General features: G+C 44.3%; 2 protein-coding genes across 2 annotated transcripts; both read right to left on the bottom strand.

The window, feature by feature from the left end:
• Nucleotides 1-43,109: 43,109 nt before the first annotated feature.
• On the bottom strand, nucleotides 43,110-43,574 carry LOC142817578 (uncharacterized). The gene has a single exon (XM_075894625.1). The coding sequence runs from the start codon at nucleotides 43,572-43,574 to the stop codon at nucleotides 43,110-43,112; it is 465 nt and encodes a 154-aa protein (XP_075750740.1).
• Nucleotides 43,575-45,701: 2,127 nt separating this feature from the next.
• LOC142817577 (uncharacterized) lies at nucleotides 45,702-46,154 on the bottom strand. The gene has a single exon (XM_075894623.1). The coding sequence runs from the start codon at nucleotides 46,152-46,154 to the stop codon at nucleotides 45,702-45,704; it is 453 nt and encodes a 150-aa protein (XP_075750738.1).
• Nucleotides 46,155-72,089: the final 25,935 nt, after the last annotated feature.

Below are 72,089 nucleotides of genomic sequence, written 5' to 3'. Positions count from 1 at the left end.
TTGCCATAGACTGCTGGGGTTCGATTTCTTCTGGACCTCTCACCTCTGTGCTTTGCCTTCGTCGCGTCAACGTTGGCCTTGTTAGTTCCTAACACCCTCGCATTTAAATTACCAATGTCTGTCCTCGCAGTTCCTCGGTAGAAATAAATTGTAAAACACCTCAGGGGCATAACCGCATACTAAGGCCGGTGGTACATGATTATAACCTACAAATGTCTGAAGGAATAAGTTGAACGACAACGTGGCGGGATTCTACGTTAAATACGTTATGACCAGACAGTCATATTTGTCAAATTCTCTTCCCTGCCATAAACTTTGGTCGTCCTCAAGTTAAGAAGGCTCTAACTAGAGCAAACGTAGGTGGCTAGATAGATAGATAGATAGATAGATAGATAGATAGATAGATAGATAGATAGATAGATAGATAGATAGATAGATAGATAGATAGATAGATAGATAGATAGATAGATAGATAGACCAAAGTACTTGCAGTACGCCGAAAACTTTTAAGCATTTCACAGTAATTGGCCGTTACAGTACCTCATGATTTGAGTTCTGAGCCCATCTTCGTGTTGGGGCAACACCTACTGCGTTTGAAGTTATCGCTATTCGCAATGGCCGCTATTTACCATTTGGTACATAGTGTTAAGTGAACTACCAGCGCTGGAATTCTACGCGCAACGCTGTGCATTGCCGACGTCGTGAATTGAGCTTAATTCCGACTGCGCTCGAGGGCATATACAGACACCATCCTTTGCATTGGAGCATTGCACGCGTCGTGAATCAAGTGACACTCCGACAGCCCCGTTGCTACAAGCAAAGCCAGCAGCAGTGCACGTGCCAGTGTTGCGTGCTCATGAGCTTCGATTGAGGTGGTAGCGTGCGTTAGAGGCCACTGAGTTGTGGTAACGAGATGATCATGGCTTTTGTCATCGAACCTATTCCTTCTAGTGAGGAGACGCACTCTTGCAGCACAGACGGAGGCTGATTTACATCTCCTGTAAATCGCGAAAAAGAAGCGGAAGGAAAAAATGTACACCAGTCTTAGGCTTATATAGCCAGCCTTCAGACAACCCTGAGGCACCTGGTGTTTGCAGCTCTCGTCAATCGAATGGCTCGATGACCCGACGGCGAGGATGAGAGTCTGGCAGGATGAAAGGGAAGGGAAGAGTGTCATTGTGTCCCGGGGAGATGGGTGCGCTTCCTGTTCTCCACTTCAAGGGCCATCAAAGTATAATATCAGACTAACAGCACTACGCCAGGTAAGTTGGTTGAGACGCCTGCTCGATTGTTCTCTTTCAAAAACAGTCCGTTGCTGCTGCACGACCGCGCAGGCATGAATATTGCCCCTTGAGGGCAAACACTGGACAGGCCGGCGCTGCTGTTGCTTGGACGTAGTAAACGACGTCACTTCACTCGCCCATGCTTTCGTCAGTGCAGCGAGTTTCTTTCGACCCCGAGGCAGTTCATTTTCCAGCCTACCAGTTTCTTGTCGCTCGATACCGGAGTGCCGGGCTCACTCTGCGGGCCTGTAATCTGAGAGAGTCATTGCAAAACGTCGCCGAAGTGAGATACGTTTAAATTGGGGAACAACTCAGCGTTATTCCTTAGATTTGCAGCTCAGTAAGCGCCTACAGTTTTTTATAGTGGCTGTGTATCCGCAAATGTATAGCGTCCGGAAACGGAGTTTAGGAGAATGTTCAGTATTAGGTACCACGTCGTAATTCGCAGATATGTAGGCATAGGAATATGTAACCATTATTTGCCCCATGCTGGAAAGAACGATGTATTGTTCCCAAAGCATGGAATTTTGCCAACCATTTTGTTCGTCTATTGGATGGTTTACGAATGGCACGATGCGGTCTTTACTTCTTGCCCTGGTGTGAGTTTGCATGCATCACGCAAGACGAAGAACCTTGTGCTCATTTTTTTTCTAATAACAAAGCACCTTCTACATTGCCGGCAACTTTATTCTTGTTGCCGTGAGAAGACCTTCTTTCAAACAGTTTGGCCTTGCCACCCCCCCCCCCCACTTTAAAAAAAAGAACGTCTGGCTACGTGACTGTGTGCAGGCGTTCTAAGGTTCATGATTTAAGCCAGTCTTTCTTGTAGCTTTGGTTATTGGACGTATGAGACATGAAAGGGAAGTTATCGATGCTGTTCACTGTTGCTCATGTTACCGTTATGGCAGCGTCTGGTCGCACGGTCCCCAGACCAGAACCAGCAGCCACACCAGATCTTGCCACAAAGGGGAAACCCAACGCAATTACTAAAGGTTATGGAAATTGTTGAAAATGACAAAGAAATGTGTTTGTGTTCCAATTGGTAACAGTAAATATTCTTTTTAACAAAAAGTGTTTATTAAATTTGATTGCCCGCATAGTTCGGGCTCACAAGTTCATATTCTTTATACGAATAGTAGCGTCAAAACGTCTAGGTGGAGCAAAAAAGACCCAGTCGAGATGTGAAATAAAACACTTGAAATGCCGCAATGCAGTAATTTTGAAAACAACTGTAACAAATTTTCTACCATTTTACTGGTTTTTGTTGAGGTAGCTAGTGCCCCTTCTGTGGAGGGTGCTGGTTAAAGTTCGTTTTATTCAACATGACTTGTATTCTAAAAAAATAGCTATTTCTTTCGAGGGTGTAGCCAGCATAGCCTTTCCTGCAGCTCAGCCACCTAGACACATGCTCCATGATGAACCAACTGTTCTTTTTCTTTGGTTCTTCATGGACTCGCGATGCCACAGCTTGTTTTTCGGTGCAAATGAGTGGTGTATCGCTAGTCCGGTACTTATTTTATTCCCTGCTTGCCAAGAATATCTCGCTGGTGTTAGGGGAAGCACTAGAGTACCAAATGTAAAACAAATAACGAAGGCTTTGCATTCACTGTATATGGGCACATGCAATATCGCGTGACGCGGAAAAGATCTAAAGTATTACAACAACTTATCTTTGTCTGCAAAAATATAATGCGTTCTAGTTTCTTTAACCACGAGAATTATTGAACACAGAATATTTCTTTGATGGCGATAATTTGGCGTTTTTAATCTGGAAATTGAACCAGTGGAGACAGTCAACGCAACTGTTTAGAGTCAGGGCTTTATGCCTGCAAATCCGCGCACGTGCATGGTGTTTTTGTTTCGCAAAAGTTATCTCTCTGTATTTTCTAAAGCGCAAATCGAATGATAGAAGCAACAAGTGAACACAGGTGATATGTATGCTAAAAGAAAAACAGTTGACGTTGCTGTCAAGTTTCAGTGTCAGGTGATTTCATGCTGATGATATGTGAGATACGTGGTATAACATGCGTATGCTATCACTTCGAAATATTGCTTGAAAACTGATGTTAATGGAGTGTCTGGTGGCAAAGCTTGCACGTCAAACAAAGTAACATACAGTCCTTTCTCGAAGAACCCGTCATCCGTGCATGTCTTCTTCAGGGCTGTGAAAATGTAAAATACACTTCTCTACTGTGTGGTGCGTAATATAACATGACGTACTTTCTGGTTTCGTGGGTCACGCCTTAGTTTGTACTGGATTGAGATCGCCGTTTGAATAAGGGAGAAGGCAAAGTCGCCTAATGTGTAGCCGTACGTGAGTGCGTACGTGCGTGTGAGTTCGTGTGAAGCAGAAAAAAAGAAACGAAAAACAAGGCAGCGCGCGAAATGGGAGAAATGAAAGCGAAGCGCACGAGGAAGGAATGCAGGGGTTATACGTTTAAAGCAAACGACACCATATGAAGTGCCATCTGCTTCACATGCCAAATGGTGTTTTCGTTTACGTGGAAAACCCCGCTTTCTTGTGGAGACGGAACTTCTTATCGACTGTGATAGATGAGTGCTTGATAAAACACTATTTTGAAATATTGAAGGTATACCAATACGGCCGCAATACCGAAGTGAGAAATGGTCTCCGCATTTTGAACTCCACGTTTGTGATCACGCCCCACTTTTTCGTTTCTTTCTTTGTGCTTTGGAAAACTTGATCGCCATTTGCGTCTTTATTTGTTTTTCCGTATAACAGGATATGTCATCACTGAATTTATATCACTATTTATTTTCTTGAATATGCTTATACCATCCATCTCCTTTATTTGTCAATTCCGTCTTAGTATGTTTAGCCTAACCACCTAAAAGCATACTTTTCCCCTTTTGTGACTGAAAACTGTGGCATTTTCTTTGCACTAGAGAAGCTATATTCCCTATACTATCTGGAACATTACAAGTTGAACATTACACGTATTTGTTGAACGGGCACAACCATTCAGCAAATAAAGTTCATTTGACTGAACCTGAGTTTAGAAAGGCCCTGTCTGAAGCCCAGTAATTGACATTGATGTGCTAGCTTGTCTTAATAATTCATATGACCCCGCTGTGGTGGTCTAGTGACTAAGGTACACGGCTGCTGACCTGCAGGTCGCGGGCTTGAATCTCGGCTGCGGTGGCTGCATTTCTCATGGAGGCTGAAATGTTGTAGGCCCGTGTGCTCAGATTTGGGTGCAGGTTAAAGAACCCTAGGTGGTCGAAATTTCCGGAGCCCTCCACTACGGCGACTCTCATATTCATATGGTGATTTTGGGACATTAAACCCCACATATAAAAAATCATCATCATTAATATTTCATTTCCAATTCTTAGCTTTGTATGAAAGGGTGATGGTTTTTCTGGTATTCGTCAAAGGGTAAAATAATTAGTCATACTGAGGTTTGAAATCGGTATCTATTCCATACGCAAATACGTGAGTACGATTGATGGTAGTACCTACAACTTCTGAAACACAAGAAGAGAGCAGCACGCATCTTTTTTCTCGGCTTATGACTTCAAGTTCTCACTGGCAAACGTCAGAGGTATTACCCAATTATATTCTCATTTTGTAGCACTTGAAAGACACGGTGTACTAACGATTATGAAAGCGGTAAGGATGAAATTTACTGGAAGAGCTTATATAAGTTTAGTTTCTTCTTTATGCAATATCACAAGTCTTGTGATCAAAAGTTCCAAAACGATGACTGCACTTCTATGTGCTCCAAAAACAAACAAAAAAATGAACTCACTCTTGTTCCATGATTTCGGCACACGTTAAGGAAGTGTAGATTAATGAAACGCACCCTGAATCGCGATACACATAACATCGTGGAGAGCGTCACTGCCATGTCGCGTTTTGAACGGCAGTCCTCTATAATTGGAAGACGAAGAAGACGAGCCTCTGCTGTGCTGCCGTTACTGTTCGTCTGTGGTTTCATTAAAATTCCTCGTAGTGTCGCTTCCGTAGCGGGTGCGATGGCGACAGCAAGGACGTATGCTCCGCGCCCTCTTCCGCCAAGACCGGGATGTGACCTGCAAGTGTCAAATAGGACTGGTGCGCTTGAGCAACTGAACATGGCGCTAGCAAGATCATTGAGCTGCTCTGGCGGGGATGACATGGAATCTGACAGTGGATATGCTAAGACCACGAACAGCCGCTTGAAGAGGAAGCTTTGCAGGACTTCAAGCGTGAGTGACCTCAATTACAATGCATCGTCATCTCCGCAGACGTGCAGGATCGCTTGCGCCCCTATCACTGCTACAGGCAACCTGATTTCCCTGAATAGACAAGCTCCCACGGCGTATCTTGGAAGGATAGCTCCAGGACAAATGAAAGAGGTCCACATTAATCCCACAAAGAACATACTCGCTGTTGTCGTTTCTACACGAGCGAACCTCAATGCATTGAAAGCTGTGACTCAGATGGGGAACATACCTGTGCGCTCCTTCATTATAAATGAAGACTGCACCATTGCTGGTGTGATTTTTTATGTGGATAAGGATATCTATAGCAGTGATTTCTTAACGCTGATATCCTTGGCTGTCAATATCGCAGACGTACACCGTTTTGAACAGTCGAAATGTGTGAAGATACTTTTCGAGGAGGACACATTGCCATTGCTTGTGAAAGTGGGCTATGTGAGGCATCCCGTCCGCCCGTACGTACCTACGCCTTTACAGTGCCGCAACTGTCAAAAATTTGGGCACGTTAGCGCTGTGTGCGTGAACGGGTTGACTAGTCCCCGCAGCAGCGGAGATCATGAAGAGTTGTCATGCAAAATATGTAACCTGAAGTGCTCTAACTGCGATGGCCCGCATGAGTCGAGGTCGAAAGATTGCCCTAAAATAAAGACTGATATAACCGTGCTTAGAAAGATGATACGAGACCACTTTACGCATAGAGAAGCGGCTTGTAAGGTGCACCATCCCCAGAGGTGCTTTTGTAATTGCAGGAGGAGGTCAGCATGGACAAGTGTATCAAAGCCTGTACTGCCTGATGATTCGGCGAGAGATCCTCTTATATCTGAAGCAGTATCTGAACCTCGAGTCACACCTTCTTTGAAGAACGTGATGGATAGTACCTTATGATCTTCTCTGCGGCCTCAGGGTGCTGAAGTGCAAGGACCAGAAAACCAGCATGAACATGAGACTTCGTCATCGGATGTGCAAATCAAAGCAATGCTTACGCAGTTGATTTGTGCTTTGTGAATGCTGCTTGTTGGTGTCAAGACGTCTGTTGCCAAGGCTGCAGTGCGAATTATAGACAGACTACAACCGGTGCTTGGTGCTATCTAAAACCAACATGGCATTAGCACTCATGGCGTTAGCAGCCTCATCGTCATCACTGAATGAAAGAATTAGTCGTTCTGTTTTATTTCAATGGAACGCTTGAGGGTTACAGGGTCACCTTGGATATTTTAAACAGGGAATGCTGAAATGCTGAGACAAGTGGAATCCCTAGCAAAGCTTTACTATTCGTGCGTTGTGACCTCACGTATTTCTATAACCGAATATCTATGCATAGCAGCTGTGAGTGCGTTTCCATCACGTTGAATCTAAAAATACGCATGGTCTTGATCATTGGTGGTTACGAATCACCAAGCGGGAGATTTGACGCTGAACACCTGAAACTTGTCATCGACTTGAGTCAAGGTCCACGCGTCATCGTGCGTGACTTTAATGCACATTATATTTGGGGCAGCAGCGTCTTATGTACTCGGGGAAGACAACTCCTAGACTTCACAAGCAACAATGGCCTTCATATTCTAAACGACGGATCACTGACATATCTCCATGGCTCAACGTACACCAGCTGTCTCGACTTAGCTATCGCTTCTTGGTACCTTTCAACATTCGCCTTCTGGTGCGGAGAGGTCGAAACATATGGTAGTGATGGCATTCCTACACACATACAACTACGATGCTATACCGTCGTTGCAAGCATTCGAAGTTAATGCACAGATTTGGAGACTTTTCAAGAAGAGCTAGAAAACTCTTGTAGCTCTATAATTTCTCCTACAGAAATTCAAGAAAAAATTGCCACAGCAGTACAGACCACTACAGGAGTTGTCACATCATCTAATTTCAGGAAGCTGGTTGAAGTTGTATACGAAGAGCTGCGGGCAGTTCGTCGTCGAGCTGAACGCAAATACATGCGAAAAACATTGATTACAGACTTGAGGACCTCTCGTAACGTGCAAGAGAAAAATCAGAGATACTTATAAAAGCTTGGCCGCGAAAACTAGAAGTCATTTTGAACCACCCTGGACCCTCGAAAACCACTGTCTAAGATGTGGCACGTCGTACGAGCTCCATCATCTTCTCCTCAGCAACTGCGTGCTTTCCGTGCATTGGCCATCATAAGAACATGCAGCGAGAAACATATCGCAGAAGAATTTGACATGCACCTCTTCGGCTCTGCAACAATGGATGGCTCACTGCTTCGGAGTGCACCCCCTACGGCATATGTCAGTCTCCATCATGCTTTCACGCTGAAAGAACTTCGTGCGACTATGTTCACTTCGCAACGTTCAGGTGCACCTGGGCCTCAAGGAATCACCTATGCTACCCTGCGCCACGTTGGTACTCGGGCAACCGAAGAACTGCTGTCTTTGTGCAACCTATCTTGGGCATCTGGAACTGTACTGGCACACTGGAAACTAGCAATATCGTGGCATTGCTAAATCCTGTCAAGTCTCCTCGTGATATGCTATCCTACAGACTTGTGGCGCTAGCAAATTCTGTAGGAAAACTAGTGGAAGGAATGATTTTGCTGCGCTTGGAATGGTTCCTAGAGACGCAAACAGTATATCTAGACGCCATGACTGGCTTTCCGGAAGAAAAGGTCATCAATTGAGAGTGTGATTGATTTGGTAACAACAGTTCAACATCAAAAACAGCGCCGCCGATTAACGGCTGCAGTATTTCTTGATATCAAAGGTGCATTCGAAATTGTTCTGCATGACGCCATTCTGAATGCTCTTGAAGACTATTAAATCGGTGACCGCATGCATCGATGAATGACCAGCTATCTTCAAGAACGAACTATATTCATGTCTACTGCTGATGGTGACACAAATAAGCATCCCGTCTACCGTGGCATGCCTCAAGGTGGAGTCCTGAGCCCAACATTATTTAATATCCTACTAGTTGGCGTCGTTAAAAAGCTCGTTAAACTAGGAGGCAAAATCTCGGTTTTGGTTTACGCAGTTGAGTTTTGCATTTGGACCACGAGTTTAACACGTTTACGAGTACAAAAGAAACTACAACGTGCGGTGTCGACGTCCGCTCATCTCAATACCTGCGACTGCAACTGTCACCGACGAAAAATGCAACTTTGCCATTTACGAGAAAATCTAAGACTTGCTACCCCATAGTGATTGATGGGAACATAATACCTTCGGTAACTCGTCACAAGTTCTTTGGAGTTATCCATCGTGATTTGTCTTGGTCGAAGCACATCTCATCGCAAAGAAAAAAACTAGGCAGCTTCGTCCAGCTCATTTGGCATATGTCTGGAAATTCATGGGCACCATTGAAATCGCCTCTTCTGCAGTTATATCGGGCACTTGTTATTGAATACCTTCGCCACAGTGCTCCTGTTCTCTCCCGTGCTCGCACATCAGCTGTAAGTGCGCCCTAAGGCTTTGCCTAGAAGTACTACATCGATGCACTTTACATGGGGCTATACTGCAGAAGCACGTGCTTGTCCAGCTCGTGTTTATCTCCAACACGAACTACTACGAGTACATCTGAGGCTACTGACAAGGTATCGAGACCATTCACTGGCAGACACTTTATCACACGACCCTATGCTCATGTTTATCTCCAACACGAACTACTACGAGTACATCTGAGGCTACTGACAAGGTATCGAGACCATTCACTGGCAGACACTTTTAACACACGACGCAATGCTGCATACTCGGAAGCCGTTATGTCACACCGAGATCTGCTGCCTTAAATTATGCACCACATGTTATCTCTGACATACCACTTTGGACTATTCCTAAGCCGATCGTGCGACTTTCGATTTCAGAAATAACAAAGAAGTCAAAAATACTAACTGCTGGTCTTAAGCATTTTGCTTTGTCGTATATTGACTACAGGTGCGGTATACGGTACTCATTTTTGCAGATGGCTCTGTCACACAGACCTGCTCAGCAGCAGCTTTCACTGTGCCTCAGATGGGAATCACTCAATGCTTCAAAACAGCACACCAAACACCATCTACTGCCACTGAGCTAACGGGCATGCGACGAGCTGTGTGTTACATTTTACAACAGATTTCAGCAAAATGGACATTATTTTGCCACTCCAAGCCGGCACTTCAGCTAATTAGAAACTACATGAAACAAGACACTGCATACAGTCCTCTGGTAAGTGACATAATGAATATGTTGAATGAGGCATTTCAATCTGGACATACGCTTGCGTGGCAATGGATTCCCAGTCATTGTCGCATAGCTAGGAATGAACAAGATGATGCAGAAGCGAGAATGGTGCACAGTAGTGGTGAAGTGATATAAATTCACCTTTTTCGATATGACATCAATGCCTTGCTCTCTTAAGGTATGAAGACATCTATACAAGAGCTATGGAATGATCATGATTATCACCACAAGCAAATTTATAGGCTTGGCTCTTGTGTTTTTCGCCTTCCGCTCCGACTAAGGAGAGACCAAGAAACGCTGCTACATAGATTGCGGCTGGGTGTTGCATACACGCGACGATGCTTATGCATGATTGGACAAGAGCAAAATCCTAACTGCAACTTGTTTCTCTCGCCAGAAACTAATAATGACATCCTGTGTGTGTGTGTGCCCTTTATACGCAGTTGAAAGACAGTCTCTTAAGTGCCTCACAGATGACCTAGACTGCCGAACCTTTGCGGAAGAAAAACTTTAGGCTGCTTGGGAACATGTGGATCACGCCCAATGCAATTTAAAGGGCCTGCTCGCATTACTAACCAAGACAGGTTTAGATTCCCGTCTTTAGAGATTCTTATATTGTAGAGACTGTTCTGCGTTTACTACACCCAACAAAACATTGTGTGCAGCGACTCATCGTTGTTACGAAGGCAAGACGCCAACACAGTCCCGAAGGTGCCACTGCTCCGAACTCCGCCGCCAAAATCACCAGCCGTTTGGTAAGGTAGGTTTCTGAGCTCACGACTCCTTGTGCGCAGAGCTGATAGACGAGCGCACGAGACGACAGTGAGTTGAGGCAAGGTTTATGTACAGCATATAAATAGAGGCATTACAAATTCGGCACTGGGGTAACAGCTTAGGGACTCGAAGAGCCGAGATGTCTTCTCTCGCACGCATCCGTTCGCCTCTCTCTCTGTTACGAAGCGCACAACTGACGAGGTTACGAAGGGCGCCACGAAACTCGCTGCTGCCAAGGACACCGGGAGCGCCGACTGCGAAAGGGGCTCGAAGGAACGAGAGGCTTCTCTGACACATAAATCTGCTGTTGGCGACGCGCCGCAAGGCTTTTGTAATAGGCACTGGGTAAATCCTTTGAGGCACCAAACGTTCAACCAGAAGCGCTGCTGGCCGTGATGTCAGAATCCTCCAATGGAAACCCGCCACTGCGTGTGGTTGCACCCAAGGACGAGGGATGTTGCCACGCATTGCGTAAGACTCACCAGACTGGAAGGCGCCGATTGCTTCATCGGGTTCGCGGGCTGAGGGTGCACGCTGTGCGCTGCGTGATAGACCGGCGCCGCCGTTTGTTGACATCATTGAGTTGATCACGTAAGGCGAGCTCGAGCACTGGCCTTGACACAGATGGCCTTTGCAGAGGCATTGACATTCAGTGTGGACTCCCAGGCATAACAGCACCCCCGCCGCCAGACAATACGCCGGAAAGAGCTGCTTCCACGTGGCTCGTATGTCGGGCGCGCTCGTTCGTCAGGTCCCTCCAGGTTTGCCTCCAGGGTCATGGGGAGAATGTAGCTCTAGGCTCAGTTCTGTGAACACATACACTTCATGAGGATAGATCCCAGCTCCACTGGCTTGCCGCCACAACTTGTCGGCCAGCTTCCCTCGTCTCTTCTGACAATTTTTGGTCTCAACACTTGTCGATGGTTCTGCAACTTGTCAAGAACGGTTCGAACACAGACAACACAAAACACAAGCAAGTGCCCTCGGTCACCCGACAGAACACCAGCGAAAGTATAGTACAACATATGCCTAGCTACGTGTCTATCGGAATTTCGTTCCCTCTACATCTAGAGGCACAAGTTGGACACAAGACTCTTAAATTGAGAGCTCAAGCTTATTACACGTACAACGACGTAATTAAATAGAATACAACATACAGTTGGCCCCTTGAGATCACTCTGGACGAGAGCGCTCAGCTAAGACCATGATGAGGCCAATATTTTGCCTCGAATCGCCAGCGAGAAGGTGAAAGGTGGAGAAGGTACTAACAAAAACGCACGGCTCAATGCGTCTGCATTAGCGTTTAGCTTTCCTTTCTTGTAGAGAACGTCAAAGTTGTGCTGTTGGAGTATCATGCTCCACCTCAGCGACCGGCCACATTTAGGCGACATGTTTTTTAACACCTCCACCGGCCCAAACCACCGCACATCTTCGCTTCTTTTTTGTGACAACCGCACGGGACTGGAATCGTTTGCCTACAACTACCGTACACCACTCCGACTCGCACAAATTCAAGATTGCCCTCGAAACACTTTCTTATTCTGTAATTAATACCCATCCCTTATGTAATACCCCAGCTGGAGCCTTTGAGGTATTCAAAATAAATAAAAAAATAAATAAACCAGGTTAGAGGACAGTGGTCTGTCTCGACCAGGAACCTCGAACCGGTTACATAAAAGGCTAGCTTTTGAACGGCCCACACGAGGGAAGCGCATTACTTTTCAGAGGTACTGTATGTCTCTTCCCTGCAGCTGAGTTTTCGACTTAAATATAAAACTGGCTTTCCGTTACCAGCACTGTCTTCCTGGCACAATGTAGCTCCCATGCCGCGATCACCCGCGTCGCATTGAATGGCCGCCGTGCTTCCGGGATGGTCCGAAAACACGTCTCAAAACTCGGAAACAATTTTTCTCAGGTCCTCCTTTTTGACTTCACTTAACCTAGGTTCAAGATTACCTCCGATTCCTCTTCGATTCCATCACTAAAGGTCGAAATTTCTGCTCCCTTTTCGTCTAAAGCATTCAAAAGCGGATTTGTGACCGCTTGACGTTGACCGTATGGTTTCATCAAACTACTGTGGTAAATTTCGTTCAGCCGCCTTCCTAATATCACTTCATAATTGGTTTAAGAAAGCTTCAATATTACTTCGGCGGACCCTGGCCAACAAATGTCAAGCTCGTTCTTTTTGGACGGCCGCAGCAGCATTACCTGACTACCTACTTCAAAGGTGTACTTCTTTACCGATTTGTCGTAGTACTTCTTCGACAACACTTGTACAGCCTTCATGTGACCTTCCACAGGATCTTTCGTTTTTGCAAGCCTGTGAAGGAGGTCTAGAACATACGCTACTACATTAGGGTCCTTATCAAATCCCTCCCAGGACTCGCGTAGCATTCGCAATGGTGTTCTGAAACTCCTGCCATACAGAAGCTCTGCAGGGCTAAAACCACTGCTCTCAAGAGGAGCTGATCTCAACGGGAACATATAGGGAACATTACATGCTTCCCAGTCGCATTTGTGTTCGTAGAAAAGAGCTCTCAGTATCTGGTTCAGAACGGAGTGCATACGCTCTACCGGATTAGATTGCTGGTGATGGATCGAGCTGTGCACTACTTTTATTCCACATTTATTCATAAAAGTAGAGGTAAAGCAGCTGGTGAAGACACTACCATTGTCACACTAGATTTCAAAAGGAAATCGGACGCGTGCAATTATGGATAGCAGTGCATTCACGACATGAGGGGAATTGAGCTCCTTAAGGGGTATCGCTTCCGGAAATTTTTTGGCTACACAGAGAGCCGTCAGGATGTACCGACAGCCTTGCCTTGACTCTGGCAATAGCCCGACGATATCAATTACTAGGCACCGAAAAGGGTCTGTTATTATAGGCAGTTTTTCTCCACTCTCTGACAAGTGTCGCATAAGCGTACAAAGTCTTCGTTATCCTTCCAGCATTTCGGCCAATAAAACTCAAGGGAGACTCTAGCCTTCATCTTTTTTATGCCGAGATGTTTTACACACGAGGTTTCATGCGCCAGTTCCAATAGTTGGCAACAATAGTTTTATGGCACCAAGAGCTGCTCATACTTGCGACCTCGCGATTTTGTGTAGCTTCAATACAGGATTCTGCTTTCTAGAGAAAGGAAACATTCTTTTATCTTTTTTTTCGTCGTTTACGCTTGCCAATAACGTTTTAATCGAGAGTTTCTCACGCTGCTCTCGAATGAGTGTTTCTCGGCCAACGCTCGACAGCTCACTCCAACTTTCCGCTAAAGGCGAATGGGTTGCACCGCTCTCGCTCTGACTCAATGGCACCATGCCGTCTCCTCCACAGACAGAGACCACGCTGGTCGCTTCGGCGACAGGCCGCTCCAGTAACTGCTCAAATGACTCACACGGAAAATTTCCTGCGTGAGGTTCCGCCGACTCGCCGCCAAGGTCACGCAGATCAGCAGCCCTTGCAGGTGGTGTTTGACCACACTGAACAAGATCCAGTTCCTGCGAAAGCTTCCGCACTTGCGATCACGTAAGGGCCATGTACGCTGAGTGGGAGAAGAACGATTTACTCTGCTCGTTGAGAGGCTGCTCTGAATTATAAGAGAAATGATCAGGAAAACAATCAAAAAGTGCGGCAGACACAACCGCTTCGGTGCCAAGCTTACCGAACGGGCCTTCAATGACAACCGTAGCGATTGGTAAGCAAGCACTCTGCTCCTCGGCGACTTGTCTGATCCTCGCGCATTCTCCTGTAAAGTCATCCGGGGACACCAACGAATGATAGACAACGTTCATCGTTGCCGCTGAGTCTCGAAGTGCTCGACACGTTTTCCCATTCACACTAATTTCTTAGGATACGGCTCGAACAACCGCATCTTTTTTTCCGATTCTCGGATTGTCGCAAAAGCAAACTTTTGCTTACAGTTCTTCGCGATGTGCCCTTCCTTTTTGAAGTTGTAGCAGATTAGCGGCTTCCGTGATTCAAACGCCCGTGTGGTATCAGTGCGTTGTTTAGGAACATCACTGGATTTCTCCGCTTCCGTTTGCCCTTCCCCCACAGTGTCCTTCGTAAGAGACGGTTCCTTCCTGAAATTGTGGTGCGGAGCGGGTGTCCGTTGATCAGGTTTCTTTTAAAAGCCCTCTTTTCTTTCATCCTTTTCAACGCGCACTGCCCTGCTATGCAACTTTTGGCGAGTATAATACTCCTCAGCTAACTCTGCTGCCTTGTTTAGCTGTACTTCATCAAGTTTGTCCTGCAGCCAAAGTTTGACATCCTCCTCAATGCAGCGGTAGAATTGCTCCAATGCAACGCATTCCACCACTTTATGGCGGTCGTCATAAACACCTTCGCCCTTGAGCCATTCAATTAAATTGGCTTTAAGACGAAACGTGAAGTCAACGTGTGACTCATTCCCCTTTTTAGCATACCGGAACCTTTGCCTGAAAGCCTCGGGTGACAACTTATAAAGTCTCAAGAGCGCATCCTTAACCTCGTCATATCTCTCAAACGCTTCCCTCGACAAGCAGGTTATCACGTCGGACCGTTCGCCGGGAAGAAGAGCTAACAGGTTCTGCGCCGAAAGAGACCGCTCCAAAGCATTTCGCTCACAGACGTGTTAAAACTTTACGAGATACTTCGCCATGACCTCGCCTACTACGAACGGTGGCAGTTGGTCGCGAATTCTCAGACCACTGTCCTGAACTGTCTCAGAAGCTACGCTAGGTACCTGCGAACGCTGTAATATAGTCAATTCTATTCGTTTCAACTCAAGGCGCTCCGGTCTCTCGGCCTCCTCACAGCGTTCTCCCCTTTCAGCCTCGGGTGACAACTTACAACGTCTCAAGAGCACTTCCTTAACCTCGTCATAGCTCTCAAAAGCTTCCCTCAACAAGCACGTTATCATGTTGGACAGTTCGCCGGGAAGAAGAACTATCAGGTTCTGCGCCCAAAGAGACCGCTCCAAAGCATTTCGCTCACAGAAGTGTTCAAACTTGACGAGATACTTCGCCATGTCCTCGCCTACTACGAATGGTGGCAGTTGGTCGCGAATTCTCAGATCGCTGTCCTGAACTGTCGTAGAAGCTACGCTAGGCACCTACGAACACTGTAGGATTGTCAATTTTATTCGTCTCAACTCAAGGCGGTCCCGTCTCTCGGCCTCCTCACGGCATTCTCCCCTTTCAGCCTCGAGTGACAACTTATAACGTCTCAAGAGCACTTTCTTAACCTCGTCATAGCTCTCAAACACATCCCTCGACAAGCACGTTATTACGTCAGACAGTTCGCCGGGAAGAAGAGCTAACAGGTTTTGCGCCCAAAGAGACGACTCCAAAGCATTTTGCTCACAGAAGTGTTCAAACTTGACGAGACACTTCGCCATGTCCTCGCCTACTACGAACGGTGGCATTTGGTCCAGATTTCTCAGACCGCTGTCCTGAACTGTCGCAGAAGCTACGCTAGGCACCTGCGAACTTTGTAGGATTGTCAATTGTATTCATTTCAACTCAAGGTGCTCCCGTCTCTCTGCCTCCACACGGCGTTCTCGCGTTTCAGCTTCTTCACGTTCGTGAACTTCTCACCTTTCAGCTTCGCGTTCGTGAACTTGTCGCCTTTGAGCCCACTCGTGGCGTGCTTTGATATCCGCCCAGGTCTCATCGACTTCCTCAGTCATCACTTCTGCATCCCTCATGATCTGAATTATCACTTACTTTTGTTTCGCACGGCCCGAAATAAGGCCAAGTTTCTCACAAATTTTGAAGAGTTCCTTCACTTTAAGGTTCTTCATCGTTAACACTAGCCTTTTGTTATTGCTCTTGTTAAGAATCTACTTTTCATACACACTATAAGTTTACTAGCAAGACGCGCAAGCAATTAACACTGCCGTGTTTACAACCTACGCAATACCTTTGGTTTCAAAGCGCTCTGACTTGGCTTAAAACGATCAAAGCTCACTCATCAATGCTTTACACAGCCCTTCTCTAAATTGTTATAACCTGTGCTAGAATAGTCCAAGGAACAGAGGGATAAACATCAGCCATTCACCGCATCGATGTCACTGACACCGGCCGATCCCACAGCTACCATCCACTGTAACGAAGGCGAGTCGCCAACACGGTCCCGAAGGCATGACTGCTCCGAACTCCGCTGACAGGGTCACCAGCCGTTTGGTAGCGTGTGTTACTCAGTTCGCGACTGCTTCTGCGCAGAGCTGATAGACGAGCGGACGAGACGACGGTGAGTTAAGGCAATGTCTATGTACATCGTAGAAATAGAGGCGTTACAAATTCGGCACTGGGGCCAACAGCTTAGGTACTAGAAGAGCCGAGATGGCTTCTCTCGCATGCATTCGCCGGCTTCTCTCTCGAAGTGCACCGCCGACGAGGTTGCGAAGGGCGCCCTGAAACTCGCTGCTGCCAAGGACACCGGGTGCACCGACTTCGAAAGGGGCCAGACGCAACGAGAGGCTTCTCTGACACATAGGTCTACTGCTCGCTATGCACCGCAGGGCTTTTTTATAGGCACCGGGTGGATCCTTTGAGTCACCAAACGTCAAACCAGAAGCGCCGTTGGCCGTGATATCAGAATCCTCTAATAGGGACCCACCGCTGCGCGTGGTTGCACCCAAGGACGAGGGATGTTGATACGCATTGCGTAAGACTCGCCATACTTGAAGGCGCCGATTGCTTCATCGGGCTCGTAGGCTGTGGGAGCTCACTGCGCGTTGCGTGTCGGACTGGCGCCGCCTCGTTATGACGTCGTTGAGTCGATCGCGTAAGGTGGGATCAAGCACTGGCCTTCGCAGAGGCATTGGCGTTCAGTGTGGACTCCCAGGTGTAACATTGTGCCAATCAGTCATCACAATCATTCCTCATCATAACCTCCTTATGCTTTCCCTTTACCCCTCACCCATGTGTGAGTAGCAGGCCGGAAACCCGCTTTCAAGGCCGACCTCTGCTCCTTCTCATTAAACACCTTCTGCTTCTTCTCTTCTTGTTCTTCGTTTATAACTCTGTTTGTTTATTTTTACACAGAAAAATTGGCCGAACAAATAGCGATACGGAAAGGATATTTCAAATGGCATGGTAGATTCAGTTCAAACCAAGGTTCGTGGGTCGGGCAAGTATAAAGCAGCCAAATAGTTGCCAATGCCTAGCGGGAATATAGCCAACATGAGGCAAGAGCAGTTAATGTAATCAAATTAGACACAAAAACTTCGTCAATATAACTGATATATATTACAATCAAGGTGAAAATTGCAAGACTAATTTAGCCAAAGTGTTAATGAGTGCAACATAAAAAATCTAAATTATAATCGCTTTGGTTCATTGTGAAAATATTCATTTTGGTGTTCATTTTGTTCATTTTGACAAATTTTCTTGGCATGCGTGTTTTCCGTTCACGTACATTGCAGAATTTTTCTTGAAAGGAAAGCTCTAGAACTAAGATCCTTTAGCGACAATTAAAATCAGTATGTCTGGAGTATGAAAAAAAGCCCAGTCACTCCATTAGAAGCGTACACCGCAATACCTTTCCAATTTATCGCGTGAAGACAACGTCTGAGTCGGTAAAATGGGAGTGATAGCAGCTTAGGGAACAGCAAAAAGATTGCGTGAAGCTTGCGTGATACCAGCTTCTTCTCGAAAGAGCATACTGAGACGGGGCCCTGTTGTGATTCTAGGTCAGCGCACGTGCGGCAACCTTCATATTGTGAGCGACTATACACAGTGTGAGAATTATTGACGCTCACACACGCTGGAGAGCAGAGACGTTTCAGCATGTTTTTTTTAAAGCGTGTGAACATTTTGGTTGGGCTTCTCTGTTAGTCACATTCGTTCTTTTCTAAGATAGCATGTTTGGCGCACGCACGCTATGGCTTTTTTTTCCGAATACATGTTTTTTTTTCACCAGATTGTTGCTTGTTTTCAGCGTATGTGGTCGTCAATACTTTTCGTCTTGAGTACGGGCCTTTGAAGATTGTGTTCGTCGTTTTTCTATGCTATACGTACGAATAAGTTCAACACCGGACTCTTTTAGAATCTGGCTCCGCCATCAGGCAAAAATGTTAACACATTGGTGGAGCATATCTATAGTCGAACCCGTGTGGCTTTGTTAAAACAGCACAGCACTCCGATCAAACACCAAATAACAAGTTTTTTTTCGAACAGCAGGATAAATATTTATTTGTTGTTTATTCCCCTGAAACAATGTTCATCCTCGTTATGTCCAAAGCCTTAAGACCGATATGTAATTCTGTCATTACTTCCCTCTGTTTCTGCCGTCTCTGCACCGTTGCCTGCCCAATCTTTATTCTTGGGATGTGTTCCAATACTCACTTCAAACGAATGAATGGACAGCTAAATGAACAGTGGCCATCTTAAGTTCCATTCCAATCCTCCCGTAGCTGGCAAAATAGAAAGATTCGAGCAGACGGCATCATAGACAAATCGATGCAATCTCTTTGCTGTCCAAACAAGAGTGCTCCAATATCATCTGAATTGTCGTCTGCACTCAAACAGATGCTTCTCCAGATGCTCAATGTGAGCAACTTTAAATTCTTCGGAGATTTTATCAATACATAGGATACAAAAATAACAGATAAGTTTGTTTATTTTAGCTTCATTTTCTTGACGAGTGACGGCGCCTGGCTGCGTAAAAGCCGTTCAGGGGAGCTCCGTTTTTTCAGACGACATGGGCTTGATTCTGTCTTCTAAGCTGTCCGCGTAGACTCTCTACGATGCTGTGTTGGAATGAGAACACAGTCTTTCTTGGCATTCTTCTTCACGGTGAATTACTCCTGTGCTTATTGCGAGGTAGAGTGGCACCTCAAGTGAGACATTGACCAAAACTTCAATACAAAGCAGGCTGTACAGTGGCCTGTTGAGTCAACATTGGTCCTGTTGGTTAAGCGTTCAGTACTAGACACGTGGAGGAATATCATGTTTTTTTCTCTGGTCGGCAGAAGTTTGACGTTATTTCTAAAGCGCGGACCTAAGACACTGTTCTCTTTGTGTACAATGCCTTTCACTTTTACCTGAGATCGGGTGCGGCTTGAGAGCTAGCTGCAGCCTCACTTCACAATTAATAAACTTGAATTTTACAATGATTCTTCGATCTCTGCCGCAAGTAGGCTTTTTACCAGAAGAGAACTTTTCGTTATATCATAATAATTTTATGTTGTAGTATTCATGGCTGTCAGACTATTCAACTGAAATAATATACATGCAACATTGCAGTAAACTTAGATGGTTTGCAGAATCAGAGTCAATATTGCCGCATGCGTAGCTGCAATTAGTGGCAAGATAGCGACGACAACGAAGAACGTGGATTTGCTCGAGAGGCGCCTCGCGGGCGAGTGAAGAAGACGACAATCTTAGCGGCCTACCCTGAGAGTGTCTGTACACGTTCCACTGTCCATGTTTTTAAATAAACCCCCTGTAATTTATAACCCGCGACACTGGTGGAGGTGCTGGGTACTACCACCTCATGATCAGCATCCCTGTGAGAAGCTCTGAGTCCAGCCCTATAAGACAGCCACGCGTGGAGACGCCTGTGCACCGCTCAAGCCGTCGCCTTCAAGGTCTTGAACCAGACTTTGGCCTTTTAGAGGGAGCAACATTTCCGACAGCCACCCCTACTCAAGAAATGGCAAGGAGTCCTGCACAGGTGACGGTCCAGAATATGCGCATTCCTGAACCATTTCATGGCTGGCCGAACGAAGATGCGCAAGACTGGCTTGAGCAGTTTGAACGGGTAGCTAAATCGAACTACTGGTGTCTCGATGGAAAGCTGTTCCACGTATACTTCGCCCTTGAAGGCGGCGCGAAGACGTGGTTTATAAACCGGGAGGCAACATTGGTGACATGGGAGGAGTTTTGTCGTCGGTTTCATGACACCTTCGGTAACGCGGACCGACGCGAAAACGCACAACGCCTTCTTGAAGGACGCACCCAACAGCTGCATGAAAGCGTCGTTATGTTTCCAGAGGACATGGTGCGTCTGTGCCTCCGCGCGGACCCCAACATGCCCGAGGCTCAAAAGCTAAGCCATCTCATGAGGGGCCTCAAAGAGCAGCTATTTGTTGGTATTGTGTGCAATCCGCCAACAACAGTGGACGAATTCACCAGAGAGGCCACCGCAATAGAGCGTGCGCTGCAGCAACAATACCGACAGTCTGATCGCCCGGCCACCGGAGCAGGTGCAGACGCCGCCGCACTTACAGCGAATGGCGAGTTTTCTCTACGCCACCTGATTAGACAGATTGTGCGTGAGGAGATCGCGAAGGAGAACGCAAAATACACATTTCAGTCACAGGCGCCCCCACAGCAGGAGTCCAGGTTAGCCTCCGTCGCTGAAGTCGTTCACCATGAACTTCGACAAGCGTTTGCCTCTCCTCAGCAATATTCCGCTCCACCGCACCGTCCAAACTCGTGTACCTATGCAGACGCTTTGCGTCGTCTATTGGCTTCAGAAGTATCTTACCAGCCGAACGGATACAGCTATGCAGACGCTGTTCGTCGACCCACGCCCATGCTAGCGCCGCAGTACCTCGAACCGTATCCTGTGGCAGCCTGGGCTCAGCAGGATTCTGTCGGGCGACCCTATACGCGGAAGACCGACATATGGCGCACTGCGGATCGCCGACCACTCTGCTACAACTGTGGAGAGCCAGGGCACATATACCGTTTTTGCCCACATCGTCGAGCCTAATACCGCGGTAGTGCACCTACAGCTACGCGCCTACAGTTCGACGAAAGCCGTGCCCCCATCAACGACCACCAGGCCGGCAGGCTGGAAGGCTCGTCTACCTTCCGGACGTGGTCACCATCCCCGGCTCGCTTTGGTTCACCAAGCCACCGTAGTTTTGCTGACGCCATCAGAGGTCGGTCTCCAGCCCACGGCGGGGAAACTGAAAGCAGCGACCTCTGGGGGGAAGGTTGCAAGCCGTCGAATTGCCGAAAATCCCCCACTGCTGCCGAAACACGTGAGAGACGACGATGAAGACTCCGCCGAGAAAAGTGTGACTGCTGACCTCGCTGTGACGATTGACGGCGTTGAAGTGACGGCCTTAGTCGATACGGGTGCAGACTTCTCCATACTGAGTGAACGATTGGCAGACGAACTCAAGAAAGTCAGGATGGAATGGACGGGCTCTTATATCCGAAACGCTGGAGGCCAGATAATGACTCTCACTGGAAAGTGTACCGCAAGACTCACGATTGAGAATGTGGCTTTTGTAGCCACATTTTTGATCCTTCCGGAGTGCTGCAAACCTATGATACTGGGAATGGACTTCTTGAAAGAGTAGGGTGTTGTGGTCAACATACGCGATGGTGTGATCACATTCGCCGCTGACAAGTCTGTGACCCATGATCCAGACCAAGAACCCAGGATGTTACGTGTGGTCGACGACGACGTCTGCGTGCCACCACTGTCATGTAGTCTTGTTTGCGTGTGTTGCGCAATGCACTGTAATGAAGACGCCATAGCCGAACGCATCACTGCCCTTCTTTTTCGCCAAGGCATCGCGATCGTTTGCGGCATCGTCAGCTTAGTGGATGGATGGGCGTGCAGAGGTGCTTCTGACCAACTTCACGAATGAGCGCCGGCACATCGGTAAAGGCACGGCTGTGGCGTACCTCGAAGAGCTCGACTACTCTCACGACTGTCTTCTAATGCAAGGGGAAGCCACAGCTCAATCACCTCCACGTACACCACCAGTCAATATTGGTCCGAGTGTAACACCGCCTGAAAGATGCCGTCTTGTAGAGCTGCTCGACCAGTTCAAGGAGTGCTTCTCATCGACATCACGAGTGGGTCGAACGCCTCTGACTAAGCATCGCATCATTACGGAAGACACAGCAAGACCGATCCGACAGAACCCTTATCGCGTCGCTCAGAAAGAACGTGAGGTAATCCAGCAGAAACTCAAGAAGATGCTAGAGGATGATTTAATCCAACCATTGCCGCGTGCATAGCTGCATTTACCAGCGAGATATCGACGACAACGAAGAACGCAGATGTGCTTGAGAGGCGCAGCGCAGGTGAGTGAAGAAGACGACAATCTTAGCGGCCTTCTCTGAGAGCGTCTCTACAAGTTCCACTGTCCGTGTTTTTAAATAAACCCCCTGTAAATTATAATCCGCGACAATATTTTCGGAAGTTCGTCGTTCAACGTGGATTTTTGATTTTTAGTATTTCTGAACCGAGACTTCCCACTAACTTTCACCTGTGCAATTTTGCGGTGTACCAAGCAAAAAGGCCCGGCTACAAAAGCAGAGTGATTTGTTCAAGGCAGGACGTTCCATCTACAGTGGGGGCTACTTGAAAAACAGGTGCGCCAGAATTTGTTAGATGCAAGGTGAAGTTTGGCCAAGTTACCGTAACTAGAGTCGGTGTATAAGTGCACCCCCTTGCACAAGAGTTTCAACCACTAAGTTGACTGCATTGTGTGCGTGATCCCCTAATATTATGTGGTGAATATAAGACGCATAATTATTTATGGGGTAGGAAGTGTAGTGATGTAAGCAGATATGCAATATTATAGATATGCGAAGGCCACGGTTACGCTATACCGAATGACGGTTCTCTGACGTTTTTACGGAAGAATGACTACTGCAGCTTATTAGGCATCACTATGGCTCCTCTGAACTAGCGGCTGGAGTGAACCGTAGTAAAGATGCTTATGCAAGAGGAAGTGGCCACTTACCAGTATTTTTATATCAATCAAAATCGAAGAAGACAAGAAATAACTGAGAAACAAAAATAAAAATCAGGGCAGTCTTTGGCGATTTATAAAGGCAATATGTTAAGTTTTCTTATGACGCAAATACGGATACATTGAAGTAAAAAGAGTTTCTAACAAAAGTTGCTCGTTCGAGAAGGTTATGCTGGTGTTCATTCCAGAAGGTTCTGCTGGTGTTCAGCCTGCATGCTAGTGCCTTCGGGTTATGCGATGACGAAATGAAAGAACATAACATAATCCAAAGTGGCCCAGAAAGTATACCGTGCAGTGCAGGACCAACTGCACAAGCTTTCAGTGCAAAGGTGACAAGGTCTCCACGCTTCACTTTCTCCATTTACCTTGGCATCTCAACTGTCGAACATGGTACGCGCCCTCTAACACTCAGTAGTTCACTTCAAACCACTCCGGAATCTAGCGTTGTCTCTAGGAGTTAGTGAACGTATGACTGCCAAATAATTTAGTGATCTAATACTGAGAAATATAGAGGCCGTCCAAAGGCGCAAATATCAATCGTCAGCAGAATCAGCTTCATTGGTTGTAGCGAAGTGTTCTGTGGTCAGTTCGTTTGATCTGAACCATAGCTTCACAACAGATAGGATTCAATATGTGCTGTCTTCAAAAAAATGAACAAGTTCACCAGGATCCAAGGGAGTCGCACTTGTTAATTTGTGTGATGAAGGAAATTTACTCCTCTTGAATACCCACCGATGGACTACTTCACATGGTAGTTCACAATACGCGGGAAGAACTCACCGAAGCACACCTCATCAACCTGGTCGACAGATTCAAGCTGTCACTCACAGGGCAAGCCGTCTTCGACGCAAAGGATACCAGACCACCCGAGAACCAAACGAAGAACGCAAGGGCAATACACCGTCACGGCTGCGAGTAAGCCTTGAAATTCAGCAGATCCCTCGAAACATGCATCCTCAACATCACCGAGAAAGGCGGTTCCTCAGGGTTAACATGATCCGAAAAAAGCATGGCAATGACCCGCAGGCGCGATACGTGGACACAGCCAAATATTCAGGACGTAATGCCTTTGCGATTACCGTCGCAGATTACAAAGGCGCGGTACTGGAATCGGCGACTATCCTCGCCAAACGTGTGGAAACAGCTAAAGAGGCTGCTATAGCGCTCGCCACCTAAACGAGTGAGGATCCCATCGTGGTCTTTACCGACTCACAAACAGCGGCTCGGAACTACCTGAAAGACAGGGTCTCCACGGTGGCGATTAGGCTACTAAAGCGCATGGACAATCCTCCTCCCTACACATGCATTGTGTGGATTCCGGGTCATGATGGTCTCGAGGTAAATGGAGCGGCACACCGCAGCCCGCGAATGCGTCAACCGGGCATTTCCATACGAGATCCGAGGCACCTCCCACTCAACAACAGAATCAGAGGCAAGAGAAGCTGTACCAGTAACGTATGATGCATTACTGCAACATTGTCGGCTCGAACGCAGCTTATACCCTACGCCTTATCCAAAACTCACAAGAGACCAAGGGGCTGACTATAGGCGTCTTCAAAGCAAGACGTTCACCCACGGCGTACTATTGCACCATATGAGGCCAACGTCCCTAATGAAACGTTCCGTAAGATGCGGAGACCTCACATACGGAATTATTGGAATATGGAAGACGTATGATGCGGACTCCGCATAAGACGTATGATGCGGGCTCCGCATAAGACGTATGATGCGGGCTTCGCATCTTATGGAAAGACGTATCATGCGGAAATTACTGAAATGTGTGCATGTTACGTCTGAATCTAGTGCAAAGCAATATAATGTGTAAATTGAATAGATGTCCACATCTTGAGTACATGCAATACTGTGAACAAATCACAATATTTCTTAAATGGGCATGATGAGGGATTGAATCATGGGCATCTTACTAATTGTTGTGATGCAGAAGCAAAATTACCTTTTAAATAAAATACATTACAAAACTACTAAATTAACATGCTAGCGATCATAAATGGTGGTTACATTGCAACACATTAATGCAGTGTTCTATGCAAGACTTAAAGAACTTATAAAGTTATTATTATCAATAGAGAAGCATTAATATACACATCAGCCCTGCTACAATCAATATGTTTTTTTATTTGTCTGTATGCTCCAGCTGTGAATAGTGACATTGCAGTTTGATCGTACACAAATGAGGTGACTGCACCGCAATTTCACGAGCTCCACCTAAGCCACACGATGGTGGCACAATGTAACAGCAATTTTAGAACGAAATGTTTAAACATAAATAATAATCATAGCACTGTGAAAGTGTGGCGCTGTGTTTATCTCATGAATGCCTTGTGGAGATCGGCGAAATGTTGCTTGAGGCTCCGGCACCACTGTACATTTCGAAGGTCACTGCGATAGAACTTATGTGTCCTTCATAGGCACCTGGAAATGAAAATAATTGGCACAAATAATGTCAGAGACACATGTTAGCACAATAGTTTACATGCACAAGAAATATAACACACAGAATGAAACTGAAATATTAAGGCACACAATCCTTCATGTCATGCATATGTGAATAATAGAAGGAATGAGTGTATAAATTAGTTCTGCCACATCAAAAAAAAAACAGCATGCTTATCACAGTGAAAATAACTAGGTTGTCACGATTTTCAATGGTAGAGATAATCGATTATTATGTCCTCATGAAATTATGATTAAACGCTTCCTGCACAGTAAAACTTTAGGAACTGCTAGTAAAAGCTCTCAGTGTTCATTTAATAGTGTGTGCATGTACATCTGCTGCCTTTATACTATACAGTTTGTGCACAAAATTGGCATCTTAAACAATTTTGAGAGTTAAACCTAAGCAACTTATGAAGGTTCAAATCACCATGAAAGCAAGCAGGACCAGGCAGGTGCCATTAAAAATCTGTGCAAGCCAGATAACTATAACCGAACTGCACACATATAGGGGAGCAAGAGTAACAGTAATTCGGCTGCTGACCCGCATGTCGCGGTATCAAACCCCGGCTCCATTTCCGATGGAGGGAGAAATGCTGTAGGCACGTGTGCTCAGATTTGGGTGTACGTTAAAGAACCCCAAGTGGTCGAAGTTTCCAGTGCCCTCTACTACGGCGTCTCTCATAATCATATAGTGGTGTTCGGACGTGAAACCCCACATATAAATCAAGAATAACAGAAATAAACTGCCAACAGAAAAGTTGGTTGCATATGCTATCTGTAAGTGCTTACACCTTACTACATACAGCATGCTCATTCCATTTTAAATACCGATAATGAAAATAACTGCTCTATTAGGAATGTAAAAGGTAAGGTAGAACTGAACGACTCTACAAAAAGTGACCCTATTATGACATCACGTTTTCTTATAACAAAATTGACTAAGGCTCTCAAATATCATTATGCAAGGAAAAAATCTTCAAAAGAACAATCAAGTTTGAAGTCATAATTATTTATATGTCTCCTATGACTATAACCAAGAAATCGACCTCAACATGGCTAATGTTAGTTTTTAAGGCCTATGTTCACTAGACAATGAACTATACCACAAAAAGCACAGCGTTCAGGCAAAGCACCACACAAAAAAAGAAAGCAGTCCTTTTTGTTATTACCTACAATGCCTTTAAAATGGTATTTTTACCTCTACTTTCCGCTTTTTATCTAAGTAACTGGTGTGAAACAAGTTAGCTGAAAATGCACTGTGCCTCCAAAACCTGTTGGTTGAATCTGAATTTAAAAAAAAATGCTGAAGCTTGCACTAAATTAGGCTCCACAAGCCTTGGAACAGTGAGACTACATGACTCTTAGAACTACTTTAGTTACTTGTGTTTTGTTTCTGGGCCTAAGCATAAAGACAAGGGCTTAACTGAATTGCTGCTAACAAACAAATGCTTTCGAAATTGCCCGAGCGTCAAAGGATGCTCAGCCATTTGTTGTTTTTTGCACTGGGCTATTCTACACCAAACATACAAACCATACTGCCTGGCGACCATCACAGATGTATAATTTAAAAAATGATGGTAATTTAGTCTTCTGAAAATAGTTATTTGCAGAAATGTTTTGAAGAGAAAAGAGTAGTAGTCACGTGGATACCTTCAGAATTTCGCAGAATGTCGTGCGGGTGTTATTTGTGAGAAAAATTTCAAAGTACCGCTTTTTCTTGCCACATTAAATTTGATAAACATATTAAGTAAAGATGCTTCTTAAAGTATTTGAAGTCAAGTAACATTAGTGCAATTTTTCTGCTACATAGGCTTTGAAGAATTCCGCCAAACTGTTTATCGTTTGCATTTCTTGTATGGCAATACTGCAGTTTGTATGAATATTTGAGCCACAAATTCTCACTGCACAGAAGTTATATTTTACAAAAAAAATAATGTTAGGTCCAGATTACAAATATCACTATATAATCGTTTTTGTCCACATTGAGATGCAATTTGAGCTGTGTGTTTGCCTAATTGAAAATTACTTTTATATGTAAGTTGAAAGCAAATAAACAGTTCTTGTTACATGGCAACTGTTATCATTACAAATTTTGTTTAAATGAGGAAAATGATTTTTGAAGTCTCCTATTGAGGGCTATGGAGAACTTCTTAATGGAAGCTGTCGTACATCAAATGCAGAAAACAGCCATCATAAGAAACCTTCAAAAATTCATTTCTACTTTAAGACGAAGTGTGTACATATAACTTGCCATATAAAGAGAACTGCTTCCTTGCTTTTGATGTGGCGAAAAAATTGCACTAATATGACTGAGCTTCATGCACTACACACAAGCACCTTTACTTAATACCAAGACCACATTTGGTGTAGAAGAGGCAGCATTTTTGAAACACTTTACTTTTTACGAACAACACCCAGACAACATCCTGGGAAGTCCAGAAGGCACCAACGTGGCCTAATATTTTGTTCTCTGCGATATACTTTAGCATTTTGCTGTTTTCAGAAAAATACAGTAAACGAGCACAATATTTTTTTTTCAAAACACATTTAGGACGGTTGGCAAAATGGCTGGGATGTGTGATGCGTAATTGCCTCACTGCCAGCATTTATTCTTCCGAAGCTCAAGCTATCACCTCTCTGTTACTGCCTCCCTCACATACAATGCCTGCTTAGGAAAGAAAAAGAAAGGCAGGTCCGACAAAGTTCACAAGGAAAGATATTTTCATGTTGGATAAATTCATTACCATAAACAGCAGCAAAATAACATTCATTTTGAGTAGTCCAAGACACAAGCTATATACCAGCATACTAAGAGCCAAGCACAAACTTTTCAATTGAACATGTGTGGTTATAGACAGGAAGCACTTATTGCAAGACTGATCAGTCTGTAATTAACTAAATGAAGTACAATGCACTGTTCAATCTAACACCACATAGGCATCTTTGCTATAGCAAAGCCATGTGTCATTGATTCATGCACTAGATGGGACAATGCAAATGTAACAAAAAAGGTGAAAAAATAAAACAAGGGAAAAAAGAAGAAAAGGGGGGATGCAAAGTAGGAGCAGTGTAGCACTACTTCTACTTTGCATTCCCCTTTTCTTTCTTCTTTTTTCTTCTTTTCTATCATTTATCTTTTTTTTGCTTCCCTTACCCCCAACCTCCAACAGGAGAACACTTAGTATCAGCGCAACCTAACTTGAAAAGAAGCAAGGGCTGCACTCTTCTGCGTTATAGGTTTTTTTTCAGACAAACATTTCCAACAGGCACACACGCCTATACGAATAGATGATGTCATTACTGACCCCATTTAAACTAACACGCCAAGGATGACAAGGTGACTTCTAAAAACAGGTCCTCCTATCGCAACATCGGCCAGCCTGTCTGAAGCACTTCTACTGTTCACCCTGATTACCCCACTAGATGTTTCCATCTGTCGACTCACATCTTCATTTTGGATAACACTAAGACGAGCTTACATTGATGAATACGCACGAAAGTTTAGTGATGTATCATGTATCAGATTAAGCAACTCGGTTAAAAAATTATTGATAGCTTGCTTCCAGGCTTTTTATACTGTAGCCTGAAACTTCGTAATGTCTTCTATGCACATGAACCAGATTGACAACGTAATGCACAACATGCTTAAGAATACTGCGAGGAACAAGATAACGACAAAACGACCAGCCACCCAAAATTTTCGCTGTACATGTTTATAAAATGTTCATGTAAGCAAACGAGGTGCTTATGATACAAGCCGAAAAAACCTACAAGTAGAGCCTTGGAGTCTTCTGGAAGTAGACGTGTTGCATTTTTTCTGTAGAGGGCTTTACACCCATAAGTGAGGAACAAAACTCCTGTATAATGAAGAATGTTGGCAGCTATCAGTTATAGAAAAACCTAATGCAGCTAATCTTCCCCGACACATCTGTACATTTAGAGAGGTGACGTAGCTTCTGTGATTCTGGCAGTAACTCCAACAGGACCAGTGCAAAAATTGGCACTACTTGGCTAGACAAATGTCCAAACATGCCTGCCCGACTCCCTCTAGCCATCCTGGCTGAATCTGACACATGATTTTTTAACTGCTGGCTGGACAAAAACAAAACCACTGAAGCACTCACAATACACAGCGTGAAGTTCCTCTGGAGTGGTCAACTTCGTCTTCTGCGATGAAAAAGCAGCACAGTGTACTGGTAAGGCACTCCTTGCAATGGTTTTCAATGCCACACAGTGACCTTGCTGTTCCTGTCGAAGAGAGCTTCGGGAGCTTGGAGGGTGCTTGCTCTTTTCTGGGGGCTGATGCCGCTCGTCGTTTTCTGCTCAAGGTCAACCTGCATAAAGTTGTAGACGAGGCTTTAAGAGTTGTATATAATGATATACAAATTTTCGCTGAACACACATTTCCTCGTGGCACACTGAGGAATTTCTTATAAAACTTAAGGCCTCGCATAAGCAAACATTTACAATCGATCCGAAGATGCACTCGACTCTAAAGAAGCAAGTTTGTTATGTATTGTATACAAAGAAAGGTCATTCAGCACAACCACAACTACAGTTGCACACGAAAACGACATTTTACACGATCCCGTTTATTTACATGGTCCATTTTATTTTATTTACACGGTCCATTTTACACGGTCCTGTTTTACACGATCTGGTCTGCATGAACTCTTGAACCGGGCACCATATAGGTTGAAAGACACACACAGACTTTGAGACAAACCTAGTCTCCCGTGGAGCATCCTGTTGCAATATAACAACCCATCTCAATCTAGTTAGTTGGTCAGAACGAGGTGAAAACAGCTCGCACTTGAAAAGCACGTGCAGAAGGAATGACACCTGCACCCTGTGCTTTCTCTAGATTCTCGTTGAGGGTGCAGTTTTCACCTTATCCTTATGCAATTTCGCATTTATAACATTGTTCACTGTATAATCTTTGTGGCGTTAAAGTGTGTGATACCGTCATGTGTATCCCATGTAATTTATAAAAATAGAATACAAGATAGCTTGATTCAAAAATAACAAAGTGCATCCAGCGCCATGTCCTGTAGCCATTCTTTAGGCAAGTGGCAGAATGATTTATTCTTCAAAACATATCTTACTTGTAACCACTACAAGAGCTAACTCGTACACTGGCACATTCTGTTTGCCTCTTCAGAATATAAGGTACCTTTTTTACACCAGGAAATCTTCAAGAAGAATAGAAGTGTTGTAATTGTGAAGAAAGAAAAGTAGAAGGAAAAAAAGATATTGATTGATTTGTGGGGTTTAACGTCCCAAAACCACCATATGATTATGAGAGGCGCCATAGGGGAAGGGCTCCGGAAATTTTGACCACCTGGGGTTCTTTAACGTGCACCCAAATCTGAGTACACGGGCCTACAACATTTCCGCCTCCATCGGAAATGCAGCCGCCACAGCCGGGATTCGAACCCACGACCTGCGGGTCAGCAGCCGAGTACCTTAACCACTAGACCACCGTGGCGGGGCAGGAAAAAAAAGATAACCTGCCCTGTACAGGGACCGAGCCTGCGAAATTTGAATAACATGTCCGATGCTCTATCAACTGAGCTACCATGGCGGCTATCCCTCTTCCATTTTGTACGGTATATATGTGCATTTATACACGGAAGAGTCAGTCGGCGCTGCCTGTTACCATTATGGCGAGTGTGGGACACCTTTTTTTTGCCTACTGGCAATTACATTACGATTGCAATAACGTTACGATTACTTCCGATATCCCTATACTTCTTTGGCAGCATTATGCATCTGTTAGTTCACAGAAAATCTGCTAGTCACAGGAGGTGGCAATGGTTCGCCCTCCCACCTAAATACATGTACTTGAACACATGCACAACTGATAAAAAAAAACAAGTCACACACCGCTAATATTACTGAGATTCACTGTTTCAGATTCAAGAGTAAAGGAAAGAACTATATACCTAAGGGTTTGTTGTCTTTGTTGAACACATTATAATGAAAACTAGCAGAAAATGATGCCAAACAAAATATAGGGGATGTTATCAAAAGTAACTTTAACAAAATTATGAAAAGAAAAGTGAACAAAAACATAACTTGGCAACGTTTTTTGACAATTGAATAGACATTACTTTTTATACCATCCCTATATTTTACTGGGTAATGTTGTCGGGTAATTCTCATTATTAGAGTGGTGAGTAGGCTGACAAAGAAAGCATATGGCATTGATACTTCTTTCGAACACCTAATAGTTTGAGGACCTTAAAAGAGCGGAAGCTACATTGAGTAGACCAGAATATTTAGTTGGAGCGAAAAAAAAAACATTCACACGTTTTTACCAGGCTTTTTAACACACTTTGAGAGATAAAATTATATGCTGCCAGTAATACTAAGTACCATTACTTTTGTCACACTATGCACTGTAGCAGGTGTAGTTAGAGTGGTGATAGTGAAGGATTAATCAAGCACGCCACCAAGTGCGTTCACATCAATGGTCGCGTATTTTAAAAATAAACCTGCTGCATAGTAAAAAAAATTTTAGAGCATTTATGATTTTATCCAGATCAAGTTAAACCGACTGGGTAAGCAAACCATTTGCATAAAATCAAAAGGCATAAAGTGTTTCATGTATTGTAACTATGTGAACAATTTCAGCAATGCAGGGCAAAGTGACAACAGTTCTATTAAAAACCCCTCTCATTATAACATGCATGAAAAGCACCACACCAGAATATTTTATAGTGCATGTAATATCGAGACTACTAGACTGTCTATTGACCTTTTAGAAGAAGGGTATCTCCTTCACATTCAAGGGGCAACCACTTAGCCTTTTCCTGAGCTTTTCTGTGAATATTTCCTGAATTTCAGATATCATTAGGATTGATTTAGAGTAAACAGATTTTGCTCACGCATTGAAACCTAGTTCTGTATGTAACTGCAATTATGGGTGCCAAACCATCTCCAATTAATTTTTAACATTTCATTTATTTTTTAACTGCAGCAGCACAACTAGCTATGGGTGCCCAAAAAGTAGCAAGAAACAATACCTTTACCTCTTTGAGCCTTTTGGAAGTGTTCAGCTTCTCAGTGCTCACCTTACAACATTTTTTTTAAATATGTGTTTGGATGCCCACTGCTCTTGCTCCTTGTACAGTGAGGAGGAGCACATGGCAAGAAGAGACAAAAAAGAAGCATAGCGAAAAAAAGCGAAATAAGCGAGGACCTCTTTTGTATCGTACAATGTGTGTAACATTACTATTGCGACCACATATAGACAAATTATCACGGCTATGTATCCATTGTAGAGTCATACACAGCTGCATTACCAGGACTAAATTTCAACCTTGTGTTGGTTTAGGATCCCTTTATAGTGGCAAGCTAATGATACTAAGATGCACATACCAAGATGCAGTGAAATGTGATATGTTAATCTCATTTAGAATGCACGTCATGTGGCTTCATTGTATATGTGGCCACAAGTAACTCTGGTTGCAAAGCAACATGGCAGAGCCTAAACAGACGTCACCGACCACTCCAATCTGAACTTGCCTTTGCTACTTGCCCATTATCATCCCAGCAAAAAATGAATAATTGAATCTGCTACAGATAAGTGCTAGCTTATAATAAGGACCAAGTATGAAGGGTGTTTTGTCATTATTGACATCAGTTATTTGTTCAAGAACACTTGCTGTCAAACACAAATACATTGCTGTTCAAGCATCAAGACTCAAATATAAAGCAAAAAGAAGTGTCACTTTAAAAATTACAGGCCACAAGGCAAGATAAATATTTGATATACTTGGGATGTAAGGCACGCACAAGAGGTGCTGCCATATTATACTTTTCCTTGTGTTGAAACCTGCTTGCTTTACTCACCCAACACATCTGTAAAGATGCCGTGAAAAGACCAAGGAGCTGATGCAGCAAGGTTGAACACATGTCCAGGGATTCCAGCATTCCTAAGCAGCCCTACAGCCTCTACAGTCCTGCAACCATTTGTAAGATAAATATAGTCCTACCCAAAGTTCTTGGTTTACAGACACACATGCAAGACGCATAACCACTCTATAGGAAGTTTGCATGATAATGCGCTGGGTAGCAAAACGGATGCCAATATCAAGTATCCCGGCCTGCCGCTTCTTTCTTTCCGTTCTTAATTAATCAATCCATGGTTATTAAATGTTCCCCCAATGTGAAGTGTGCTGGCAGTCCGGTGAAGAATTGCAATGTATTTAGAACACAGTCCAATTCATGGCAAGTAAGCATGCAATAGCGTTTTGTCAGCTCTTCGAGAAAAGAGCATGAAGTTTAGCTAAAACCCATGTTTTTTTATAAACACCATTCAATTTGATATAAAAGTTGTGAGCATTATGTAAAGGAACACGGATTCATGTTTAATCAATGATTTCTTATAATGTACTGCTATGAATGCAACTAACTGAATATGAAACGATCAATTTTGCTCGAGAATTTAGAGTTATGAACACTATCGCACTTGCCTGCTGCATCTTGTCCAAAACAGCGGCAAGATAGGCTAGTTTGTGTAGGTGAGTAGTTATGAGCAGTGGAAAGTAACAACAAGAAACACCAGTAACAACAGTATGGGGCAAGCACAGACTGCCAACTGTATAATTTATTACAGAAAAGTTCGCCTGAATATCAGTCAGACAACTTGTGCAAATGAAGGTCCAGTTGGGCATGAACAAGTTACGAAATCAACAATGCCTGCTTTCACTAACAGGACCCTCATTCACATAAAGTATGCAGCGATAGGCCCCTACCGAGGTACGTCACAGCATGATGTCATTGGCACATGTAAAAGGTGTGGCTGGAAAAACACTCCCGCTGGTGGCTCAGCCCGGTACAGTCGTGCGGCGTTTGGGGCAAGTTTTAATTTTTCAAAGCTTACACTTCACGTTACAATGTCGACATTAGCTGTAGTATGTGTCAGCAAACATCCAGCTGTGTGGTAAACTGTGTGGTAAAATATTTGCCACGCTGTCTGTTTATCTTGAAGAAGTGAACACACGTGGTGGCCTGTGCGAGCAACAGCGGCATAGTCTTCAAAAATGTGCACTGTTGATTGCGGCATGTAGTGTGCATTGAAAGGTATTGAGAATATTGGTTCAACTGAGAATACTGAGTGTGGTGTGTGCAGTGTCAATAACAATGTGTCTTGTTTACGAAGACTAGCACTCATGGCAGGGACCGGTCGATGAAAAAACTTGATTCGACATTTTAGTCAAGGTAAATATGCACTTGACGTGACCATCTGCGAGTGGGTACATCTCGGTGTTTGCGCTGTGTGCAGAATAAAATTGCAAGGTCACCGGGCTGGAAGATACCATTTGCTGAAGCTGCATGTATGAATCGCCCCGACGAGTACGCAAGCTCAATAAAGGTATAACTCGTTTTATCGAAGGCCTCATATTTCTTCATGTAATAAGCAGAGATTCTTGTTTCACATATACTCAGTACCTTTACCGCTCGATATTCATGAAGTGACAATGCAAACAACAAGTTTGTGTGTTAGGTCCTAAGGGAGCAATGTAAATATGCAAATAAGTTGTAGGTGTCAGATGCAGCGATGTAACTGCACAAAAGATTACGTATATATTAGGCTACAGGTTTAGAATCGCATACATCTCGGTGGTCTATCAGGAACGTCACAAACAACTTCCTTGCCAACCAGCCCTTGCACAGAGGGAGGGAATGACTGGCACGGTGCTCGAAGTGACGTCACACTACCCTATCGGAAAAATTGCCATGGTGGATACTGGAAAACATAGTGGGCGTAGTGGAAATAATAGTGGGCATGGTGGAACTTATGATGGCTATGGTGGGACGTAGTGGAAAATATGGTGGTTATGCCGGGACATACTGGGTGGTATGGTGTACAGATGATGGGTAAAGTGGAAATGATGGGGGAAAGCAGAGGCTAGATAGTGGGCAATAATGGGACACTCTGCCCACCATTGCGATAATGCTGGGAAGCCCTAAGCATATGGTGGGTGGTGCTTATTATGGTGGGCTACATGGTGTACCAAGCTGAGAAACTCTTCCCACCATTGCGATAATGCTGAGAAGCACTAAGCAGATGATGGGTGCTGCTTGTTATGGTGGGCCACATGGTGTACCAAGCTGAGAAGCTCTGCCCACCATCGCGATAATGCTGGGAAGCAGTAAGCAGATGATGGGTGGGCTTATAATGGCAGGCAGTTTATATAGTGTACCAAGCTGGGATCTGTACACTACATGTTCTACCACCATGATTTCCACCAAAGGTTAGGCCTACTGACCGAGCCCGTACAATTGTGTTATCCAAGCTTCCGGGTTTCAGAATACACGATTACGACGATTAAGTATGACAATACAGCGCAGCCATATGGCATCAATTAACCTAAATGAAGCATTTTTTATTGTGTATGGTGTCCGCTCAAGAAGCAACAAACATCAATGCGACGCAATTAAAGCACTCCCAGAGAACGTAATTAAGTGTCTTCTCACCGACAGTCGCCGGTCGCACTCGCCGGCACTTCTCTTGTACGAGAACTCTTGTTTGAGAACTCAGACGTGGCAATTCGTGTGCTTGGTGAACCAATATGATATCGTAATGTTTCCGGCACACTGCATTCGTTTTGGCCAAGCCGTCATGTAGTTGTTGCTTTAGCGAAAGAGCTGCAGCATTGCGCTGGCGCGACCGCCATCTACATTGCGCGAAAAGCATCCCAATACTCAATCAAATAAATTAGGCGGGCGCATCTATGGAATCTATGGAAACGGAAATTAAACTTGGCAGACCCCGCCGGTAAACTGTTGTTGCTTCCCAGTCCACTCGGGTTTTTTTCTTGAATTTGTGAATTGTAAAAAAAATAGCACTAGCGCCATTAACATAGTGGTAATCGTTACAGGCCGCAGTTGCTTGTGTTTAATAAATGTGCAATTTTTAGTAGCAGGTGTAGATCTTGTCTATGTTGTGTACACGACAAACATAACTTAAGTTGAGTCTTAAGTTTGTATGCCAACTAAGTATTTAACACACAATCAACTTCATGTTGGTGTGGCGCAGTGGTTAGCGTCTTCGAATGGAATTCCGCAGGTTGCACGTTCGATCCTCCGTGGCGCCTTGTTTTTTTTTACGGGACGGGTGTTTTTTATACCGTTTTTATAGAATTCTTTTCATTTTTTGTGGCAGCTCGTCACGGTGATTCTCACGTCATTTCGCGCTCAAGTGTTGCCGGCACTGCAGCACCCACCATACCCACCATGCGCCATGGTGGGCGTTTCCCACCATTCACCCACTACATTAATCCACTATAATGGTGGGTGGTGGTTTCCACCATGCCCACCATTCGTTTTTTTTTCCAATAGGGTATTTGCAAACATAAAGAGGTTTCTTACTTAGGCAACATTTTGCACAATATATTTTTTAGATGCAAGACTGTACTCATCCACATGGATCATACTGATGTCTTTTGTTGTTACTTTGTGCTGTGAGTTACTAGGCATTTAGTCACCATGATCTTTAAAAGCTAATTTCAGTGTTCTCTCTCATATTGCTGACAACTTTGTTGTTGCATAAATTGGGCAAAAAAGCAACACAGAAAGGCTGTCACAATAAATACACCAACATGGGTATTCTCCTGCAAACAAAAGTCGGCACTGGTCCTGTCATTACCCGTCTTCCTTCTCTTTTTGCCTTGTTTGTGCTGAAACAGCCAAACACCTGATGAGTTAGATGAGAAATATTAACGCATCAAAACTATAAGTGCTTGCATCAGCAACTACACAACAGCGTGATAACCGCACCCCTGCCACACAGCAGCGAAACATATTTTGAACATGCTGGCAGTGTATTATTTTATAAAAAGCAACTCTGGCAGATTACAAAATCTCACATTGTGCATGCAAGTTTTCTTCAAAGTCAGGCGTACAATGTAGGTGCTGGCCGGTACATTATTAGTTACAAGCAAAGGCGTCTTGCAGGTACACATGCAGATTGCACGAACACCTCTCTCTCTACACTAGGCACAGACATTATATCTTTCAACAAGCACACGCCACTGTTTAGGGGCATAATAACGCTCTACCGTGAACGTATGCTAATCAACCCACTTAGGCGGTTGGCTAGGTGAATCGAGCCAAGTTACAAATTGTATCGCCCGCGAACGTAAACAAAATGCTGCTTTGCATGAAATGGCACTGCAGGCTTCGTTTAATCAACAACGTAGCAAGCGCCGTGTGCGTCTTCCTCACTACATTGCACATATGAAAAAATCGATCACCATACACATGCACGTTGCCGCAGTTGTCTCGAATTAGCTCCAGTAAGGCCGCGCCGATGCGCCATGGCTCTGCTGGCTCGGCGTTGTCAAAGCGAATCGGCAACCCCACTCGCAAAGGCGCGTAAGGTTGCCGTTTCGCGACGCCTGGTTCGAGTGCAGCAACACACACTTGCACTGAGTGGCATACTTGGTCTGCATAAAAAAGTGTCCCCCTTACCTTTAGTTTCTTTCACACTGTCCTGAGGGAAGCGACCACAGGCGTCAGCCGTCACCTCGGAGTCCTTCGAGCGCCCGCCCAACCCGCCGGTTCCTTGGACGACTCGCACTTGATCCGCACTCGGACAACCGCGGGAATAGGGCGCATTCTTAGCACTTCACACGAACGAGGGACGGCGCTTCCTTGCGTAAATTTAACATTTCGTGCTCTCGTGTATAGCAGCGCGAACACATGAGACACGCACAGAAACGGCATGCTCACAGAAACAAAGAAGACAAACAACATGTGGCTTTAGCTGTGAATGGATTTGACTTGGATAGCTGTGTGAGAAAAATAAAAAAAACATCTGTCGCTGCTATAAACTGAAAAAAATGTATGTTATCTGGCAAAATAACTTTAAAAGTGATAAACGGTTATTCAAAAAACAAGTTACAACTTATGAATATTTTCGCAGGTCATTGTTTTGTTTTTGTTCTAGCAGACGACAGCCTCCTACTGCTTCTACGACAGACGTAGTGCGGTTTCACGTTCGGTGCGTGTCGCCGACGCAAAGCTCTACAGTAGTGATATCAGAGTTATCAATTCTCAATGAATCATAGGATGGCTACAAAGCAGTAACATTTTGACATAGTGCAGTACGCAATCTTTCAAGGTATGACATTTCTTTGCTCTGAAGCAAATTGAAGCAAGCCGGCCGGCGCAATCAGCTGATGTCGCCGCTACGCGAGGCATGGTCGTGCGCAATAGCGTCGCGCCCCGCGCTCGATTTGTCATCAAGCGATAGCGCTACTAAGTGGAATACAGCTAGATGCAGGGATTAATGGCGTATCACTCTAATTCCCTGTGGTGGCCGACTCAATCGCAAGAGAGCCCCGGGAAACAACCTTCAACTGCTCAAGCTTGTGTGTGGGTGTAAAAATACTTGTTTTCACCCGCGGCGGTGCAGCAATCTATAGTTGAAAGACATGCGAAAAGCATGTGACGTATATACAATCCCAAAACATATGCACACAACAATAGATACGATCGCATATCGTACATAAATATACCAACACATAGCGTGTAAAAAGCAAATTTATATACATAACTTAAACATCAAGCTACATTCAGCGCGAATAGCTTAGCAAGCTAACGCACTCAGTTCACGTACGCGAGCACAACTAAGTGGCGCAGGTTCGAGTCCCGCCAAGTTTAATTTTTTATGTTTTTTTTTCAACGTTTTTATTGTACTGCTATCTTTTCTAATGCCTTAGGTTCTAAAACAAAATAAAAGCAATATTGCGTTCAAGTACGTATGTGGGACTGTGTTTTTTGCGCAACAGTTATTATGATTTTTATTTTCATTATTAATTTTTTTATTTATTTCATAATATAACAAAATTAAGGACTAAGGGGAAAAATGGGTCTGATTGATTGCGAAGGGACTCGAGAAGTGAGAAAACTCAAACCAAAAAATTTATTTGAGAAAAAACTGAGCATTTCACAGCCGGACCAGTTTCTTCAAGGGTAGGCCCTAGGTATGCGCGAGACTTGCTATATGACTCATCTCAAGCTGTGGCAGTTGAGGGAAGGCAATATCACCGAGAAGTAGTTCCAAAATATATTTTGGTTGATGTTTTTCGATTCCTCCAAAATAAGGGCTGCACAATTGTGATTGAGCCAAACCAAGAATTGCGGGCACGAAGTCATCAGACAGAAAATGAATAATGTTGATTGTTTGAAAAATTGCCCTTAATAAAAGGAAGAGTTATGAAGTGCTACGTAGCTGAACTCGCAGTAGAAATTTTATGTATACATATAGATAGTTTAAAATGGACAATGTTGCACACACAGACATTGGTTAAATTTCTTTGCAGCACAGTTGAAGCATCTATGTAGAACTGAAGCATCAAGAGAAGCTCATGCGTCCTCACTTTATTGCGCTTTACATAGCTTGTATGCGTCCATGCAGCCATGATATGATATATATTAAAGCATTTGTTTAACCTATAATCTTCTTATTCATTAAAGCTGGCCCATAAGTTGTGTCTTATGTAGCACTACATTTGAAGCGTAATCTGCATGGTGGTCTGAAACAATGCTTTTGACAATCTCAAAACGACCCAGCTCTATACACGACCATCCGTGCATCAGTAATAAGCACCATTATGTGTTTGTACATATCAGTTGTGCTCTCATACTTAATTATTTTTCTGACCACTTCCTCTGCCGCTACCTCGTTTCTGTCGTGAAGATGTGGCAAGTTGTGTATAGCTGTATTTATATTGTAGGAGCATATACTATCAATAAAAAATTATTTTTAGGCTACATGCAATTAGTTTTCATAGATTTTCATTTCTTTTGTCGGTGCTCAGGAGAGCTAAGCTCATGGCCGATATTTTAAAATGACATGCCAATGTTAATGAGAACAGTTTCATTAATATTGACAAGTTCATTCACATTGAATTCAGTTCTCATTATTATTGTTTCTACCAAAAAACGAGCCCTTGAAGTTATGCTTTTTTTGCTTGATTTGTTTTCGTGTGACAGCATGCAAGTAAAATGACAGTTATTGTCATTCCTTGCGAATCACACATTTTCCGTGTGACAGACTTTAGCACCTGGTCATCTGCAGAAGTGTTATTTATTCTGGAAAAGGGCGAACAGCGGTGACTGACAACACAGACTAGGCTGCGTTATTCTTTTGTACTATATATGTCACTGTGCATTCATTTATAACTTTATAGAGCTCGGATTTCCTGCTTAAAATGTGACAACAACTGTAGAGTTTCCACATTTTTGCAACAATCCACATGCCTTTCATACACTATTGCACATTTTCGTAAGCACCTTACAAAATCTGTATATTTCCGTAAGACCTTACATTCTGCATTTTCCTTATGAAAGCTTCTGTACACTCCATACACTTTCCTTATCCTTCCATCATGAACTCTCTGTATGCTCCATAAGTTTCCTTATCCTTCCATATACTCCATAAAAAGCTTTCCATATATGCCATACATTTTCCTCATCTTTCCGTATACTCCATAAAAAGCTTTCCGTATACGCCATACAATTTCCTTATCCTTCCTTATACTCCATAAGAAGCTTTCCGTAAACGCCATACAACTTCCGTATATTTACATAAAACTCCATATTTTTTCCGTATGTAGCATAAGGAAATGTTACGGAGTCCATATATTTTCCGTAAGATTTCATACGGAACGTTTCAGTAGGGGTTGCACAGCTACATCTGCCCTCACTGCAGTGTGGCAGAAACTCTGGGGCACCTCCTACTGCAGTGCAAAAAAAGCGTCCCAAGACTACGAGCAGCAGCACGAGATGCGGGCCAAGACCTCCTCAGTGAAGCGTGGGAGGCTGCGGTCTCCCAGCCGGACCTGGTCAAGCAGCGTCAACTCGTCGCTCGAGCTCGGCGGGCTGTCCAAGCCAGAGGGTTCCTGTAAAAAGAGACCCTCCCAATTTCACACACTAGCTTCATTCAATAAATGTTTTTCTCTCTCTCCTGAATATATACAACGAAAATTGACAAGAAGAAAAAGGTCGCAAAACGTTGTATGGTATCAAATGTAGTATAGTTGCTAAATTAGGAAAGAGCCCTATGATGCTGCGTTTGTTAAGGCTAGTGAGTTTGACAAGCTGTATTTTGAAAGTGATGCAAAATGACAAATGATGAAATCTTATAGTGAAAAGACAAAAATATACTACCAAGAAGCATAGCCGGTTTCTTAAAACATAGATGCACAATGGGCTACATTCTGTACATGGTCACAGATGTCGAAAACCAACGTACGCGAGGAAACATCCCTGTCGCTATATTCCTTGATGTACAACAATCATATCACACAGTAATCGAGGTTCATATTATGAAAGACCTAGCGTTGCAGGGATTTTAGAGAACTATTCTGCATTGGATGACTGACTTCCTGAAGCACCGGCAAATTTTCGTGTTTATGCAGGAAAGCCCAATGTCAGAACATATCGTCACGCAAGAACTGCCAAAGGGCACTGTGCTAAACCCAATGCTCCTTAAGGCAGTTATGGCGCAGCTCCCGTATAATCTTACGCCTAACATCAGATGTTCAGTATATGCTGAAGATATAAGTGTATGGATGTTCGGCCCGTAGTTTTTGCATGTCCAAAAATTTTACAAGCAGAATCCTATTACGCACACCGTTGTATTACAAGAAAAGTCATGAGTCTGACAAGAACAGCCATACTACTGTGGGATAACATAACTTTAATGTTTCCGCACTGAAGGTTCTATAACGACTGCCCCTGAATCAGGGCACACACACAGTTTTCTTGATTATTCCGGGCGAGAGTGCTCCTATCGCTGGCGCCCGTGTTTGGAGGCATCGCCGCGACGCGCAGGCGCAGAAGCGGCGCCGACCCGTTTCGCCACACCACCACCCTACGCAGATAGGAGCCGTCAGGGTTGAAGAGGTTTGGGGACCCGAACCTGGTGTCCAAGGTGGGCGATGTAGGGTGCGAGCCTAGGTGTTGCAGGCTGTTGTCGGCGAATGACGGGAGGCGTGCGGGGGTTGGTAGGCTCCTGAGAAAGGATGTATGATGGCTTTAGGCGGTCGATGGAAACGCGTACATCCTTTCCACTGATTTGTGAATGTTTTGTCGTCGCGACAGATGACTTTGTAAGCTCCGCAGTAAGGCGGCTGGAAAGGTGCGCGTACGGTATCGTCGCCGAGGAAGGCATGCGAGCATGTTGTCAGATCCTTAAACACGAAATGGGTCGCCTTGGTGCGGCTATCCGCTGGTGAGGGGCGCAGCGCGCCCATTGTGCAACGGAGTAGAGCGACGAAGTCTGCATGGTCCGAGCTGGTTACATCAGAGGTCGGAGTGGCGAGGAGGTTTCCAGGTAGGTGAAGCGGCTCCCCATAGACGAATTCCGCGGGCGTGGCTTGAATGTCTGGCTTGAAAGTTGCGCGCAGACCGAGAGCGATGGCGGGGAGAGCTTCGAGCCAGGTTTAGTGAGAGAAGCACATGATGGCTGCCTTGAGCTGCCGGTGAAACCGTTCAATCATCCTGTTGGCGCAAGGATGGTAGCTAGTTGTCCGTGAACGCTCGAACCAGGTGGAGAGCCCGAGGAGCCTGAAGAGTTGAGATTCGAATTGCCTTCCTTGATCGTTGGTGACTCGACGAGGAGTGTCGAAGTGTGAAACCCAGCCGGAGAAGAAGGCTGATGCGACGTCTTCTGCGGTGATCCTTTCGAGCAGCCACACCTCGGGCCAACGAGTGTAACGATCGATGGCGGTGAGGCAATAGCGGTAAGGTTCGGCTGGTGGGAGGGGGCCAATGATGTCGATGTGGACGTGCTGGAACCGTTTTGTTGGAAGGGGGAATTGTCCGAGTGGCGACGTGACGTGCCGGGTAATTTTGGTGTGCTGGCAGTGAGTACATGTGCGTGCCCAGGTGCGGCAGTCCCGTTGCATTGAGGGCCACGCGAACCGGTCAGTCACGAGGCGTGTAGAAGCTCGGATGCCGGAATGACTGAGGTTGTGTAACTGGTTGAAGAGGCTTTGGCGGTGCAAAGAAGGGACGTATGGTCTCACTCGTCCTGTTGATATGTCAAAGTAGAGAGCATCCGTTGACCCAGGGATGGTAACTTTTTGAAATTGAAGGGAAGAGTCATTCTCGGGGTGCTGCTGGAGTTCTGTGTCCGTTTTCTCAGCTTCGGCGAGGGCGTCAGTTGTAACGGTTGGCAGCTCGACAGCCTAGACGCGAGAGAGTGCGTCGGCGACCACGTTTTCCTTTCCGCTGATGTGATGGATATCTGTGGTGAATTGAGCGATGAAGGACAGCTGTTACTGCTGGACCGGTGGAAGTTTTTCGCGGCGTTGGGAGAAGGCGTAAGTGATAGATTTATGGTAGGTGTATATGGTGCAGTGCTGTGCCTCGAGGAAGTGGCGAAAGTGTTGGACTGCTTCGTAGATGGCAAGGAGCTCTCTGTAGTAGGCTGGCCAGGTCGTCTCCGCAGGGGGTGAGGTTGCATCGCCGATGCTGCCGGGAGGTGGGGGCGGCTTCGGAGAAGAGAGTTTCTTCGAGAAGAACTCCAAGGGGCGCCAGTTGTTTCCCACATCCTGCATGAGAGAGGCTCCGACGGCGGTGCTAGAGGTGTCTGTGAAAAGACCCAGGGGCGCTTCTGGCTTGGAATGGGAGAGCAGCGTAGCGTTGCAGAGGCCAGTTTTGCAGTCTTCGAACGCTTGCGTTAAGGCTGGGGTCCAAGTGACAGGATGGTTGCCGCGTTGGCCGGCCAACGCATGATGGAGAGGAGCCTGATATGTGGCCGCTTCAGGCCCGAAGCGCCCGTAAAAGTTGAACATGCCCAGGAAACGGTGGAAGTCCTTCGCTGTGGCAGGCAGCACGTAATTTTGCAGGGCCAGGATGCGGTCAGGCAAGGGTCTAGTTCTTTTTGAAGAAATTTCATGGCCAGCAAACGTGACGACGGGGGCGCCGAGCGTGCTCTTTTGAACGTTCATGCGTAAGACGTGTTCGTCAAGACGCTGGAACAGTTGACAAAGGTGTTGGCGATGTTCCGTTTCGTTGCGCGAAAAGATCAAGATGTCGTCTAGGTAGACGAAACAGAAGTGCAGGCCGTGGACGACGTCGTCGATGAAGCGTTGAAAGGTTTGCCCCGCGTTGCGGAGACCAAAACTCATGAAAGACTCAAATAGACCGAAAGGCGTGATAATTGCGGTCTTTGGGACGTCATCCGGGTTTACAGGAATTTGTGTGTAGGCCTTTATGAGATCCACCACCGACAAGATAGTGCTGCCATCTAAGCGGTGTCCAAAGTCCTGTATATGACGGACGGGGACGGTGAGGGCTGTCGGGGACGGTGAGGGCGTTGAGGGCGCGATAATCTCCGCAGGGACGCCAGCCATTGGTCTTCTTTGGTACCAGATGAAGCGGTGAGGCGTAAGATTCCTCCGAGCGGCGGGCAGTACCTTCACGGAGCATGGGTTCGAATTCGGCCTGTGCGATTAGTAGGCGCTCCGGGACTAGCCGACGGGCGCGGCATGAGACCGGGGGGCCGGGAGTAGTACGAATGTAGTGCACGGTTGAGTGGCGCACCTCTCGCAGACGCCCGCTAGGTCGAGTCAGGTCGGGCAATTCTGCGAGGATGTCATGGTATGACGACTGGTTCCCAATGGTGAGTGCCTGGACGTTAGGCTGTTGGGTGGTCGCACGTTGGTCCGGTGTGAAGAGGCCTGTTGTAGCGTCGATAAGTCGGTCATATCGGCAGTCAGGTAGAAGATTGTAGTACGCCAAGAAGTCGGACCCGATGATCGGCTCTGCATCGTCGGCGATGACAAAATTCCATGGAAAATCTCGACACAGGTTTTTGAAGTTGATGTTAAGGCGGAGTGAGCCGTAAGTCTTGATGGTCGAATGGTTCGCCGCGCTGAGCTCAAAGGATGTGCAAGGGCGCTTGTCACGCAGGCTGGTTCGGGGAAAGCAACAGATGTCGGAGCCACAGTCGACGAGGGACCGCCGCTTTGTGACTTGGTCGGTGACGAATATGCGACGACCTCTAAGTTGGCAGCTCGCGGCCATCTCTACGGGCTGCCGTTGAAGTTTCCCTGACGTCCAGCTGAGCAAGGTGGTTGACATTTCCGGGCTTTGTCCCCGAAGCGGCGATGGTAGTTGCAGGGCCCGTTATCATTTCCGTGCGATGAAGCGGCGTAGTTGTCTTGGCTTTGGGAGCGTTTTTGTGGACGCAGTTTCGGGCTTTGATCCAGGCGCCTTTGAATTGAGTCCAGCTGACGGGTGATTTCATCGACACGGCACGCGAGCTCACTGCTGGACTGTCGGGTGTCAACGGCGTTGACGGTGAGAGGTGATGCTGGCAACGAAATCTCGACGACTTGATCAGCGATGTGAGAGAGCTGGTCCAGTGGCAGATTCGGCTGCAACTGGAGGATGGCCTGCGCATGTGAGGGTAGACGCTGAAGCCAGATGATACGGAGGAGGGAGTCGTCGACCGAGGTGCTGCCCAAGAGGTAACGCATGTAACGCAGGAGCTGCGATGGCTTGCGGTCACCGAGTTCTTCGTGCTGGAGTAGGTGACGCACCTTCTCGTCTTGTGAAGGTGAAAGCCAGCGGATCAGTTACCTCTTCAGGTGTAGGTAACGGTCATCAGCCGGGGGCTTCGCAAGTATATCGCGAACCTCAGTTGCATAGCGAGAGTCTAGATAGGCGACGACGTAGTCATAGCGCGTCCGGTCCTTGGTGATGCGTGCCATGGAAAACTGCGCCTCGAGTTGAGCGAACCACACGTCAGGCGCCTCTGCCCAAAACGGCGGAAGTTTGATGGTGACGCGACAAACGTCTGTGTTGGTGGCGGCCGCAGCAATGGAGGCTCCCGAAGTGGCAGGGACCACTGGAGCGAAGTTTTGGGGGGCGTGACCAAAGTGTGGTGGTGCAAAGTCGTCGGACGAGAGTGCTTCATTTTCATTGCGCTGCTGCTGTTCGCGGAGCTGCTGCTCTTGGTTCTGGATCACTTGCTGCTGTGCCTGCAGTTGTTGTTGCAGTTGTTGTACTTGTTGTTGAAGGGCAGCAAGGGTTTTTTCGTCGGCTATGGCGGTGCGGTACGTTCGTTTTCCTTGTCACTAGATGTGGGATAACATAACTTTAATGTTTCCGCAATGAAGGTTTTACAACTACTGCTCCTGAGCCCCACCGCGGTGGTCTAGTGGCTAAGGTACTCGGCTGCAGACCCGCACGTCGCGGGTTCAAATCCTGGCTGCGGCGGCTGCATTTCCGATGGAGGCGGAAATGTTGTAGGCCCGTGTGCTCAGATTTGGGTGCACGTTAAAGAACCCGAGGTGGTCTAAATTTCCGGAGCCCTCCATTACGGCGTCTCTCATAATCATATAGTGGTTTTGGGACGTCAAACCCCACATATCAATCAACGACTGCCCCTGAAGCACCAGTATTGTTTTCTTTGCATTCGTTGCCTCGCCTTTCGTTTCACGTTTCTTTTAGCACCTTCGTGCTCGCGCTGCAGCCCCTATTACTATGCCCCGGAATCGGGGTACACACACAGTTTTTTTGCTTATTCTGGGCGAGAGCGTTCTTATTGTGGCGCCCGTGTTTAGAGGCGTAGCCGCGACGCGCAGGCGCAGAAGCGGTGCTGACCCTTTTCGCCACACTACCATTTATATTAAAGGACCAGGTTTTCATACTCTTCGGCAGAACTCCACTATTCAATTAGTAAAAACTCATAGATTTTAGGTGTCATTTTAAACAGCAGACTAACATGGTCGTCTCGCACTTAGTTCCTTGAACAAAAAGTGAATCAAGCTATTGAAATTCTCCGCCATCTCTGTGGGGCTAAGTGGGGTGGTACTACATAGTAGCTGTTGACCCTACATGTCGCGTGGATACGCCACATGGTACTTTACTCTGTGTCTCTGCTGTAGGGACTTGCAGCCTCTACCAAAATAACATTGCACTTGTTATTTGCTAAGGAGTTTGTGCGTATGTGTGAGGTTGCCAAGGTCAGCTTTCACTGATTTCTTGTATTCAGTAGCTCGACAACCACCTTTGGCAGTACTTCGAGCAAAAGCAGTGTCAAGAAATTTATTTAAAGTTTTGCCGAAACATTACAGCCCTTCTTTATCTAGCGAACTATCAAACAGAACGGGAATCCTGCTACAGGATAATGTGTCCTAACTCCAAGCAGTATTACCCGGATATAAACTAAACCACCCAAACCACATTGAACGCGGCCGGCACTGAACGTTATCGGTGAACTAGACAGCATACGCAAGAAATCAAACAAGGCATCCCTAGTGGCGGCACAGATGGTGCTTCATTTGCATGCAATGCGCAGTAGAGAGGTGAAAATATATGCAAGTGGATGTAACATAAGAGGCGTCCCTCTGCGCGATATTTATACCCAAACTTAAAAAAACTGTAAAATTTATCGCACACTTCTTCATAAACGACATCAAAATTGGTGGCTATCTTCAAGAAGTTCAGTTGATCTCCGACAATTTAGGGACAGGAAAGGGTGTAGTATGCACGGATAGCGAACTCACCCTTCAGATAATCAAACATGTGATATCACCTCAGAACAATGGCTAAATAGCACAATATGATGCAGAGGCTGTGCAATTTGTCTTAGCACAGGGTCTCACATCGTATTCGAATGAATAGCCAGCCAAATTTAAATGCATAACAATGAAGAGGCGGACTAGCTTTCCAGGAAAGCCTTAAACGAAGGACGGGATGGTGGATTGCCTAAGACCGGGAAGAAAATTCGCAAGTTAATGCAAGCAATTAACCACTGTTCAACCGAAAGGTGGTTCGATAGCCTGAAGTCAAATGAACCATTGCTTTATGAACTTGATCCGGACAGAAAACTTACAATGATGACAGATCTTCCATGACACTTAGAGAAGTAAATCTACAAATTTCGTTTGGAAGTAGCACATACAAACAACTTGCTGCACAAGATACATCGATCCTACTGAATGGTATGCCAATTTAGTGGTAGTAGTAGTAATATTTTTATTTACAGTAAGCCAGATACAGAGCTCACTGCAGGAACAAAGGGCTAATGGCGAACAGCCTGACAAAGGCCCTTATCCCTCTGCAGTCCGTGACAGTGCAAAGCTTAAACAATATATATATTCAATACATTGGTTTCAAGCAACCTGAAATTGTAAGCACGACATTCAAACATAAATAGCATAAGAAGTTTACATAACACATTTTAAGAATTGGAGGTCACTCTCGTTATATTCACAACTAAACAATATTGATGAAACAACTCAAAAACAGACACAAAATGCATGCGGATACAATGAATTCCGCTGTATACACTCGTATAATTGACATAAAAGTTTATGAACAATTTAAGCATTTGCAGAGGCATGAGACTCCATTACGTAGTTTCGGTAGCGTAGACCGGTGGTTATGAATAAGTTCTTTCTTTGTTTCTTAAAAGTCGCACTACTAGCCCTAAAGTTCTATTGATCTGCAAGGGTATTTAAAACCTGAGGTACCTGGTAAGCAATACTTTGTTTTCCATACTTGGTTCTTGTTCTAGGAGCTCGTTTCTTTTGTTCTCGCATATTGTAGTGTGGTCTTTCGGTGCAACTTTCTTCATATAGCTTAGTCTTTTGTATTAACTGAAGTAATTTAAATTGATATAATTGATCAATTCTGAGTATGGAATGTTTAATGAATAGTGGAGCAGTGCGCAAGTCTTGCAGATTCCCCCTGTAATTTTCAAAGCAGCGCAATATTTTTTTTGTATAGTTATTAACTTATGGTAATTCCCTTGTGATGTCGTTCCCCAGACTAACATCCCATAACTTACTTTAGAATGGAAGAGTGCATAGTACATACTTATTTTTAACCTCAATGGGATTATGTGCATTGTTCTAAAAAAACAACCAACTATTCGCGCTAATGCGGTGATCAGATGATTTACATGTGTATTCCAGTTTAATTCCTCCTGAAACCATACACCAAGAAACTTTTGTTCCCTAACATGTGCGATGCAATTTCCTTCGAATTTTACAGCTATGTTACTAATAGGTTTGTTTATAGGTCGGAATATCATATAGGTTGTTTTTTTTGCATTCAAGCGCAGTCCATTTTGCCTTAACCAATTTGAAAGATTGCTTAGATAATTATTTACACTGACCTCAAGTGATATTAGATTGTCTGATGAAAAGAAAACATTCGTATCGTCAGCGTACATTATAAGTTCAGGAGAATGAGGTATATCGACAATATCATTTATATAGACAAGGAACAATAATGGCCCCAGTATAGACCTTTGGGGGACTCCTTGGTTCAACTTTATCTTTGTATAAATAGTGTTATTCAGTTTTACATATTGATAACGATCTTCTGGGTAACTTTTAAACAGTTGTAGTGCAACTCCACGCACCCCATAACTTGATAATTTATGAATCAATGATTTGAAGTGTATGGAGTCAAATGCCTTTTGAAGATCGAGGAAGAGCCCAAGAGTAATTTTTTGTTTTCCATATTTTCGATTATCTTATCTTTGATATACACTAGAGCTTGTTCTGTTGATTTATTTTTTTGAAAACCATACTGACTTTTTGTTATTATTTGGTGCTTATCAAAAAAGGATGCAAGTCTATCATAAATAACCCCTTCAAATACTTTTGATATTGTTGGAAGCACGGATATAGGTCGATAGTTCGCTAAAGTATTGATATCACCACCTTTTTGTACTGCAGTGACTTTTGCTACTTTTAGCTGCTCTGGAATTAAACCGTTAGTGAGGGTGAGGTTGATAATATAGGCCAAGACATTAGATATCAATGGTGACACCATTTTTAACTCAACAGAACCTATCTCATCAATCCCTGATGCAACATTGTTTTTAAGTTTTCTAATTAATCTTTCTACTTCAACCGGATCTGTGGGTGCGAGAAAAATAGAATACGGCAAAGGAGATTTATCAGGAGTTGGAGCATTATCTCGCTTTTCATCCGTTAAAATAAAGGAACCCGCATTTATGAAATGTTCATTCATGACATTGGCCAACCTTTCACCACTGAAAATCTGACCATTAATTGTTAGGTACTGTGTCCTATTACAACCCTTTTTTCTGTTCGTAAGCCCATTGATGACCTCCCATAGCTTCCTCTGGTCATTGTAAATGCTTTCAAATAATTTTTCATAGTAGTTCTGTTTAGCCTTCCGTATTTCTGAATTTAAAACGTTTCTGTATTTCTTGTACTCAGCTAAGGCGTCTGTGTTCTGCGAACGGATGAAATCATGATACAATTTATTCTTTATTTTTATGCGCCGGTAAAGATCATGATTTATCCAAGCCTTTCTGCATTTCTTATTTCTGCCACGTGAGCGCTTCTGAATTGGAGATGCCGCATCATAGCTAGTACTCAATAACGACATGAATGTGTTATAAGCGTCATGAGGATTTTCTTGTCTATAAACAGTGGTCCAATCTATGTTCTGAATTAGCTGAAAAAAATGTTCCCGAGTTTTGCTGTTTTTAATTCGGTGGAAAAATGTCTCTGTTTTCTGACCAATTTGAGGAGTAACTCGTGCAAGAAAGAAGATGGGCATATGATCACTTATGTCATACGCAAATACCCCGGATTTTATATTCTGTGAACCTAAATTTGAGGCGCATATATCAAGGAGCGTAGCACTTCTTGATGTAATCCTAGTAGGTGAACGTATAAAATTTGTACTTCCATATGTAAGTAAGAGCATTTCAAAATCTTTGGCATAAGGATCATTGGAACAGAGGTCAATGTTTATGTCACCCATGACTATGCAAGGAGTATTCCCGCGAACAGTGGATAACACAACATTAAGAAACTCAATAAATTTCTTTTTGTGGCCATGTGGTGGCCTATATACGCCAATTACTATGAATGGGACAACACACATTGTAATGCATTCAACATCATCGTTCATAACAGTATACTTATCAAGCAGTTCACTCGAAAGCGTATCCTTAAAATAAATAGCAAGACCTCCACCTTTTTGCTGGTTACGACAGAGGAGTTCATCACTATAGCCTGGAAAGAACGGCGCATCTTCTTTATAAGTAATCCATGTCTCGGAGAAAACTAGCACATTAAATCCGATAGCTATAGACCATATAAAATTAGCAATGTCGTCGACCTTTCTTTTTATGCTTCTACAATTTATATGCAATGCTTTAAACAAGCCTTTTTCGGATTGAAATGCCCTATTAAAGTCTTCAACACTGTAATACTTTTGGTTATTTACAAGATCAGTCATAGTGGAATGTTTTTCAATTTGTTATGACATATGTCACATCTAATTTTTAATTTTAGCCAGGCTTGTCTCATCCGCAATGTGTATCGCTCGCGATCCTTCATCTTTGCGTGCAAGGATTTTGCCACCGGATGTCCAGACAAATTTCCATGCGGCTTCTTTTTTTTTGTATTGCCGCTGCAAGCAATGCCTTGCCCTTCTGCGTCAAATGCTCATTTACAAAAATGGGCGTTTTTTGTCATCCCCAAGCAAAGAACTATCGAGCCTCTTCTTTCTACATTTCGCCAGTATGTCGTCACGTTTTGTTCTTTTTACAAAACGAACGATTATTTTCTTCACACCAGGCTTAGGAGTGGGAATCCAGTGGCATGCGTCAATATCAGACAGATCAACTGCCGTGCCGACAGCTTCGCTTATCTTTCTTACAACATCCACTGGATCATTTCCGACCGGTGCACCTTTTATCTCAAGATTGTTTAGGTGCTGATATTGTTCGAGCTCATCGCATTTTTGTGACAGTCTCTTATTTTCCGCTTTCAATGCCCTGTTTTGTCTTATGAGCTCTTGCATTTCAGCTCTCATATTCTTAATATCAGTGGCTACATCTTTCACCTCACTGCAGGTGTCAGAGCAAAAGGCTATGCAGTCTTTAATTTCCTGAATCTCACTTCTGAAATCGCGTTTGAAATTTTCAAATGCCTTCGACAGCTCTTTTAAATCCTTTACATCTGCTGCGTTCTTTTCCGCAAATTTGGCAATGAAGAACGAATTGTTCGCCATAATTTTCGAAATAGCTTAAAAAACGCAAATAAAACGAGATTATTAAAAAGAAACTAGCAAGTTTGGACAGATGGCTTCCCCCCTCCCCCCAAAAAAACTACTTTAACCATGACCGGAGATGCATTGTCAGAAAAAAGTAAACATATTCCTGACAGATTTCTTTGTGCAGACCGGATTGGAAAAGCACTTGTTATATACAGCTAGAGGCTGTGATATGTGGAAGGGTGTGTTGGTAAGTACACTGTGAATGTAGAAAGAAATGTGTGCGTGTGAACGTTTTATGACAGACTGAACTGCTAGTCAGCAAATTGTATATTGCCATGTTATTATGACTTGTTTCAGTGTACTAATATGCTTTTTTTTTCTTCAATGTTTAATATCAGTACCATACAGTAATTTCTTTTCGCTTCAGAACTTATCTATATAGAGTAGCCGAAGCAATATGGCCTTTCACCTTTCCACAGCGAAAACGTTATAATAGTACAAAAAAAACAGCCAGCAAACAGCACTACCTTCCTTTCCTCGTACCCAAACTTCAACACTTACGGACACAAAAGTATATTATGTGTACATTTCATATACAATATTTTCAGACAATATGCATTGTTAGTTATAAATCAATGCTTGCCCTGTTCTTGTCGTTTTCGAACAAAAAAACCATGTCGAGAAGCCAATACTCTTCTGCAGTAGAAGTAACATGAACGCTACTAATCACAAAAACTCGTTAACTGCCTCCTTTATATGATGACATGATGGTACTAGTTCGTATTAAAAAGTTGCCATGAGAACCAATTTATGATACACTAATTCTTTAAGAATTCTAGAAAGCTGCGCGTTGTTCGAGATATTCATCTTAGGATTTTGCACGCAAAATAAGAATAACTACAGTGCCGTGCGCGCGCGAATGTTCCCTCTGGGTCACGATAAACTGAAACCGCCAGTGAAAAGGGAAAGACAATATTTCAATATTTAAATGCGCCTTTCTATATTGGCACACTCGCTTGTCATTGTGATCGCCCTTCCTATTGTCTCCGTCAACGCTCTCGTTATCCACTGGCTTAAGAACCTTGTATTCGCAAGGAAGCGCTGGAGAGTCGTTTACCCGATGTTTGGTGCTGCCACTACTCCAAGCCACGTTTTTTTCATCGACACGCTCCTTGAATTCTTCCTCAACTGTGTCCTCATGTTCGGTCTCCTGAAAAAGAATCATAGAGTGAGACCTTTGTATGGCTAAAATGCCCCGGGAGGAGTGCGTTTCTTTTAGAACACTTTCTAGCGTATACTCCCGCTTCTGTCGCTTTCTGTGAGGCATCCTAAGTTCTCGTTTGTGCATTTCGGCAACGCTTGTGATCTCGCTCTCCTCCTTGAGAATAAACAATTGGGCTTTCTTTTTTTTAGCAAGTGACTATTGTGGTCATGCTCACAGCACCACCTAAGATCAAACGTGGTTGTGTTGATGTGCCACCACTCAACAACTTGCTCTCGCAATCCTCTGCCTGGTTCGCGAGAAGGCCACCAGCACCTTTCGGCACAGTGTATTTATTGCAACCACATAGTCATACATCGCACAGTATACCGCTAATACTGCGCATATACGCAGAGAGAACCATTTCAAATAAATGTACAATATTCGCCAATACCGACATGTGCACATGGTAATAATGATGCAGTACCGAATTTTACTAGTTTTAGATGAAAATCCCCCTGAAACATATGAGTTGACAACTTGTGTTCTTCACGGATGTGGCGTCTTTCACTTAATTAGCTACACTGAAGGGCAATGTTCTCGGGGACGTTGCTTGACGTAAAAGCCACTAATCTCGGAAAAATTGAGTAATACGCAACTGAAAAAGAAAAGAAACATGAAAAGGGAACGCCGAAAATAGGAGAACAAAAGATACCAACAGGATAAGCCACTAAAGAATATGCAACGCCAAGGCCTTCTGACGCGAGAGCGGCGTAACCAAGTTAGGCAGGGCCTACCACGGCTTGCAGCGGCTAGCTTGAGCTTCGTAAATGATGCGTGGCGCCCAATCAGTCTACAGCTGCTTCTGCAGGCGAGGATTAGGGCGATGGCCTCGAGTGCAGCGGCAGAGTTAGAGTGGTGGCAGTGGAACATTGTTCCTTGCATTATGCAACGAGGCATCTGTCTTGTCTAGGCTTTGAGAGGCTCTGTCGAGGTAACGTTTTCAGCGCCTGATGCAACCAATTGCAGCTTTCCCACGGGTGAAGACTTCCGCCGTAACACTTTGTGACTCCATGTTAAATTCGACAAAGTTGCATACACCTAGTTTGTAGTTAGGAACTTTCGGAATAAGCCATGTTGTGGTTAATTTTTTTTGTTTTCAGAAAGAAGGCACTTTGTTGAATTTTCGCTCCTGCTTGCATCAAAGAAAGGCTGCCTGTAGCCCATACTCCTATTTTCAAAACTGCAGGTTCTACTTAGAAAAATTATTCTTTCATGCTTAATTTAGTACGTGTGTCGGTTGTTTTATGCAAAAACTTGAGCCGCACTTCAAGTGACGCTCCCTAATTAGGTGTTTTCTACGTCAACAGTGATGTTGGATAAAAGAGCGTGAATTTATCGATAGTTAGAAATGAGCGCATTAGAACGAATGAGTGCAGTTACATAGATAGTTTATTCAGTTCATTAGCACACGGTCAGCTACATGCGTATATAAATTTGTCAATGGAACCCTGATACCTGGATAAACTGACATTTTGTCTACTACGCATTTTCCCAATATTTCAGCACTGACCTCATATAGGAATGCGGAAACTTTGCACAAAGCCAGGCAAAGCTTGAAACAGGGAGGCACGCATCCATCACCTCTCGTACTTCCTGTCAGCCAACTCGTCTATCTTCGAGGTGCGCGGCTCCTTCCTCGGCAATCTCCCTTGTGAGTAAAAAAAAAATAATCCTCAGCAGCGCCCTAAACACTTAGAAAGCAATGTCAGTTAGAAAAGAAAAATTGACATAGCAGAACCAAGCGAAATTTTGAGGGTGAAGAATGTGCAGGAGAAGCGGACTGCACCCCCAGTTGAACCATACAAAAAAAAAACTTGTTCTGTTCTACAATGTTGTTCTTGCTGCGAATGTGTTTGGCAAAGTTTATTCTTCAGTGATGAATTCTTGCGATGCATAGCTTAATGAGGTTGCCTTTGAGTTCCTTGCTTTTCTTGTTTGTTGTAAGAGTAGAAGTTGCCTGTTGGTTTACACTTCTCTTCCGAATGGAGTGCTCTGCAACAATCCTCGACAATGAGTGCTGAAAGTGCGTGCTGGCTTCCTCGGCAGTACACAGTTTTTTAAGACTACTTGTGACTTTCTGGAAACAATCGGGGCACAGCTAGAATGAGCTGAAGAGCGGAGGTGTCACGTGCTGCATCCATAGCTATAGGCGTGGCTCAGCAACCGTGCATGTGTGGCTTGGTCTTGGCGTGTTATGTGACCACTAGTCGACGCGTTGCTTCCTTCCTCTTTCTGGGGGCGAAGCTGCCTAAGCCATGGGTCGTGCATCCGCAATGTATGTAGTAGTAGTAATAGTAGTATTAGTAATAGTAGTTGCAGTAGTAGTAGTAGAATCAGATGCTTAGTTAAAAATTGGCCCCGTATCTGCATGTAATCTGCAGATGTCGTCAAAAGACAATAGTTTTGCGTATGAAAGAGTGAACAAGACATTTATTTGGTGTTCTACGCAAGAAAATTGGTTAATCATAATCTGAAGACGCTTCTTTGCAGTGCCTCGAGCATGCAGCGGAGGCGAACGAGCGCATCAAGTCACGTCACACGTGAGACAAGAGCGCCATCTGGCAGTTTTCTTGGAAAGCGAAGCACGTGACTGTGAGATGGGTGTGCGCGCCTGTCTCGGAGAAGATAAGGTGTAGAATGCAAGGCGACGGGTAGGTGCCACCACAGTCTCGTTTTAGCAAAGCGTTGGAAACGCTCGCCCGTTCGTGCAAGCGTTGCATGGTCAGCGCAGCGTGATAACCGCTACGGTCGTTAGATATACTCGTTAAATATACTCGTACGGTCGTTAAGTATGCCTTTTCTAGTAAAAGACGCACATGCAGAATATATAAGAGTTGTTGTGGTGCCCTAGACAAGCACAATAATTGCTTTTTAATTGACACTTCCACAAGTATGAACGCTGAACCTTGAGCAACATTGGGGGGTGCAGTGGATGGGGTCAGCCACTTCAAATACCCGGTGCTGTTAAGAGCGGACAAAAAGACAAATTACAGACAGAGAGACAGACCAAAATTTTTGCGTCGAAAGTCCCCAAGAAAGAGTATCATCTTTAAAAGTAGTATTAGATGGACGCACTTTGAGCACTATCTGACCAGAAAGCATTGCCACGTTAAACCCGCTGGACGTAACCTTCTTGGTTTTATCGAAGTTTATCGAGAATTGAGCCGCAGTGCCATGAATATAGTGAACTGGTATATAACCATGAACTAGAGGCAGTAAAAGGTGGGAAGTAGACACGAAGTGCACGCTATAAGAAAGTGCGTGAGTGCCACCTCACGTTTAGTCCTTGGAATGTCCGCTGGATAGCGGCACTTTTATACGCTGAATATATGATGAAAAGATGCGAGATGCCACTGATTACAGTGTTTACTAGAATAATGGACAAATGAACGGACGGACGGATGGGTGGACAATTGATGGACGGACATATGAATAGATGCAATGGCGGACGCGTGGACAAAAACAGCGACGGACTCACGGATGGACGCACAAACAGACGAACGCACGGACGAATGCATAAATGGACGGATGGCTGGAAGAACGCACGGATGGTCACACAGATGTATGCAGGGCCGGATGGAATCAAGACCGAACGGACGCTTCACCCCACTTATCATCATGCACTCAGTTGATATGTTGTGGTTTTAAAGACGATAGTCTTTCTTGGGGATCATCGACGCGAAAATTTAGGTCTGTCTGTCTGTCTGTCTGTCTGTTTATCCACTCTGAACAGCAGTGGGTACTTGAAAAGGTTGACCCCATCCACAGCGCCCACCAATTTTGCTCAAGATTGAGCGTTCATGCCTGTGGAATCGTAAATTGAAAATCAATTATTGCGCATGTCTGGGGCACCATAACAGCACGTATATATCTAGATGTGCGTGTTTTACTAGAGAAGGCATACATAAGTAATTTTAAGGACCGTAGCGCTTATCACGCTGCGCTGACCATGCAACGCTTGCACGGAACGGGGAGTGATTCCAACGCTTTGCTAAGACGAGACGGTGGGGGCACCTACCGTCGCCCTGCGTTCTACACCTTATCACCTCTGAGATGGGCGCACACACCTGCCTCAGAGCCCCGTGCTTTGTTTACAAAGAAAACTGCCAGAAAATGCTCGAGTCTCACGTGTGACGTAATTTGATGCGCTTGTTCGCCTCCGCTGCACGCTCGAGGCACTATATATCGCGGCGCTCCTAGAATACAACTCACTCAATTTCTTGCGCAGAACATCAAATAAATGTCTTGTTCACTCTCTTGACACGCCAGACTATCCTCTTTCAACGACATTTGCAGAATACAAGCAGATACGGGGCCTACTTTTTCATATGCAACGCATTTCTTAGCGAACTTTGGTGAGTTTGAGCGTATCTATCTATGTAGCTGTCAAGGACTTTTAGCTCTCCTGGCTGTTTCGATATTGGTATCAACACCAAACTTGGTATGGCATAACATGACTGTATTATGAACATATTGGACTACTCATAGCATGAAAGCATGGTATTTAGGTTATGAATGTCATGATTTACAATTAATAGTTGTACAGCGTTTGCAGTGGTATCATTCACATGGTATGTTGTAAAACTGGTATGGCCTGGCATGATTGCACGGCGAACGCAAGCGACAGACCATAACACGAAAATCGGCACATGCGTGGCATGTAACACGACTACATGTCACGCTCTTAATACGCTCGTGGCCGTTTCGCTAGCATCACATATACTAAAATTGGTGTTACAGTACGTTATTAAAAGACGAATGTATGCGACTGGTGCAAACAATAAATTCATGAGATTCGTGTCCTAACAACATGACTACATGTCATGTTCATGATGCGTTGGCAGCCGTTTTGCTAGCTTCACTTACACCAAAGTTGGTATTATGGGACGTGAATGGATAATGAAAATATAATACTGGTTCAAACATGATAAGCATGAGATGCGTGTCTTGTAACAACATGACTACATGCTACGCTCATGATGCACTCGCGGCCGTTTCGCTAGCTTCACATGTACCAAACTCGGTATTACGTGACGCGAACGGACGACAAAGGTAAATGACACATAGAAACATGATGATCATGACATGCGTTTTATGTAACAACATGACTACATGCCACACTGATGATGCGTTCGCGGCCGTTTCTCTAGCTTCACATATGCCAAATTTGGTATTAAGTTACGCCTATGAATGACGAAGGTATGTGACTGGTGCAAACTAGATAATCAAGAGAAGCGTGTCATGTGGGAACATCACTACGTGGCACAGTCAAGGTGCCGATACATTTCGACTTCACACGGTGCGCGTTCTCGCCGGCGTCCATTTCGTCGCGTAACGCCGGCGTTGCCACAGAAGGCGCTGGTCCTGCCATATACTCGCAGGCGCGCGCAGTGCTGCTTTGCTTTGACATATGCGCGCTTCAGCGTATCCAGCATCCCTCCGTCACGAAAAGAGGGACACGCAGTGATATCTGGGTAACGCATTGGCGGGAAATGCAGCATGTCGCATTTCGCGCTGGTTGCCATTAGGCCGCACCGACGGACGCTAGTTCAGCCTAGCGTCAAACTATAGAATGCTCGCATCTGCTGACGTAGCGCCGCTGTGCGCTGCGTGCGTGCGCGTCAACTCTACATCGCAGTATATTGGACCCTTTATGATGCGCTCGCTGCCGTTTTGCTAGCTTCACATATGCCAAATTTAGTGCTACGTGACGTCAGTGGATGAGGAAATATATGACTGATGTAAACATGATAATTCTGACATACGTGTCATGTAAGAACATAAAATATACCACGTTCGTAGCGTGCTCGCAGCTGTTTCGCTAGCACCACATATACGGAATTTGGTATCACGTGACCTGAATAGGTGGCGATGGTAAACGACACATCCAAAGATGATAATCATGACACGGAAGTCATGTAGGACATCATATAACTCCACCTCGAAACATTGTGCTGATTTTAAATTGACATATCAGCATTTCTTATTCGTGCTTTGTATATCATCGGTTCCCACTGTACATGGAATCTGCCATTTTTTTCTTGTAACCTTTTCACTGTTTGCTTAGCAACTATGGGAACCTAATGTGCGTGCTGCACTTCTTTCGAACTCCAACATCATGGCAAAAAAAGATTGCATTCTAATTATTTGATGCAAGGTACTGATTGTGAAAATGAAATTAAAATATATCGCTACAATTACTTCGGCTTCGCCTATATGCCTCGCCTATATGCAGTTTGACGAAAATGCTTCCACGCATCATAAAGCGCAACGCGCAACTGTTCTACTTTTAGGAAGTCATCGCACTACAGTCAGGAAAGGTGTATATACAGAACTATATGGTGAGAGAATATTACTATTGCAGTGCTTATAAATCCCCACTGAATACGTTTTAGCTGTTGGTGTTCCCGTTTACCACGTGCTGACTTTGACAGTCAACTTGTTTGACAAAGCATGTTTGAGGTAGTGTGTCAAGACAAATAGAAATATATGGCTACATGGTTAATACCCCCGTGATGCTGCAAAGAGGCATCCATTTTTTTATGAAAGAATACGTTACCCTTGTGACCAAGCCTGCTCGCACCTCTATGCCCGGTGAAATTTTCACTGGACTTAAGGAAGCGATCAACTTCTATGGCAGTAACTGCCGCCAACGGCTGATGATAACACAAAGTATTACAAAGGCGCGCGTTTGCTTGTTTATCTCAGTATTGGCCACGCTCCTTCCGAAGGGCGCTGGTATTCTACAATTGTTCGTGCGATTGCCTTCACGAATATTCCCCATCCATATACAAAAGCGCGTCACATCTTTCCTCAAAAAGTACGTAAATGGTTTTACTCCCTACTAAAAGCTATTGTATTTTGAAGGTTATTTTTGTGCACCTCACAATACCAGTACTGCTAAATTAGTGATGAACTCGAAATAAGCTTGTATGTTTCTTTCATTTTGCAGCAATGCTGTCAGGACTTTCGCTTGCAGAGATTAATTGACATGATAGCGACTGAAGCACTCTTACTACTTGTGTGGTCAGAGCCATAAACTAAAACAATGTCTATTTGCCTCAACTCGCATGAATTTTCGTAAACTGGTGATAGAAATATGTACTTTACTTAAGTTTATGTCACCTAAAATAGGACCTAATATTAACAAAACTGCTCTTTATAGTTTATTTTTCTCGTGCGGTATTTTACGATGTAATAAACAGTTTTAAATGCAGCAATTGGAACAGAAAATTTGTCCACAGAAATGGTTGTGCGTGTACGTAGCATGCGTATGCATGGCAATTTACATATTTATAAGACAATACATACAGCCACATCAGGACAAGTGAGTTACACTGGGGCTAAACAAAATAAAAATAGCTTTTTCCCTTCTGGCTGAGAATTCATTCCCGAAAGAATGCCAGTTGCACGCGCACTTACGTTCACGCTGATTAGGTAATAGTTAAGATGCATTCCACTCGAGTTATTATTGTTCCCAATACATTGCCATCCTGATTTTAGCGCTGACTTTAATTTCGTAAAGAAAACTTAATATGTGTAATCTGGTTACTTGTATATTGTGTTTTTGTATTTCTGGTCGTGAAACACAGCGTAGTTGAAAGTGGGTAACTGATTAAGCTTATCATCAAACGGCTCTAGCTTTTTATAATCACCATTTTAAATCTACCTCCATTGAAGCACTATTTCCTGGTTGTCATAATAGCTTGCCTGTCTGTGATCCGATAAGCAAACCACCGTGAAAGACATCACGTTCTGCGTTAGCCAGAATTAGTGGCCCTTAATACATGTACTGTCGTTGGAGCAGTAAACGTTTCTGTCTCGATGTTCAATTATTTATATTCCATAATCCTAAACGACTTACGGGCGATTACGGCACTAAAAGGAAGGCCAGAACCCTCTTCAAAGATAACAGCTCCTCTTGAGGGGCTGCCGAAAAAATAGGCGTTTGGCATATTTGTTTCTATAGCCAGCGCCTATACCACTTTCACTCGGGCCTGAAAGAGTCTGTGGGCTTCCCGAACGGGAAAAAATGATGTCTTCGAATAACCATGAATAATGAGTCACTGTGTTACAACTCAGCGCTTCGCCAGTAGTTGTATAAGAAGTAGCGCAGCATCATTTACGTTCCATGCAAATCACGGCACTTCTATAACGAGAGACTGCAGTGAGTTAGGCATACCGCTTGATTGGTAAACCACTAGTTGAGAAACTATTTCAGAGCGCTTTGCTTCTGTTTTTTTCGTCGAATCTCTGCTTAGAGTAAATGCTGGAGGGACAGTAGCAGTGCACAGTTTTGTTAGATGTGCAACTCCCACCGATGCTTGCTGCATGAATGTCAGCAGTAACACTGAATGAATAAAGAGCTCACAGCAACAATTTAACGGTAATGGTCACAGTCGATGCACATGGCATTTTTGGCAACGGAGTGCCTAAACACACCCACTTTAGATGAAGAAAAAAGCAAAGTGACACGCGAATAGCTTCCTAGTGTGTTAACTTGCAAAGAGGAAATTCAAAAACATTTGGAGCATTTCTAAGTGTGCGAACGTTCAGCCGCGCTGCTTCGTTTCACTGACGCTTCACTGACGATAAAGGAATTTATGCCTCAGTAAGAGGTGAATGTGGCTATGCTGTGATTGTTGTCTTAAAATAAACACAAAATTGTTCGGGAATATTGTACATCCTTGCTCAGCATTTATTTCGAATAGACGAATGGTTTGCCTTGACAAAGAAATGCCACATGTCAATACTCATATAAAGAAGTGTCTCATTTATTTTACTGGTTTACCTGGGTAATGATGACTTCATAAACTTGCATTTGGAAGCGTTAGGTAAGACGAGTGATGTTGATAACAATGACTGACCTTAAATAGTTGTTCATAAAAACTTCAGTTACCCAAAGAATATTGCAAAGCACATTCAGCTACTGCAAAACGATTGTGAGAGTGATACGCCATATACTTTTAAAATCATGTGTTTTCTGCCATCGCTTGCGCAAACAGATTCCCTTACACTAGCATGGTAAAGTAACTTCCTAACAAGCCAACTGCTATTAGTCCCTCTTAATCCCTTTGTTACGAGTCCTCGGGTGTTCCTCCAGGCAGTCCCTGCCTGCCCGACGACGGCGGCTTTCAGAGTCGCTCAATGATACTCTAATGATGGCCATTGTCTGAGGCGTGTGATTGCAAAAGAAAAACTAACAAAGACGCAAAGGAAGACTCGATCGGGTCGGAAGTGGCTCTGATCTTCGGTAACGCGTTCATTGGCAGCATAGACAAAAGCAAGAAGAGACTCCGACACCGACTGCCAGTCTGGCGCCCGACCGAGTCGTTGCACCACCGCAGGACGACCAGTGGGATGAGTGCTTCTTAGGACCCATAAATGCCGACGACATTGCCGAGCGACAGCGAGCTGACCCAGATCTTAGGGGCCTAGCTGGATACCTCGAGGGCCAGAGCGCTATTGTTCCACAAGTATTCAGGTGATGACTGGCGTCATTTTTCTTGAAGAACGACGCCCTCGTAAAGAATAACTTCTTTGTGGCCAATGCCAGATATGTCATCATCGTACCTCCAACAATGTGACCAGAAACTCTTCAGGCTCTCGTCCCTTCGTCTAGACGATGACCTGCGGCTAGACACCTCGAACTTCTCGCATGATGGCAAAAGTACAAGAAAAGTACTACAGACCGCGCCTTGCCCCTGACGTGTCCAGCTACGTAAGGGCGTTCCCGACTATCAGCGACAAATGACACCAACCAAGAGACCCGCAGGCTTCCTCCAGTCCATCGACACTCCCCGACGACCAATTGAGCAGATCGGGATAGACCCCTCTTGGGGCAGTTGCTAAAGTCGTATTGCGAAAATAAATGAATAATCATAGCCCCTGACTACTTCACACGCTATGCCAAAAGAGGAGCCCTGCCAACAATAGTAAAGTATTTTGTTGAGAAAATCGCCTTTCAACACGGTGCCTATGAGGTTCCAATCACCAAAAGAGGTAGGGCGTTTACTGCTCACCTGAATCGGGCAATCCTAAGATAGAGCCAGAGAAACCACCGTCGAACAACCGTGTACCATCCCCAAACCAACGGCCTGATCGAGCACCTAATTAAGACCATCGCCGACATGCTGACCATGTACTCGACGTCGAACACAAGATGTGGGACGCCATACTTTCATACGTGGCCTTCGCATACAAAATGGCCAGACAGGAGACGAAGCGGATAGTGCCATACAAGTTGGTCTACAGAAGAAGCCCGGCAACGACGCTCCACACCATGCTGCCCAACATTGCTGACAAAGAGCCCCGCCACGGTGGTGTTGTGTTTACAGTACTCAGCTGCTGACACGCAGGTCATGGGATTGAATTCCAGCTGTGGCGGATGCGTTTTTAATGGAGTTGAAAATGCTGTAGGCCCATGTGCTCAAATTCGGGCGCACGCTGAAGAACCACAGGTTGTCGAAATTTTCCGAGCCATGCACTACAGCGTCTCTTGTAATCATATGGTGGTTTAGGGACGTTAAACCTCACATATCAACCAATCACTGACAAAGAATACTTCGACGTTACCGTCTACCTGCAGCGCGCCGAAGAAACTCGACAACTCACCCGCCTCCATATCAAGAACCAAGAGACGACCGACAGCCGCCATTCAATCTTCGACAAAGCTTTACGAGCTCGGTGACCCCGTTTAGGTGTGGGCGCCGATACGCCAACATGGACTACGCCAAAAACTTCTGCGACGATACTTCGGACCTTGCAGGGTTGTTGAACGTCTCGGACCACTCGACCACGAGGTTGTCTCCAAAGACATTACTGTTAACGGCTCCGTGCACGACCTAAAGTGGTCCATGGCATTCTCTTCAAGCCTTTTCATGCTTGATGCTGAGGACTTTAATTTTTGTCGTTGCTGTGCTTTATTGCTTTCACTTATTGTTTATTTTTTACTTTATTATTTCATACTCAATTTTCGTTATAGAATCTGGGTGATGCCTATTTCAGAGGGGTGCAACGCTACATTCTTTGCAAAAGTTTCGTTATCGCCTTGTTACACGGGCGAAAAAACAGACGGGTGGACGGATGGATGGATGCACGGATGAACGCACTGAAGGATAGACCTCGTTGCCACTTACTGCATTGTGCAGCACATGCTCTCCAAATACGCACTCAGACGTGTCCATATTCAACCTTTCACGATGCGAGGGAAGTGCATAGACTGTGTTTGGAAACTTCCCATTGCAGCTATGTGGTAAAAAGACCTGTCTCGCTTCATTTCTTGGACCATAAAACGAAAGGAAAACGCAATATCTGAATCGTCACTTACTTTAAGATGCTTTACACATCTGTTTTTGTTAGTATGACCGGTTTTCAGTAGATATGGTTTTGTTTTTTGCCAGGTGTCCTGAAAAAGTGTTGTCAGTAGAACGATTCTGCTGCACATGCGCATTTGCTCTGCCAAAGCTGGTTCACCCGTGTGTATATTCGTGTCTTTAATTTTAATATTAAAACTTTAGTTGAGAGTCAGCGCTCATGTTGTAGTGTCCTTCATCTGCGTCTTCGTCCTTCTGCGCTGTGATTTATTGAAAGAATAAAGCCATTACAAAGAAAGAACATCGCAATGCAGCCGCCATGACAACAAAGAAAAGGAAGAAAGAAATGAGACCATAAACTAACCAAAACAAAAGAAAAGCTGATTTGTATATTACACGCGCAGTCATACGTCTTTCTAATGAAGAATTGGCAAACTTTTCACGAAAGAATTAGGGCTTACCGTAGATTTCTCTCTCTCAAGCTTCGCCCACTTATCATAATTCAAGGCGTGGTTTTTTAGGGGCGACGCTACTTAAGCCATCGCTCGGGCATTGCCGACGTATGTATTTGTAGTAGTAGTAGTATTAGTAGTAGTAGTAGTAGTAGTAGTAGTAGTAGTAGTAGTAGTAGTAGTAGTAGTAGTAGTAGTAGTAGTAGTAGTAGTAGTAGTAGTAGTAGTAAATAGCCACCTCTTTAGTCCTTGGCATTTTCACTGGATGGCGGTACTTGTATGTTTTGAATATATGATGAAAAGATGCGAGATGGCGGTACTTGAACTGTTCACTGGATGGATGAACGAACGGACAGATGGACGCATGGACAGATGGATGGATGCATGGAGTGACGAACAACAGGCGCGTGGACGGAGGGATGGAAGCACGAACGGGTGTGCAGATGAATGGACGCACTGAAAAACCCACGGATGGGTAGACGCACAGACGGATGGATGGAACCACGGGCGGACTGACGAATGCTTCGCCCTACTCATCGTAATTCACTCCTTTGTTATGCTGTGATTTTTTTAAACAATTCTTGCAACACGCGCTATCATTTTTTATTGGTTGCACGTTCTTTCATATAGGCGAAGTTTTGTATACTTTTGAATTCAATCAATACAAAAAGGTATAGGGTGCATTAACATGTTCACCCAGGGCTTCATGCCAGGTGTGGGTTTTTTGTAACTTCGCATCACTTTTATGGTTCATCGTCAAGGTGACATATACACGGATTAATCAAATAAAAGTGCATGAAAACACTCCCATCGCGAACGGTCATGAGTTGGGGATCTGTACAAGTCACGCAGTGGACAAAATTGAATGAAATAGCACCGAAAGCGGCATCATCAAGGCCCTTTTTGTGGTACTACCAACAAGTCTTGAATATTACTACGAATTATACTCGCGTTAATCTTTGGAAGTGGCCAGTAGTGTGCCATCGTTATATGTAACTATATTTGCATAACAGCTTTTGATGTTCTCTGTAAACGCGACTGCCCACTGATTAACAAATGACCATGTAACCAATAAACAAATTAAAAAAAGAAATATCCCTACTGAAACGTTCCGTATGCGATGCCCAATAATTCCGTATGTTTCTGTAAGAATCTTACGGAAATATAGGGAAATTATATATATTTTTATTTATTTATTTTCAGATTTACTGCCAGCCTTTAAAAAAGGCCTTTGGCAGGAGCGGGCAGAACAAATAAAAGAATACGAGAACATACGCAAATACGTCCACAAAATATAGGAAACATATGTAGGAAACATATGTAAACATTAGTATAGGAAACACAAAATATATGGAAACATATATAGGAAACATATGTATTTTTTACGGAAACATATGGAATTATTGGACTCGCATACGGAACGTTTCAGTAGGGATAATGCAGGCGTTTTGTTATAGCTACATCTGCAGAACATTGAAATACGAAGGGACGCTTCGCGGTCTGCGGAGTTTCTTAGTTCGACAGTGCAAATACCACTGTCGAAATCAAAGAGACACACGGCCGTGTGCCCTATCTTTATTGATTCGCGCAGCATTGCAATCTAATCTCCCTGATTTTCTAGTCCACCGAATAATATTGTAACGTGCAGAGTTGTAGTAGTCACAGTATATTTACAACAAGCATGAAGTGAAGCATTGACGCTCTATGATAATTGCGACACCATCAGTTTATTGTTTGTTTGTTGTCTGTGAGCACTGGAATTAGCTTTAACCTGAGACACGTCAACGTCTTCTACGGGTAGTAGCACCCTCTAGCCCACAGTGGCACAGACAAAATTTGATAGGTCATACCCAGATAGAACTTGATGGTTTCTGCATTAAAGAATAGCACTTCGGTATCGTCGATTCATCGAACTCGGAAACGAAGACATGAGTTATTTTAGTTTCTGGCCATAAGGCAAAAAAACTAATGCTTTGAAGATAGGGCTTAACTTAACGAGCACGGTTCCGTGTCCATTCTATATGTTGTTTCACGACAGATGGCTATGCCGTACGTGGTTTCCTTGCTGCTTCAGCACGTGACAACAGCTTTCCCAGACGCCAAGCAGCATGAGGCGAAGACAGCATACGACAATCCAAGGCCCTATAGTGATTCACATTTTTGAATGGGAGGGGGGAGACTAAAAGAAAATGGCGGGAAAATCAGCTACGAAGAGCTGAAACCCTGCCTCCAACTGATACTTTAGGGTTTGAAACCCTGCCTCCAACTGATACAGGCTCTGAACGACGGGCACAATTTCGTGAGCTGCTGAACAGTGCAACTTCACTTGTGTCGTCCTACAGTGTACCTAAGGCATCTGTTTGCAACGCATCGCGTGCCCAATTAACTCTTTTTGGAAGATTGAGCGCCGCGACAACTATTTCGGAGCATCACTTCTGAAACGCTCCTGGTTTCACGACTTATGTGAACAGTGAAGTGTGCAGCCAAATATTTTCTTTTTTTTGCTCTTCGAATATGTGAACTATGTACTGTGTTTAAAAGTGTCTTGGTTTTGGACTGTGTATAATGCGAGGTATTTGTGCATTTATGACATTAGGCTAGTTGTGTTAAAGCACAGGTAAGGTTCCATTCTGTTCTACGCAATTTCTCACGCGTAATTTGTGTCGGGTAACCGACACTCTTGCAGCTAAAACGAAATCATGGCTCAAGAGTTATAGAAAATAAAAAGCACTTTAGCAGATTTTGTCGTCAATATGAACGTTCCAGCCAGCATACACTTTAGAGGCAGCAAATAGAAACTGTATGATATTGACCATGTCCCATCACCTTTAATGATGCAAATCCAAAGACAGCTCTGTCTTCTAATAAATTGGATCCATCAACGCCCGCCGTTAATAACAATTTCAATTTTTAAGCCTCCAACTCATCTTCAACGTCTTACTCCCTTGTTGGTTATGGACCCATATAGCGTACTACAACACATTGCAACAAACTGGTTGTTATTGTTGAGAGCTGGGCAATATTATGCTCATAATCAGCGACGCCAGAACGTAACTCACAGCATGATGCATGGGCACATTTCCGTGCCTTCGCCACTGTACTTGTTGGCGACGCAATGTTTCCGAAAAAGAAAAACACCACAACAGATATGATGAGCCTTTATTTTCTTCTTCACCGCTCCTAGAGCGACGCTGTCATCAGCGCAACGCCCTGTACTCTATACTGACGCTCAGCTTTTTATACGGCGCAAACGGTCATTCATTGAATTATTGAGCACGCCTTGCAATGAATGCTAGATACAAGCCTTCGAGTCTGTCTATCAACTACTGTGGGCACATTATGAAAGAGAAATCGCTGGAAAGAATTTTCCTAAAACTTTCACTGTGTATTTTGTGTAGGCATGCCGTTCTGATTATACCCAAATAAATGTTCATTTTTCATTAATCCTTTATTTATTAAACCCACTTGGTTGAGGGCCTTGAGAAGCGAAGTGGTTACACTGAAACTAGAAAAAAATACAGAAAACTGAATAGGTCGTTTCCGTACATAGGCAGGGAATTTCACAGTTTTATCTACACTAACAAAGGCAGATAACAAGCTCACAAATGAATAAAAAATAAAAAGTGCACTAAGGTTACAGAAGATGTACGTAGGAACAGATAAAGTCCTCAGTAACTCTTTGCACTCGTGTTGTACAAGCATAGTAAACAAAAAAAGAGGAGCCATTTATACAACATTATTTACAATCATTATAAACAAATGCTCATCATGAATGGCTATGATGTCATAAGGAACGTGGTTTTATTTAGAGGAAGATCACATAATAAAGGAGTAATAGGTTTTTCTGCGACATGTTTTAAGGTCAAAGCTGTAGCGCTGGTATATGTCTTGTGGCAGAGAAATTAGTTCGTTTCGGAGAGTTGCATATAATGGAGTATATTGCGAAAAAAACCAGACGCACGCACTTACGACAAGATAGAGACTTAAGTGAAAGACAACTTCTCCAAAAAGTGTACGCACGCGACTGCTTAGTCAAGCTACCACATTAGGCTCGTCCCTCACGAATTTTCAGAACAGTAAGGGTGAAGCACGGGGGATATATCAGAAGTTTTTTTGAACAGAACAAAGAAGCGTGGCATCATCTTTGTGGTGGTTCTATTTATTATAAGCTGAACAATTTTATAGAAAAGAGCGCCCAAATACCAACTAACTTCACAAACACACAAAACCATTTCGAGTAAATTGCGTGTAGATGTCGCCACTTTCAATTTAACGAACAGACCTCTTTTAATATCGCCTTTTCCGTTACCATATAATTAGTTCTCGCTACATTCTTTTGCTGAAAATATTGTCATTAGCCAAAGATTGAATGTGCGTTGATACAGCTAAAGAAAGAGTCAACCTCCTTGTTCGAGCACCAGAATTTCACTTCCGGGAGTGAACAAACTTCAAGAAAGAACTCCTTGTGTCACACGTTAATTAAAAGTTTATATGAGCAAAGGAACTGTGGCTGTTGTGATTCTCATGGAAATCTCAAGTGCGTTTAATTGTCGTCTTTATAAAAATGCTTGTAGTGAACTTTTTCCACACTCTTACTGCAACATTTTAATGAAGTCCGGCTCCATTATAAATAAGCTTTAATGTCGAAGTCGGCCCACTGCTGCTCCTGCTGGAACCACTTCCGGGGTAAAATTCAAAACTGTGGCTTTCCCTTATTTTGAGTAGGTGAACTGCCTAGCTCTATCTGAAAAGAAACTCATGGCACCATTGAAGCTACGAAGTGTACAAAGTTCAGTTGTCTGGCAGCATATTTTAATGTCTAGCTCTTTTGCTTATTCGCTGGATTGTGGTTGTAAATACTTTTCATAGTGCATGTTTCAATCGTGAGTTCTATAATTTTCACGCAGTATATTTTGTTACTGGGCTTGCTTTCATTCTCACACAATTGAAATTTGTTCTTACGACACCTCTTTTTTTAATATTTTGTTTTGGAATGAGTGGTTTCTAGGGCCATTTTTCGAGACGTGACACATCTGCTCACAATACCGCCATGAAGGCACTCGTACGCCACAAGTTTTTCAACCATGGCCACTCGTCTGTTTTCTGTGCACGCCTAAAGTCTCTACATTTTCGGTGAAGTGCAGACAGGTGGTCTGCCGTTCGCACTACCAAAGGTTTCTGACTAGAAGGAGGTTATCACTCGAATAATCTGAATCAACAGTATGTACATTTTTTAATTTGCTTTATTAGGCGTTTTACACAAAATACGCACGAATGGGGCAAAAAGAGAGTGTGTCCCCCAACTGTTTTGTGAGGCGCTTCGGGCAGGTACAGCAAAAAATTTTCATTGAATTTGTAATTTAAATATTATCCTCTGTTTGTGAGCAGTATTCGGCATGTTCTATTTTTTCACTTCCATTGAAATTGTCTATTTTATATAGATATACGCTGAAAAAGTGTATATATGCTCGTGTTTATGTTACTGCTTTCAAGTGAGGGACCTCAGGAGCATTAGGGCTTCATGATGCAGCTTTTTGCGTGAAAGACTCCAAAGAAATTCGTTGAAGAATAACAACATGACCACAGTCACTGGCCGTGACAATCAACTTGATCTCCTTACTCTCACTTGCCTAAGTACCTCTTGCAGTTCCAATGTTGCAAAACTATTTAAACGTGAAGACTTCTCGAATAATAAGCTCTGCTACCTTCAAGACAAAACAGACAAATAGCAGTAGCCATGAATTCTGGCATATAGGGCCCATGTTTGTATATGACCCTCATGATGGCTAAGAATTCCTTTTCTGCCATGAAGTAGTTGATTTCGGCTATGGTGAGCGCATGGCTGGCGTACGAAACGACATACTCTTGAAATACAGGTTTACGTTGTGCAAGCACAGCGCCGAGACCAACACCGCTAGCGTCTATGTGCAGTTCAGTTGGGGTGAGTGGGTCAAATTGTCGCAGTGTTGGAGGTGAAGTTAGATGGCTTGAAGTTCGGTTAGGGTTGCTATGATGGGTGCGAAATTGTGGATAAAATGGCGAAAGTACGCACAAAGTCTAATAAAACTCCGTATTTTTTCAATAGCATCTGTTTAGGGAACTCAGCAACCACACGAAGTTTTGTCGGATTAGGAAGGACACCTTCTCTGGAGACGACGTGGCCTAAATTAGAAAGCTTTTGAGTGCCAAGGCAAGCTGCAGACCAGCAGATTTGAAGTAAGCGAAGACTGATTGCAAGCGTTGAGGGTGCGTCAGAAAGTCACGCAAAAATAAATTTCATTCATATAGCACAGACATGCCTGCCATTTGAGGCCACGTAGGATGTTATCAATCATGAGCTCGAATTTGGCAGGTGCATTGCAGAGCCCGCAAGGCATGACA

Source organism: Rhipicephalus microplus, chromosome 5, assembly GCF_043290135.1.
Source record: "Rhipicephalus microplus isolate Deutch F79 chromosome 5, USDA_Rmic, whole genome shotgun sequence".
Classification (NCBI taxonomy): Eukaryota; Metazoa; Arthropoda; class Arachnida; order Ixodida; family Ixodidae; genus Rhipicephalus; species Rhipicephalus microplus.
This window is presented reverse-complemented; position numbering and strand designations above follow the sequence as displayed.

Coding starts and splice junctions, on each gene's coding strand:
- LOC142817578 (XM_075894625.1), bottom strand. CDS start 43,574: ATGCAACGGGACTGCCGCACCTGGGCACGCACATGTACTCACTGCCAG.
- LOC142817577 (XM_075894623.1), bottom strand. CDS start 46,154: ATGCGTTACCTCTTGGGCAGCACCTCGGTCGACGACTCCCTCCTCCGT.